The sequence below is a fragment of the Dermacentor albipictus genome, chromosome 8 (assembly GCF_038994185.2).
Source record: "Dermacentor albipictus isolate Rhodes 1998 colony chromosome 8, USDA_Dalb.pri_finalv2, whole genome shotgun sequence".
In the NCBI taxonomy this organism is placed as follows: Eukaryota; Metazoa; Arthropoda; class Arachnida; order Ixodida; family Ixodidae; genus Dermacentor; species Dermacentor albipictus.
The window spans coordinates 123,589,356-123,661,444 of NC_091828.1; the positions used below are offsets into that span (position 1 = coordinate 123,589,356).

Sequence of the window (72,089 nt, forward strand, 5' to 3'; positions counted from 1 at the left end):
TCGCGCAGCGATGCTCATGGTGTGTCCGTAAAATGCGAAAAGAACGTTACCTTTGAACGAAAAACACTCACCATTATATCAGCGAAACGGTATCGTCATACACGAGCACTTCTTTTGGATATGAAAACAAGGCAGTAGCTTTGCTAGATAAGGCTGTCCTTTTTTAAGGCGAGCGTAATCACGCCGGCCATTTTATCACTTCATTTTATGGCGCTATAAGCCCAGGACAATTCTCCTTGTTTCTGCGCTTTGAAGGCCCAAAGAATGCCTCTGTCAGAAAATACTACCGGGCATTTGGCCGATAACTCCTCCTACGAGGGCTTGGATCTCTCCACGGTGCTGCCATACACACAGTTGGAGAAGAGCCCGCCCGTTTGGCCAACATAGACCCTTTCCACAGAAAAACGAAACGCGCTGCACCACAACTGCGGCGCGCTACAATTTACGTGGAATGTTCGGTGTGAGTGTAAATTCAGCTAAACCATTTTGACACTAATTGTAACCGACAGGCATGGAGGTGAGGTCGGCTAGTTGGCAGATGTTAGCAAATAAAAACAAAAGTGCAGTAAATAGGAAAACACAACGAAAAACTCAGAAAGTAGCCCGTACCATTGTTTGCTGTGGATTTTTTTCTCTACCTCTGGATTTGTTTTTTTGGTTTTATTTATAGCTAACAAAGATTAAATTTCTGTGATTGATCGCTTGTTATACTCTGTGTTCCTTTCGTTGGAAAAGCTGTCCAAAAAAAAGGCTATGAGAAGTCATTCAATGAAAATCAAAAGCAAGAATCCAGTAAAACTACTATAGCTCCTGTAATAAAGGAAGTTTCGCGGCTTTGGTATTTAGTGCACGCAGGTAAGCACATTCATGCATAATTCCGAATGATTTCATAAATATACCAAGATCTTGTTAGTTTTTGTATACTAGATTTCAATAGTTGGTTCCCATTACTGAGAAGTTAAAGACGGTCGTCTTATGAGAAAAAACTTCACGTAAGAATTCTTTTTTCGCCTAGCCCACGCTTCAAGCAAACTCATGGTTAGGCGAGGTGATTGCTGGGAAAAGAAACTAAAGGTGTAGGAGGCGGGGGGGTCAATTACCTGACGCACACCGTAAAGGTCAGTAATACAAGGACTATTGTTTGTCGTCTCGTTAGTGCATGCCAGTCATTGCACTGTGCTCCCTCGAATAACGGGCTTCGAGATGTCTGAGGTTACAGCTGCATGGTTCTAGTATGTTCACGTGGGGGGCCCGGAGTTGGTCGCATTTCTATATTCTCTACAACCGATATCGCGTTTGCGCTTCGTTCTGATCAACGCTAATGGCTCCTGCTGCTTTTAGCTTGCCACGCTGGGCACAAGCAAACCGGCATTAACACATAAGATTAACCCGCCCAGTCAGAATAGTATGAATTGTTAGCAATCATTTAATTCGATGAAAATCAATTTAGTGGAAATGCCTACTTGCGTCTTTACTGAGCATCAGTAATCCAGGCACGTAGTCTTTAAGTGCACATTGACTTTTATACCATAAGGTAATCTCAAGCGAAGTACATCGAAATACTTTAGTCCAGAGGATAGTGCTTTTGTTATTGTGTATTTTTGCTTGCTTTTAAAGTTGGTCGTTATCGTGAATTCATTTTTCCATTTGTTTTTAAAATATAACTTTCTTTTTCTGTCCTTTCTCTTGGTTTACTTAATTGCCGTTACGGTTTTGAAGACTGTATTCTTAACTTTTCAATTCTATTCTTCGCACATCCCCTGTAATGTATTAACATGTACGTTGACTGGTTTAGAAACAAACCATTAAAATAAATAAAAGCACTTCAGGGCTACTTCACGTGTGGCGTTTGCATAAGGCCTGTGTTCATCACGTCGCCCTAGAGAGGCACGTACTTTGAGAGCAGGGAATTCTCGCCGTGGTTATGCATATACAGCGCGCTATATACAAATCTGCCACGACGAACTCTTATCGTTAGAGATACCGACATGAGAGAGGAGGCGTTTTATACTACGTAAACCTACCCATCGTCTTGCGTCCATTTCTTACTGCAGACCGTGAACCTACTACTTCGCAAACGATGACATCAAAAAGGGCCTACCCGTAGAGCTTGCTAGGTGGGGAGATAAGGAGGCGGCGCTGTTATCGTCACAGTCCCTGGAGCGTAAGTGCAAAACGCATTTGACGTGCCACAAAAGACAATCGTAACCCGTTTCTTCCCAAGCGTTGGCGCTTGTATTGTAGAATAGACCTCGACGTCTGCATCGCAAGCCATGCTGGATGCCTTTCTGCTCAGTGTCATCGTTACACTTGCTACATGGTTCGTCATGTAAGTACGAATATCCCAAAGTGCGAATGAGAAACTAAACTTGCAGGAAAGCCTGGTTTCACTAAGGTGAACGTACTTTACGTTAAAGACTACATGCATCCCCATGTGAAACGGAAGCAACTGTAATGCGGTTTTTGAACGAAGAAGAGAATAACAGTGACAAGACCATTTCGGCCTTATGTGACAAATATCACTCCGCTTTGCGGTTCGCGTCAGTTATCTTTATTTTTTTTAGTTTACCATTTAAGTTTACTTGTGGGCTCTATCCCTATAGAACTACGGCCTTAGCTTCTTTGTCTTTGCTCAATAGTATTTTTTTTTACTTAAAGAATAATTTCTAGGGAAATCTAACTAATCAGCCTAGGGTTGTCCGCCGCATACTTTATTATGTGCTTTGCAGACAACGCAAGCGACGGCTGTCCTTCTTTAAAGACCTCGGCATCCCGGGACCTCCTCCAAGCTTTCTTTCAGGAAACCTCTCTGAACTTATACAGAAGGTAAGCCTGACTCACAGAGAAGCTCTGAAAAAGCATTCCGGCTCATTTTTTTTTAGAATGCCTGAATCAAACAATATTTGAACCGTCGTGTGGCATTGTTCCTCAACAGGACAGATGCTGAAGCAACATAACTTTGAAGCATCGACGTGTTTTCCGTGCGAAAGTCGCTCAAGAACTGTTCTTCACTAGAATTATTAATAGAAGGTAACCGGCTTGATAACAGTTTCAGTACAGTTATGTCACCTAAGAATTTAGTTAAGTATTATTGGTATCATACGATATAAAAGATAAGACAAAATGACAATCAAGGCATACTTTCAAAAGTTTAAGCTGACTGGCTGGCTGGCCAGTGAGTAGTAGTCTGTGACTCCATTCAATTATCGAGAACGGTTATGAACAGCTGAGACTACCACAGTGGCTTAGAGCTGGTCGACTTCGATTTTCTTTGACCTAATTTAAAATATGAGAACGCGGGAAAAATAGCAATAGATACTCATACCATCAGGGTGTTAACTGCAGGGAATCAAACAAGCGAGCTGTGGCTGACGAAAAGAACCATAAAGCTGTTAGATTACTTGCATGAATATATAGACCTACCCTATGTTTACAAACAGCGGTAGGCGCCATCGATATAATTCTAGGAATATACTGAAGCAAGGTTTGGGTACGGGCTAGTTGGTATTCCATGGTATCAATCATCACTTACAGTGCATGTATGCACTGTAGATGATGATTGATATTTCTAGGCCCTTTAGCACCGTCCCGTAGGCACCGCCCACGTTCGCCGCTTCCGCTTTCACGCTAGAATGACGCTTTCTCTTTTCCGTCTCTTTTCTTTCTTTTCGTTTTCATTGCCCCCCTCTCTCTATCTCTCTCTCTCTTTTCTTTTTTTTTCTCTTTTCTTTTCCTTTTTCTTTTGATGGAGGGGGTGCCAGGACGACGATTTCACTGTGAGGCAAACGACACTGAGGGCCTCGGGAATAATTTTGACTACCTGGGGTTCTTTGTTGTGCGCCCAATGCAAGTTTTTGCATTTCGCCGCCATCGAAAGTGGCCCAATGAGACGGTAGGACTATAGCTCGCCGACCGCCGTACGATTGCGGCCGACGGCGCTTGCCATCTTGGCGCAGCTCGTCGTAGGGCGCTTACCTTTGACAACACGTTAGGATGGATAGTTGGGCGTGTTGGTTAAGCATGATTTCTGAAGTGAAGGCGCTAAAATGACGGAGGACAAAGAAGAACACACACGCCCTGTGTGTGTGTGTGTTTCTTCTTTGTCCTCCGTCATTTTAGCGCCTTCACTTCAGAAATTTGACAACACGATTAGCGCGAGCCTAAATAAACTGGTTTTCTCAATGTCGTGGCTGAAAATACCAAGCAAAATGTCTCGCTTGCAAGCCAGCCGAGACGCCTCGCTGGGACGGTGGGTGTTTGTTTTCCGTCTGCGAGACGAAATACCGCCTGATTGTTGCTTGCGGTCACGCCCGTGATTCAGTATACTGAATCACCGGGCTCCTCGACCAGCGTGTTGTGCAGTGTTGCTGGTGGCCTTATAAAAGAGTTAAAGAACGCCGGAAAACAAACTATGCAGACACCGCTTTCGAGATCTAGGTTTGCCGTCATTGCTTATGTACACCGTGTTTCCCACAACATTATGAAAATTGCAGCGAAGGCAGGAATAGTGAGGGTGGTGTGCAATGCCACTAATAAACTGAGCGGGTTGTGCAACATAGTGAACAGGAAGGATACCGTCGCCCGCAAAAGCTGCTATAGGAGTCATGTTCGCGGCTTAATTGACTGTACAGCGCAGGTCGTCTATAAAATCTCGCTCGATTGTGAACTTTGCTACATCGGCCAAACGGGGAGGTGCATTAATGATCACCTGCGCGGGCATGCCGCTTCACTTAAACGAAACCCGGACAGTCATCTGGCTGCCCACTGTAACACGTGTTGGTGCACCCTGATCTTTAAGAAGTGCGAAATAATTGGCAGATATTGTGAAAAGGAGCGCGCGGGAAATCTTTGAGGCATTTTGCATATTCACGAGTGACGACGCGTGCGTCAGTTTTACGTCCCTCACGCTCTCAACAAAAGAACTGGATTATCCCCGTGGCTGGCGCTTATCCCTCTTATCCCTCTTTTTCTGTTCTTTATGTCACATTCAATGATCTCTTTACATGCTGCTCCTGCAAATAGAGCATGTGGTTGCTAGTCAGCGTTCTGTCCTGTACTCTTTACTCGCTCGTCGTGTGTTGCTCTATTCCTGTTGTTAATATAAAGATAAACCAACCAGCCCCATTGAACATGCTGCTAATGATATTTCCGCTTGTATTGATGCGTATCAAGTCAGTTTTTCCGGCTTTTAACTGTGCACCAACCAAATTACCTGATTTCTAGGAATACACATACTTCGCTTGTTTCATTATGCTCGCTTGTCAATGGAAATAGCAAAGACAAACAACGTAGGAAGGCCTGCAGATGAGGCATTGAAAGAGCCAAGCCAGCTTTCTCTGTTTACTATATCTGTGCAATGTTTGTGAAAAATAAGAAAACACAAACAGCGAAGCCCCATCCATTTCAAGGCGATAGCAGGACTACGACTGACAAACTTGAAAAAATGTTTTTTCTACACCAAACCCACTTTTCCCAGCAAACGAACGCCTATGTAGAGCCGCAAGCTCAGTTTTCTGTCTAAAAACCGGCAAATATTCGCTACAGCTAGAGTGTAAGCCAGTGGTTTTCTTTTTTTTCCTTTGCAGGAAATCTATGAAAAATGTGCTACAACATATCCTAAGCTCACTTCCCGCAAGTAATCATCATGCAACGCCATTTGCAGAGTGGTTCATTTTTGTCATGCCACAAAATAACGGGGCCTTGTAAACGTGTAATGCGCCAGTTTGTTTTTCGTTGCTTTTCTTTTTTTTTCTTTTTTAGGGGACACTGGTCAAATACAAAGAATGGTTGGAGAAATATGGAGACATCGTAGGGTACGTCGATTTTTTATCCCTTCTTTCCTGAAATGCACTTGAAGAATTGTAAACTAAAGCAATGTGACCTACATAGTAACGCTAAAGAAAAGCGGTGTACCTGGACGGTGCTTTCAAGCGGTTCATTGATGGTAGACTTATTTTTCTTTTTTAGCCTTTTACCATTTGCCATAAAGCGCGACGTCCGAAAAAAACGATACATATATGGCCTGCAGTACTTAATCAATGCATTGGTCACTCAAACCAAGTTCAGGCTCTGTTAGCACATGAATTGTTCTGTTAACACGTGTGCACTATCGTGGTCACGTTGCCTAAACTTTTTGTGAGTCCCCTTCCACAGGTCCTGCCATGCAATAGTGTTCGCCGAAACGGAAAGTATTAAACTATTCACTAGCCAGTTTCCATAGCACTAGTACCTATTCATGAAAGCATAACTTAAACCGGATACATTATAGAGCAAAAGCCTTCTCCACGTAATTTTGCATTGTGGCATATTTTTTTTATTTATTGCAGCTTCTACAACGGTGCTCATCCGTTTCTCATTGTGAAAGATCCTGAGCTAATCAAGAAGATCCAAATAAAGGATTTCCACAATTTTACAAGTCGAGGAGTGAGTATAACAATAGTTCCGGCTTCTCTTAGAGGGGTGATCAAATAGGCCCCGTTTAGAATTCGGCTCACAATCACACACTGAAAGTTTTCAAGCGCCGCCCAGAAAGCGTTGCACTGCAAACATTAAAACCAGCTATGCCGATTATATGTGCTACGGGAATCACTTAAAAAAAAGCTTTATATTGTTCCACCTTTACGGCCAACTTCTTGTTTAATGTTTTACTTGCTCACGTAGGCGATTTAATTGACTCAAAGCGCCAGCTGTCCCTACCGGCATATATGGCATCTGTGAGAATTATACATCAATGACTTTTAGACACTTTCGCGTTTTCCTAAGCGCGAACGAATGTTTGAATTGTATAACAACGCTTCCTTCAGCATTAGAAAAAGAATTGCAATTGTGCGAAGCAATCACAAGCGATAAATATTCTGCGCTGCGTGGTCGATTCTTTTTTTTTCGCTACACCAAGTGCTACCATATGCAAAAATTTGCGAACGAGCAGTAAACATTCAGAAACTAAGGTAATTAGTGCACCCCTTAAAACATTTTATAAGCGTTAACGTTCACAAGTCTTGTTCACAAGATTGTGGACAAGGCTCCCGGGGGGGAGCCATAATGTAAATATATACTTTAAACCATTTTGGTGGCTGTCCGACCCCTTCCTTCTAAGTATGCATCCCTACCAGACGGGCTTCCGTCATACTATCAACTTTATCTGCGCAATACGTTGCAGGCTTACGAAAATAGTAATCTGCAAAGAAACCACTTCTCATTCTATACATTTAATGCGTGCGCTGTGCTACGTTGGTGTACACGAGCTGTTTCCATCCGCGGACTCACGGCCATAATATGCAAAACCACCTCAGCAGTTCACTGTGAGGTGGTTTGTGACGCAAGAACATTTGCAGATATCGTCAGGCTTTGCGCGGAGCCACCCGATCAACAACCAAAGCTTGATCAACGCGGATGGCGACCGCTGGAAGAAAATGCGCAGTCTTCTTACGCCAGCCTTTACGACGAGGAACATGAAAAAGGTAGGCAGCAACGTGGCCAGCACGTCTATAGCTGCAATCGGGAAAGTGGGCATACGAAACTGAATTTAAACAAGGAGACTAGTGGTAAAACTATGGTAGGTTTTGTGTGAGTGAGTACAACGTATAGCGATGGTTTGCTTCGGACCATCGTCAGTTTCAGTTCGCTCCACGAAGAGGCGGGACGTGTGTCCAGTTAGCTCATGATAAACATTTTGCCGGTGTGCCGAACGTGCTTTAAACCATCGATCTAGGACCTTTAATGAAGTGCCGCGTAATGCTAACGCATTTCTCTCCTATTTCGCGCCAAACTGCCACTTAATCTTTTTTACCATTAGTGATCACTTCGTCTTCATCTTCTCGATAAGCTTGTACCTTGTTTCCAATTATATGCTAAACAGAATAAAGAAAAGGCTAACACAAAGTTGTTCATTCTTGAATTTTCGATTTTCCTTTAGAAATGGTTTCCCGCGTTGCGTAATGCACGGAGGTTATCAGCACTAATTCGCAATTTTTGTGTCTCCGGCCGCGTTTCGCCCACTACACGTCGGAAATAAGGTAAGAGTACGCATGACAGTGGTGGTTAAAGCTGATGCTGTGGTCGCGAGCACCGCAACCTGGAAGGCAGGAGGCTAGTTCACCAGGACGCTGGTGGTGAATCCCCACAGAGAACAGCTAGCGAACAAGCCCCTGGTAATTGCGGCAGATGATGTGAGAACTTGCCTATAAAGCTTCGCCCCCTTTCGTTTGTCAGCTGCTCAAATTCTCATACATCTACGAAGGCTCTTTCTTATGCTACTTCATGAGAGAAGCGACAAGTAACAATACCGTTCTGCTCTCAGATGATGAGCCTAATGGACGACGGCAGCAACGAGCTCCTCGATGCCATCGAGGCGCTGCGGTCGACGCACAAAGCCATCGAGTTTCGCGACCTCTTCCAGAGGCTAACGGCCGACGTCATCATTCGATCAGCGTTTGGCCTAAAATCCAATCTGCAGCAGAAGGGTCGAGCCAACAGCAGTACTGAGTCACTGTTTCAGGAGAGCTTGAATACCATTCAGCAGTTTCGTCGTGCATGGATAAACTTCTTGACTGGTAAGTTCACATTGTGTATACGTACCTTTGTGATCGCTTCCTCTGGTCTTGTCATGGGGCTTTGTCGACTAATACGCATAAAGATTTACCATTCTGAGCTTTTCGGACTCTTGACGTACGTGTACGGCGCACTGGTCCATCCCGCATGGTTTTGGACGTACTTGCGCGGCGCCCATTTTGCGTTTTAAATTTCGCGCGCATTCAATACCACAGGTTGCCGAGCGGTGCTGCCAGCTCGATGGAGCCGCCCAAACAAATTTCAAATTGTGTTTCCGCTCACCGATGCGCGCAACTAGATTTGGTTACCCCCGAGCACTCGATCACGTGGTCACGTGTGCGTCGTCCGCTACCTCCGAGGTTAGCGCGGAGGAGACGCTCTCGTTTCTTACGGCCGCCGCTATAGCATTTGCGCTAGCGCGCCGCGGCCAGTGTTCACAGATTCTAATTAGCTGTCGGTTTGCTTGAACTTCGGTTACGATTTGCATATATCCATTCTCTGGCGTGCGCAGCACACAGTCGTGTTCTCACAGCGGTCCATCTTCTCGTGGCGACTGCTGCTGAATCGTTCCTTTTCAGGCTCGGTTCTTCTGATGTAAGATCATTTTGTCGGAGCAGCCATAAATTTTGCTACACATTTCAACAAGAAAGTGCTTTATGCTGGGCTCCACCAAGAAGTCTCTTGTGTAGGTACGTCACGAAAACGACGTCACTAAAACAGCACGCTAGTTTTCCAGCATCCGCGCGAGATGGCGCTACCAGCCCAGTATTGTTCTAGGCAGGCTCCACCAACTGTTTCTCGCGTGTACGCACGTCGCAGAAACGACGTCGTGAAAAACGCACGCTTGTTTTTTAACGCCGCGAGATGGCGCCTTCTTGCCCTTCTCTTATTCTGTGATCGTCCAGGGCACCATGGCGGCGACGAAAACGTTTTTTTATGCATGCTTAGAGCTTGCTTCTGTTTTTGATTTGCTGATTTTTCGTCCTTTAAATAGTAATTGGCTACTTTTCTTTTTCTTCGCCGTAGGTGCGAGTGTGTTTCGTGTATACTTGATTTTGCAGGATAGTCATAGCGTCCTTTCGCGCCGAGTGTTTCAGCACGTGCAACCATGTGGGGCGTTCAGTCTTTACAAACCTTTAAATAGTAGTTTGGATGTCACAAGCCTATTGGCTATTAGTAGTTGTAGTATGTATGTATTGGTATCGGGAGTATTGTTTTGTTAGATGAGTGATACCGGGGCCGTGTGTTTGAACACGTGTGAACACGTGTCATTTCTTAAATCTGTGTGGCATTTATTGTGTCTAAAACATTGGTGATAACTACATTGCAGAATTTTAAGGATTTAGATTATGTGCGTATCGGCTTTTGCTAGAATACACGGGCTCTGAATGCTTCGGTGCTTGTATTAGAAAAACCCAAGTGCAACACATGGCAAGAAAGACGTCAAAGCGTGCAGTGTGCGGGGAGTCCCTCAAGGTTGAGGACGGGACGGATGAGATTGAGAAGGAAATCGAGTCAGTCGACAAACGCTGTGATGTCGATGCTAGGCTGAAGGAAATGGATACTTTCCAGGTTGAGCTTGTCAGATAGGTCGAAGAGCTCAAATATGTGCTAGATATGGAGTGTGATGTACGGATAGCAATAGAAAAAAGACTTCATGCAGCCGAGGAAAAGCTGAATAGGGCCCCATCGTGAACGAGCAAGGACTTGACAATGAAACGCGGTCTCCCGACGTGGTAAAAGAGGGCGTGTCAACAAAGCACATGGAATGCAGGCAACATGGGTAGGAGCTAGCGGGAAAGAGCTGCACCTACCTCGATGCGTCCGCAAAGGAAAAGCAGGAACGCAGGGGTCAATGCCCCTTGTCAAGTCTGAATCACACAGAAAAGGTTGATATAAGGAAGCAGGGAGAGGCCTCGGCAGTAGGAGAGAGTGAAAGGGTGATCATCGCCGGCGACTCAAACCTGGCTTGGCGTACAGAGACAATTGTGGAGAGGGTGAAAGGTTACCGAGGAGTGGCGGTAGGGCCGTTTCCAGGACGAACATTGGGCGCTGTTATGGAGCAAGCAAAAGCAAAGCTCGCGGAAAATGCCGACGCACGCCACTTTGTCGAAGTAGCAGGTGACCTAAATGACGTCCTAAACAGAAAAAAGACTGCACTAGCTCAGCGCTTGGTGAAGGGGGTAGACGAGTGCGCGAGCTGTCCCCTCAGGTGCAGGTCGTGGGGCGCGTGGTGCCAGAGGTGCCTGTACGTGACAGTAACGCACAAACAGCCGTAGTGGCTGCTAATGAGGCGATATGGAACATGAGCCGAGAGAAAGGTTTTGAGGTCGTGGAAGTAAACATGGAAGTGAGAAGGTGTGGTGGTTTCCAAAGAGACGCGGTTCACTTCAATCACAGGCTTTGACGAGAAGTGGGCTAGCAACTTGCGGGTCGCGTGGTTTCTTTCTTCAGGGGCCCACGGGCGATCGGGAGGCCAGTGTAAGGAATAATGAAGAAGGACGCCTAGGGGAATCTCTGAATAGCATCACTGTCAATAAGAGAAAAAGGAGGAAAACAAGAAAGAGAGCTCGTCATGCAATTGGCGACATGAACATGCAGGGCGGCAGAAGAAAGCAAAAGTGGGCAGAAATTGAGGAGCACTTGAGTAGAGAACAAATAGGGGTGTATGTGCTTACAGAAACATATCTTAGCTACTCCGAAGAGCTGCCAGGGATTGAGAATTATATTTGGGAAGCGTGCTACGAAACTAAATTAGAAAGAAAGAGAGGGGGATTCGGAATGCTCGTTCATCAGGGAGGCAAATAAAAAAGAGGAAATTAAAAATGTCAAGAGCATCTTTGGTTATAATATACAATGAGTGGAAAGAAAACTTGGCTGGGCGTAACGTACTTGTGGACCACAAATAATTGCAGAGATAAGACTCCAGAGTTTGAGGAATGTTGTCGAAATGATCGTATTAGTTGGCATGAATGCCCGCGTACAAGATCTAGATGGTTATACCGACAACAATGAAAAGTTGGAAACATTACCTCGTTTTCGTGAATACAGGGCCTAAGTGTGCAGGGCAGATCACGTGGAAAGTGGGAAACCAGCACTCGACCGTAGATTATTGTCTGATGACAGAAGGAATTCATGATAAGTTGAGAGAAATGGTCATTGACGAGGAACCGTATAGCAGTATAGGGAGCGACTATAAACGCATCATTTTCAAAATGGGATGTATGATTGGGAAAGAGGGCAAGCAGTGCCAAACGGCCAGTCCAAATCTAAATGCCGATCAAATGAAAAATATATTCGCAAGAGGCGAGGAAGAACTTGGAAAATGACCAAGTAAAGAGTGGGAATACAGTGTTTTTCTAAGTGCAATAACGACAGAAATACGGGAAGACACGCTAACATGCTCCCTGGAAAGGAAAAAAAGGAAAAGCTGGTGGAACAGGGAGATACGAGAAATGATCGCTGAACGACAGAAAGCATCCCGAGAGCACAGGCAGGCAAAAAAATCGCAGTTGCCTCAGAATTATGTAGCCAGTAAATGGGAAATATACCGGACGGAAAAATCTATTGTTCAAATGGTGCAAGCACAGATAAAAGGTGAAAGTGAACGTTGGTTTTCATAAGCACGTGAAAAAAGATGGCCGCATCTAGAATATCTTGAAACCACCTAAACTTATTAGGCAGGATTGTGGAACAATACAACAACATATCCTAGACGAAGATGTAAACAAACAGAAAGGGGAAGCGGCATTAAATTACATCTGAAAAATGACAGCCGAATCTTTCCAAGGCAATGACGAGGTTGTATTTGAAGAATAAAAGAGCACGAAAGAGAACCAGAGGGAGAAGGAGCAGGTGCTGCCAAATTTGAACTTGAATAAAGCCAAAGAGAAAATTCCGAAGCGCACAGCTACAAGGCTAGACAAAGTTCTCGGTAGGCTGATTAATGAACTAGGTCCAAAAAGTAAGGAAGCTCCTTTGAAAGCAAAAAAGTTCGAAAGATAGATGAATACCAGATAGTTGGCGACAAAGAAGAATTAATTTAAGTTATAATGGTAAGGGAGATAAAGATAGAATTTACTCATATAGACCGTTGACCATTACACCGGTAATATATACGTTAGCAATGCAGACAATTAAACTTAAGCTGCAAGCATGGGCAAAGAATATGGACGTTTTGGGAGAACTTCAGAATGGCTTCAGAATAGGAAGGCGTCTTGTTGATAACTTATTTGTCCTTATGTATTGAAATATCCAGAGTGGAAGGAAGACCGTTATATAGAGCCTTTTTTGGACGTTGCAGGCGCGTATGATAATGTAGCCTGCAACATTTGGTGGGATACTTTAGAAGGGGAAGGCTCGCGCGTCGACTGTACAAAGTTTTTGAGAGAAATTTACCTATAAACTACCGCTTGCGTTGAATGGAGAGACATGAGGAGCGAGGAGAAAGTTCATATCAACAAGGGAATACAGGCATATCAACTCGCGGCCGGAAGAAGCATATGCCTCTTCCGGCCGCGAGGACACCACCCGACTATAAACTTGGATTTAAAATTTCAAAACGTTACCATCGAACAATCTGTATCAGTTAGATTTTTGGGGGTGACATTTCAAGAAAACCTCTCATGGACGCGTCACGTTGACAAGCTCCGAAGTGAGCTAGGGCGAGCTGTTGGAATCCTAAATAAAGTGAGATATTATATCCCATCTGCGGTGAAAAGGCAGATATACTACGCGCTATTTCATTCCCGGTTATGTTACTGTTTCTTAGTATGATCAACAACGACTAAGACCAACCTAGACAGTCTTTTTTGTTTGCAAAAGCGAGCGGTGCGTGCAATCGGAAATTTAGAACTTTCTGAAGACACTACACCCTTTTTTAAATCTTATAAAATACTGCCTATTCATAAATTGTATAAATACAACTTGGCCCTGGAAATATTGCATCAGCACCAAACAACACCTATTCAAATCAAATATCAAGTGAAACCTGGTCCGTACAGCCTACGAAAGAATTTAATACCCAGGCCACGTTCTCGTACAAAATATGGCGATCAAAAACTAAGCTTTACGATACCAGACCTTCTCAACGAATATCCGGAAATTGCTGAAGCGCTCGTTACAGCTACCTCAGTGCACATTTTCAGAAAAATGCTCAAAAATTTTTTCCTTAACACAGACTAAAAATCCTGCAGGTCTGATCCCAGTTGGTTTCCTCTTACTCTGTGTCTTGGCTTTTTATTGTTAAAGTCGGATATATTTTTCTGTGCTAGGACGATAGTTGCGACACACCTGTACAATGTAACTGATTATATGTGTATTTATGTTATTGATGTGTATGTGTATTTATGTTATTATGTTACTGATTTATGTTATTGATGAGGAACACTTATTGATGTTTAAGTTCTACCGTGTTCCAAATTGAGCGTATTGTAGTGAATACTTTTGTTGTTATTGTTCTTGTGTGACTGCTGCTGCCAAGGGTGGCGAGGCCCAGTCAGGCACGTTCAGTGCCTTTTGTCGCGTCCCCCAAGGCATTTCTGTAAGGAATGCCTTAACTAAATAAATAAAGAAAAGAAAAAAGAAAAAAGAATCAGGAAGGGGGGACCTTTATCCCCACTGCTGTTTATGATCTAAATTGGGAGGATGGAAAGAGCACTAGAAGAAAGTATTATCGGTGTAATATCTCTTGCAAACAGGCGGGCACAGTAGTAGAGCAGCAGCTTCCAGGTTTGTTTTATGCGGACGACATTGTGTGGCTAGCTAACAAGCAAAGTGATGTGCAACGTCTGGATAATTTCAGTGGACAGGACGGCGAGAATCTCAATTCAAAATTTAGCGTTAAAAATCGGTTGTTATGGTATTCAACGAAAACAGTGAACAGACAGTGTCAGGGCCAGGAAATATTTCGGGTGAAAGAATATAAATGCATTGGTATATGGATAAACGAAGGCAAAAGATATATGGAAATACCGCAAAAACGAAAACAGTATTGGGAATAGAAATGCGGCCATAATGAAAACCAGAGCGCAATGGGGATACAAAATGTACGAAATGCGCCGGGGTATGTGGGAAGGTGTAATTGTTCCTGGACTTAAATTTTGAAAATGCGGTTGTTTGCTTGAAATCAAGGGTACAGTCAGGACTCGATGTGAACCAAAGGTCAGTGGGTCGCCTCGCATTGGGCGCTCACGGGAAGATTACGAATGAAGATGCGCAGGGTGATATGGGCTGAGCTTGTTTTGAAATGAGGGAAGCTCGCAGTAAAATTGAGTCTGTAGAACGACTAAGGAATATGGAAAAATGTAAGCGCGCTGGGAGAGTGTTCAGGTATCTGTACAGAAAAAAAACATTGATTCACAGTGGAGGAAAAGAACTAGGAAGCTTACCTGCAAATATGCGACCTGTATGGTAAGCAACATGGCAACAAAAACGTCAAGCAGAAAGTCAGAGTGGCTGAGATAATCTCGTGAATGGCAACAATGGAATCGAGATCTGCTTTTAAGAATTACTTCAGAGGCAAAACAAAATCAGGAAAGGAACAGTTTATGTTAACTCAAAGGGAAGCTCATTAGTCTTAAAGCGATATCAGGATGCCTTAAAATACGTACATATAAAGTGAGATATAAGAAGGAAGAACAAGCATGTGCTTGCTGCGGTAAGGCAAGGAACCGATGGAGCATGTTCTATTAGAATGTGAAGATATCTACCCAGCGGCCGATTTAGGCATCCCTGGCCTCTTTGAAGCCCTTCGGTTCAGCGAGAGCAAGGGAAAAGTAAACATGTCCGCAGTGGAGATCAGTAAGCGGCAACTGGAAGATTGGTGGACGAAAAGTAAGGAAATGACAAACAATGGAGTTGTAAAAAAACAAAGTTCACAATAGGGGTTCAGGAAGCTTGGTTATGAGAATGCGTCATGGGATTTTTTTCTTTTCTTTTTTTTCCTGTTAACATAGGTATGGCATCAGACAATGTAATAACAAGAGCTTGGGGGGGCAACCCACCGCCGCATTCCAAAGGGGATGCTCATGGCATCCATCCATCCGTGCATCCATCCATGCTGAGCTTCGTTGTCTGACCATAGATAAAGACATTGAGCAAGAGCGAACAGTCCCATAGAGCCCAGGGGCCGAACTGACTGTAGCGCGCCAAGCGGCTGGTATTAAAACCTGAGAATCACTTCCGGTTTCGGGTTTGCGAGCGCCCGTTTTGAATGCTAGCTGGTACGCGTTACACCGACTGTGCTGATCGTCCTGGCATTTGCTTTTGCTTCTAGTACTCAACCACACGCTGTTTGGGGGGTGAGAGAGAGAGAATAAACTTTATTAATGAATGGCCGGCAGTTTCGTTGTGGCGGCCTCAGGTGGCGGCTGGAAGTCCTTGGACTCGGGCGGCATTTTTGCCTTATGTTTAGAGATCTTTGAGTGCTTAGGAAGTTGATCTACTTGTTATCACTGGACACGATCTCACGACATATCTTGCTTAGTAGCCTTTGAATCAAGGCCAATTGCCAGTTTCTAAGTGATCGTACAAAGATGGCAAAGTTATTGCATTCCTATTTTAACGTCAACCCTTCTTCCAGCGTGCTTTCCGGAGCTTACCTGGTTCTGGAGAGCAATCATATCGTACAGTTCCAGCCATACACTCTTAGCACGGTAACCTTTACTAAAGGGGTACATTCTCACAGATTTGTGCACCTTTAACTTATAAGTTACAAATCAACCTTTACAAATTTAACTTCTATTAAAGGTAAGAAAGCGTGCACCTCAACTAGAGGTTACAACACTTTAACCTCTAGTATAGGCATACAGTATTGAGTGTCTTTGTCTAAATATAAAGGTTACTTTTACAATATACCGGTTGAACGATTAAAATGTTCACACAAAGCGGCTTGCAGGAGCTCCCAGATGGACACCGTGCTGCGCATGCTCCGTATATAGAGCCGGTGTCGCCTAGCAACGGGGACGCGGCTCTTCTTTCTGCGGTATGTTTCATAAAAGCCCGTTGCTCTGCGCATGCTCCGCCAAGGCAGTTGTCGCCTAGCAACAAAGGTGCGTCTCTTCCTTCTTTCGCGCTTCTTTCTGCTTGCGCCTCTTCTTTCTGCGCGCTTCTTTCCGCGGCCGGATTAAGCAGACTACAACCGGGCGCGGAGAAATGTGAGCCTTCGCGGAGGAAGCCCCTCGGCCAGTCCTTTCCGGACGCTGCCTTTACATGCGCTTGCGCTTCGAAATAGTTCACGTGTCCACCTCGTGCGGTTTTCGGGACAAAGGGTGTCGCTGTGTCTCTCTGAACCTAAGTAAGAAAAAAGAAAAAAAAAGAAACATTGCGTTTTGCAGGCAACTTAGACCTTACGCATACCGCAACATCTCTTGTTTGGCCTAAAAAATATTAAGACAAAATGCAGCCTACTACCCCAAAAAGTACAACAAAGGTGACCGCGGGAGCCAGAGAAATTTCTTTACTTTTGAATAGTACATTGTAAGTGACAGACTCATTTTTTTGGGCTACAGTTCTGTAGCTGCTAATCAATAAATGAGGCAAATTTTCGCTTTGCCAACGACAAGTGTTCAGACTTTTGGCTCACGCTGTTGCGGTTTTTATCCTCCTGCACATGCGTTTGTGTTTACTCGGTGGATTGTTCCTAAGGTATCATCTAGCACGCGAAAATGAAAAAAAAAATGAATTTCAGCTCACTGATTCTACTTTTTAATTTTTGCATGCTGAATGATACCCTTGGTACAATCCACACAGTAAACGCAAATGCATGCGCAGGAGAAAAACACAGCACGGGTAAAGGGCCTGAACACTTGCCGTTGTTCATAAGCAAAGCAAAAATTTGCTTCATTTATTGCTAATAGCTACACAATTGCACCCAAAAACAGTATGCGTCTCTCACTTGCTATGCCATTCGTAAGTGGAGATCTGTACTCCCGCACTCCTCCTTGTTGTGCTTTGTGATAGCTAGAGAATTTTTTGACTAGATATCATTGCAGTCGAAGAGATGTTACGGCTTGCGTAAGTTGCCAGCAAAACGCAGTTTTTTCTTTTCTTTTTTTTGCTTAGGCTGAGAGAGACACAGGGACACCCTTTCCTGTGGAAACTACACGAGGTGGATAGGTGAACTATTTCGAAACGCAACCACGTGTAAAGACAGTGTCCAAAAAGGACTGGCCGAGTGGCGTCCTCCGCGAGGGCTCACGTTTCTCCGGGCATGGTTGTCGGCTGCTTAATCCGACCGCGAAAAGAAGCGCGCAAGAAAGAAGAGGCGCAAGCAGAGAGAACCGCAAAAGAAGGAAATGACGCACCTCTGTTGTTTGGCGGCAGCCGACTCGGTGCACCATGCGGAGATTTGGCCTTTCTGGAACAAAACCCAAGGTGGCGCCTCCCCGTTGCTAGGCCGCACCCGGCTCGTCGGACCATGTAAAGAGCGGGGCCCACATGAAATTCTCTGAAAAAAAAAAGGAACGCTCAACTGAATGTGGTGTCAAAAGTTTACTTTCATTTAAATCACTTAAATCGTTGTATTTCAGCCAACGAAGGGCTACCATGATACTACTATACTGTATCCCTTGGGATTTCTGACGAAATGAAACTCCCCGTGCAGCACCTTTTGAGCAAATATGTAACGGTAATGTTCTCAAAAATACAGTTCAAAACGCAATTTGAACGCCTGAGGAGGAGGCGCCGTTAGCTTGTATAAATAATCTGAGTATAAATTGACAGTTCCACAGGCAGTATAAGGTTAACTTCAGAATGCAACATCTTTATTTGAAAATACAACATAGAATACACCAGAAGTACAGCAGGCCTTGCTGGCACATGACTAGATCTGAAAATTCAACAGAATACTATCACTTGCATCATAACACAGGAATTTTTAAAATCATATCACCGTGTTTCAGCCATGCATGTCGTCAATAACTTCGTGTTAACTGTCCATGTAAAAACTTGTACTGCTGTCAGGAAGCAAGAAAACAAGGCAAATATTAGTATATGAGATTGAAGGAACAAAAACTGGACACTTGTGTTCAGATCCACATTGGACACTACATAAAGAAAGCTTTACACATCAATGTGCAGCATTAGAGCAGGTCAATAAAGACGTTGCCAATGCAATGTAGCCGATGCAAAGAATATACAAAGTATTGGCTATAGGTGAACCTAAAAAAGAAGACTGGACCACAAGGCCATGCATGCATGCAGCCCATCTATACCTGAGCAACGTTTCCTTAGTGTTAGCATTGACCACCACTGGCATCAAAAGACAACTTGTTGCTCTTACAAACATCAGACAAAGCTTAATCAGGAGATGTGCGAAGTGCTGGCTTGTGGGCCAAATGACAAAAGGCTGGAAGTGGTGATGCTTACAGCATAGTGAACTCTCAGTTTAGATCCTTTTGACAATGCAAACGTGAACATTTTTTATTATAATTACTACATCTACTACATTACTACATTTTACTGTCTAGCTAACAATGTCAAGGATGGGATTCAAACTTCTTGAATGCACTACCTATTTAAAATAAATATTGAAAAAGGTCATTTGGGCACTGCTATGCAGAGTACTGCACAATTACGCTATCATCTAGAGGCTAGCAGTTAGAATAACTCAGTGACAAAGAAAGGCCGCCATAATTCACATTGCACGAATTTAAGAATTTTGAGCAGCTAAATAAAATACTTGTGCACAATACTAAATGCCACTTGCATGAATGGATGTATTACCTCAGTAATTTTCAATAAAACAGTTATAGAAAGGCATGCAACTGTAATGCACAAAATGATGCATCTGTTCACCACCTCCTGGCAACAAGTGAACATTAATGCAAGGTGAAAATTGTTAACTAGACTTTGAATCAAATCACATTCTTTTTCTTCAGAAGAGCAAAGAAACACTTCAATCTGTTATTTATGAGCCCTCTAGGCACACCATTGCTGGGAAGCACAAGTTTCTGCATCAGCGCCAGGAATGGTGCAAATGCATATGGATAATCGAGGTTCTTGATGTAGTAGGTTAAAATACAATAAATTACAGCTAGCTCCAGGCTGCCGTTCGAGACCCAAATTATTTCTTGCCTGCTGCCAGCATAAACACACGTTTGCTCGCTGCATGTGTAGACGTGGGGAGCTGCAATCTGGATATCACCACTGGGCAGTGGAGCCTACAAGGACACTTAGAGCCTATAAACATTCGCCTATCAAACATTAAATATGCACAGCATAATGTGAACTGACGAAGTAAAATTTATCAAAAACGTGCAGTACTGCAGATGCAGAGCACAACTCAACCCGAAAGAGCCCAACCATTCTACATCAAGGAAAATTAGAACTGGCTCACCTTTAGCTCTCATTAAAGCATGCAGGAAAAAGCAATGAAATGTTATTTTACCGAAAGTAATCAGTATAATACCAATTTTCATTTGTTTGCTCAACTATATACAACTGAAATCTCACTAAAGGATACTACTGTTTAGCGCGTAATTATGCCCTGTTCCCACAAGATACGCATTAACGAGATTTCACCAGGTAAATTGGTGCAGCATCGCACACTTCATGAGCTGGCTGTGTGCACGTTCCGTCCGGCAGGATGCTTCTTACGGTTTTTGCTTACCTCACCTTTATTAACTTTGAAATGCAATAAATCACATTTAAATTAAATTGTTAAATATAAATTAACAATTTCATCTAATTTCATTAATTTGCTCCTTCTCTACATTCTGGGCCTTCATGTGTTAATTATCGTGCAGTCTAGCTAAACGGAAGTAGTGAATAAAGAATAGCACCAAAATACTACCATACCTCAATTTAAGCGCATATAAAGTATGAGCAATGCCTCCATCCTTAGTATTATTTCAGGGGAAGAAAATCTAAGGCGACAACATTAAATCGTGTAATGATGCTCCGCTCGACTCGCACCACTGACCAATACAAATGATAATGCTACAATATAAGTACTGAACAGGAACACAGATGTGAGTAAAAGTAATCACAAGGTGAATGCAGAGAGCTTTCTGGACGATATGTGAAAAGTTTACAAATGAGTGTAATATTTAGTATCGTTACATTTGAGATGTTTTCCTTATGAACTAGTAAATTATATTTCACATCACATACCTTGGCCGCATTCAGTATCGCGGATCTCTTTCTCCATGGCAACCACTGGGCTGTCAAGTGGGGGCTCTTGCACATGGGACTACGGTGCGGAGTCTGGAACAAACAAGTGAAAACAAAGCACCCAATAAAACCAATTCTTTCCTGTATGTGCTATGCATTTACCTTTAGAGCAGCCAGGTTGTGATTCTTGCACAGGCATTCAGGCCGATTCATTTTCTATGGAGGCACCAACTGGGACAGTCCTCTCTAAGGCAAAAAAAAAAAGAAAAAGAATATATATAGATCCCACGCACTGTGGGAATCGATGCAAGCAAAGCTTTCTGTGCTGTTTGCGTTCAGTGGCAATATTTGGCGGTGATGTTGACGGCCTACGACAGTCGTGATGCGATGTTAAATGTTACCTTACGTGCACCACTTGTGTTTGCCTACGTAGTACACCAAACAGCGAGGCGTGTTTGCTCGAGGCATTGTTGTGCGCCATTGTTCGTATGCTGCAAGCAATTTAGCACTGCCATTCTTCACACGGGCGCATGGCATCATGGCTGAAATGTTTATTTGCTCGACAGCCGCTTGCGTGTTGTCGTCTTGACGCTGCGGTACTGAGTGCAGCTTTGCGTCTGCACGCCTGCATCAGTTGTCATCATGTACAAACTTGCAGGGTGTTTATTTTTCTGAAATAGCAGAAACGTGCCGTTTCATTCTTAAACTAACATTTTTACAGTTTCTCCGCAACTGTTGCCATGTCTAGTAGCGACTCATCTTTTATTTAGGCGACCCCAAATGAAGCATGCTTTCTGGTGGCGTCTTTCCATTCTTCCACATCATACTATGTATGCAAGGCGCCACGAGTGAATATCAACTATTATTCATCTGTTTGGTCAGGGCGTTGGCTTTACAAATTCTCTGTATTATCTTTCCATTGACTATCTCCCCTCTGTAAATTTGCACGTGAGTACAAAAGCGCTGCAGCTTCTACAATGCTTATACCGCAGGCTAACGCGTAATTACAGCGCTCCAGAGGTAATTGTGTCGATGGCCGAGGAGTTTCAGAGGACATTGTGACGACTAAAGAACTCCAGAGGGCATTGTGGCGACGCCCGCGCAGTTCTTGCTGGAAAGGGCTCACAGACGTCACTCCCGCGTCCCTACTATGTACAAGTACAATGTAATTTCTCGTACACTGCGTACATTATGTACATTACGTACTCAACCACTCTCCGACGCCGCGTGCAGGTCAGCGACAGCAGCAGCAGTGGAAAAGCCGAAGGAAGTGGCAAAAAAAGCTTCGCTTTAAAATATTTGATACACTAGGCAATCAAAAAAGCTTTGGCCAACATTCCACATTATACTAACCATATTGCACTGAGGAGACTAGATGTGCAAGCTTCCACAGTTTCATGTGACACTGAGGCCTCGAACAACGGTGCCTGGCACATTGCATTGCACCTTTGCCTCGGCTGCATTTTTCGTTTCTGAAATTATAGACGCAACGAAACGATATCATTAGTGTTCACAAAGTAATGCAGAGCGCATTGCAGAGCTGTAGGCAAAAAAAAAAAAGACGCGTACATAAGCAAAATTCGTGCGAAAGCTATACAACATGTATTCTCTGAAACAACGCTGTATATAATTATACATCATTGTGCGAAATTGGAATGCAAGTTGTAAGAGAAGGGGTGACGCTGCGGTAAAAAAAGAATTGTGTATTCTTCGCAGTTAGTCAATGCTAACCACCGATTCTTATGTTAAATTACTGGACCGTTTGACTAAAAGAAAATAAAAAAACACGCATTTTTACCCAAAAAGCGAAGCACTAATAGCGATAGCAAAGCATTAGACCACTACTCAATCTAAGGTACGTAGTTTTACCTGCCGTAACAGTAATCATTAGCTTACTAATAACCATGGTGTCACGCGAGCACAGGCATTAATGAACATATCTCATTTGACGACCGCGAACAATCGCTATCAAGTTGACTTGAAGAACGCAGAGGGGAGCGAACGTTTGTTTTGTTGCTCCCTTAAACGCGTCTCCGAACTTTTGAGATTACGCGACCTCCAGCACTACTCGCACCGAAAAAAAGCAGAAATGCAACCACGAACCGCCTCGGCTTGCCCGACCTCTGCACACACCGCAGATTACCTCCAGGCCAGGGCGCGGGCAGTCACGCACCACCACAGCATGGCTAACGGAGGGTGCACGAGGCGAGATGTGCAATACTGAACGATTTCTGTCAAGTACATCAGCCCAAAGCACGGCGTCAGTACAAGAAACGTATTGTTGAGGTCATTTAGTTGCCCTGACACAACTCATCCCGCCGACAAGCTCAATATTTTAGAAAGGTCTAATCCAATATTTGCACAAAATGACAACATGACAACATCGAATTTAGCTCAATGTAAATCGAAGAGCATAAAGAAGCAAACATATCAACAATAACCTTTTTCAGAAACACTTACGCGAAGCGAGAGCATGCATCATGTCAAATGTTGAATTGCGAACTATAAAGAATTCACGGGTAGTTCTGAACTTAGTGTCACACATTACTTCCCCCCTCTTCTTTGGCTTCTGGATTGGATTGGCGCGGCTCGCTACCTGCTTGCGCGCGCTTTTCCGAGCGCAGATTGGTGTGCGCCTGTTTTCTGCACTAGGCTGTTATGCGATCGCTTTTTCGAGCGCAGATTGATGTGAGCCTGGTTTCTGCACTAGGCTTTTGCACGATCGCCTGCTTTTTGCACTGGGCTTTCAAAAGGCGAAGTGAGCGTCGCTTACTGCGGAAGTGCAGCGCCGCGGGCCTACCGTGTATGGAAGCGCGCAGCAATGCCGGGAAACATTCATACAAAAGCAAAGGGTCAGAAAAGTGCGCTTTATTTTCCATTACTATGTCACACTGGGTAGCGCCGTGCGATCGCTTCCAATAAACGCAGAAACGAGTCCTTGCAGCGCATGTATGGGGCTCTTGCATTGCCCAGGGGGCGCTGCGAAAAAGGTGCTAAAAAGCGCCCTCTGCGCTAAAATGGGTCGTACCAAGCTCGGTCGTCTGCTTCGGAAAGCACGTTTACACTATGGACCCGTCACTTTCGGTTGTGTTGTTTCACGGCCTGCAGCGAATATCGGGCGCCGAAGATTTTTTCAGGGGTGGCACGCTGCGTAAAGGCAAGAAATTATGCAGTGCCGAATACGTGTACGCCGTTCAAGAATTGGGCGGCGAAGTTTTAGCACCGTGTCAATCGCAAGTGAAGCGAGTCGCGTACGAAGTGGAACTTCAGGTAAGGTTAACCTTACCTGAAGTTCCACTTCGTACGCGACTTTGAGCAGCTAGCGTGCAAATTTGCACGCTAGCTGCTAGATTCAGGCGCACAAACGCGAGGAAAAGCTTGCTAGAAATGAACCCACAGCGGCGATAGGCAGACATCATGTGTACGGAACTGCTCGAGCACACGACGGTACGCGCCGCGATGTACGAACTGCTCGAGCGCACGATCGTACGCGCCGCGACGGCAGCGGTCTTTCGACATGCCGCGAAACGGCGGGCCTCCTGCAATCTTTGTTGACTGCATGCCGCTAAACAAGTAGTTATGCCTGCGTTGTGGTAGCGGCCATCTCTCCTTTTTAGTAACTGGTAATAACTGGTGCAATTACATATGAGCTCGCACGTACGTGCGAATCGCGCTGCAGTGCGAGCTCGTACGCCGCTCGCTTGATGTAGGTTTTAATGACAGCGCTCGAACATCGATGTGTTGCAATCAATACTGCCTTGCTGCGTTGCCTCAACGTGCTGGCTTGAGATCAAGGATGAGCGCATTTAACTCTCTTAACCTGTGCTGCTCGTAGTGGGGTAGTGAAGTGTCATCGAATGAGCCCGACCATTTGTGCTCATTTGCACTCACCTGGTCACTTCGCCACTTCGCATCGGTCGAATTGTTATTTGTCGCTGTGGCCGGGTCTCGAATCGTGAATTACCAGCCATGCCTGCTGCTATGTCGGTCTGCTGTCGGGACTGTAGGTGCAAAAGACCGAACATTAGAACGCAGATAATCAAGCAAGCTTCAAGACAGGCGAAGCAGTCAGCATGGCGCGAGGTTTCGCTTACTCAGCGCGACGAACTGCAGCTATGCAGCGCGCCCGACGCTCCACTTCGTGAGGCCTTGAAGGAAAACGGCAGAATATGATGTTGGGATTCAGGCCTTCTTGTTCATGGCAGCCCACGACGCAGAAGTAATGACGGTGACGCCTTCTAGAGGCTGGGCTAGGTCTCTCCGGATCGGCGCCACCGATTTCGTCTGCTCCCAGCATTGCGTCCCACGACACACGGAGAGCCCGTTTTCGTTAAGCTATAGGCTGCGGCGAGCTCGCAGCGTGGGCGGCATGGTCTGCGAGAAGTGACGAGCCTTTTCGCACTCGCAACAGGGCAGAAAAAAGTGCGAATTGACGCAAAACTCGGCCTAGAAACGTGCTTCGCCACAGCCAGGGCTCAATACGACCCAAGCTGGTACGACCCAGATGTCGTTTCCCGCGCCGCCACCAGGCGCCGCTACTATACCTCAAACTCCAGCGCAAGACGCCCTATATCGGTGCGACTCGAGAAGCTGTAGAGTCACCCTGTAGCCGGCGGAGTCGAGGTAGCGCTTCACCTTCTGCCAGTAGCTTTCGATTTTCTGGGTGTGAGCGCCCGTGATTGGGTCTACAAAGTTCATGCTGTGGTTAACAGCCTCCCATTGCAAATTCAGTCTTGCTCCGTTAGCCCCCACCAAGTTCGGGATGCAGTTGTATGGGGCCCATTCATCACTGTGGATGGTGGTTCCCGGTTCAACGTTGGCTGCAATAATAGGGCCTAGCGTCGCCGCGTCTCGTCGGTCGACCTTGAATAGTCGGAGCTCCCCGGTGGTCACGCAGATCATGCCGAATACCCATGGTCCACGATCTGCAATGCCGCTGTAATTTTGGCGGCTCGGCGGAACGTTGTCGCCCGTCATCAGGCGGCCTCGATTGTATTTTCGCTTGCCGCGAAGGAGGCATTCATCAATTTGCACAATCCTCCCGGGGCCACCGAGTGGGGGTCGCGCCAGCAGCTCGTCCCTCACGAGCGTAGTTCCTCCAGTCGGCGATGACATGGTCCGACAGATTAAGCAAGCCGCCGGTCATCTCCTTCATGAGCCACGTGCCTATGTTTTTGCTCACGCAGTACGTGAGCCAAATCACTTGCCGCCTGCAGTAAGCGACGCTCACTTCGCCTTTTGAAAGCCCAGTGCAAAAAGCAGGCGATCGTGCAAAAGCCTAGTGCAGAAACCAGGCTCACATCAATCTGCGCTCGAAAAAGCGATCGCCTAACAGCCTAGTGCAGAAACCAGGCGCACACCAATCTGCGCTCGGAAAAGCGCGCGCAAGCACGTAGCGAGCCGCGCCAATCCAATCCAGAAGCCAAAGAAGAGGGGGGGAAGTAATGTGTGACACTAAGTTCAGAACTACCGAATTCACGTACTATCCACCCAAAAATAATTTAAAGCAAAAGTTCTGCTTACCGAGATCACATATTTTTCCGTGTGCATTTGGGACGTGGTCACAATAGTCACACCTCACCAGGTTGTCACTTTCCGACAGGCGCAGAATGGTGTATCGCTTGCACTCACAACCCGGCTCGTTGCAGCGACCGCGCAACACACCGAAAAGGTCTCTGCTGCACAAAGGCATGAGGGTGCAGCGGATGGCGCAAGTTCCCAGTAGAAGCGGTAATAACTACTGCAGGCTACAAGTGGTGGCAGCACACAATGGTGATCGGATGGTATCCAAACAAGTCAAATATAATGGCCGTCTCAGAACGACAACAACGACAGGACGACAGCGCGCTAACCACTCCCGCCGGCTCCGAGCCTCCCGCTCCCGCTTAAAATCTTCCCAGCGTGCAACTTGAGCTATCTCGATTGGGCCGAGGAGGAGAGATGATAGCACCGTGGATGGCCGCGCTCCGGTGTGGCTGATGCCTGCTCGCTGCCGCCATGTTAGAAAAAGGCACTTAGAGGCACAAGCAAAAATGAAAAAAAAAATGAAAACAAGCAATGAGTTACAGAAATAAATGTCAGAGGTGCCAGTGATGTTATTGGTGTGATGGTGGAAGCATTTCGTGTTTGGACAGTGGTAAAGATTTCATTTCTCAGTTGGCGGCTTCACACATTTAACGCTCTTTTCATCTGTCTATGTCTCCTCAAAAAGACAACGGAGCTACAGTAACGGAGCGGACGGCGCTCGCTTGTATGTGAGTGTAACGGCATCTTGTTCATTTCACTGAACGTTTGGCGCGTTTCGTGTCTGCTGTAACTTAAATTTGCGGTCGTTGTAATGCCAATTTTCGGCACAGCTTATAATGCCCAAAGAAAGTTGGCAGTGGAATCAGTTGCTACAAGTTTTTAAAACATCCTAAGTGCAATGCAGAATGGTTCGCCGACATGTAGGTTGTTTATTTCAAAGCAGTTACGCCGGTCGCGTAGCGCGTACCGCATCCCCAGCTCCCTCGCCGCGCGTTTATACTTCAGTACGCACGCTGCCTAGCTGGTACCGCGTGTCGGCATGGTTTTCTTAGGCACGCGCTTCTTGCACACTAACTATTAACCTCATCTTGAGCGCTTATGGTTGAATTAAGCATGGGAAATTTTTGGTTGACAGCATCAAGGCAGTGCAGGGAATGAAACGAACCCGGTTAAAGGCAGAAAATGTATGCAGACAACTGAAAGGTTCTGAGCAGGGACATTTTAGTAGACAAGTTGAATTATATTGATATGTGATAGAACCATCCAATGTTTTCGACAACCTTTTACTGAAAGACCCAACGCGTTCGTGTGCTTTTCTTCTGCTGTTCTTCCTCGCCTCGTACATGAATTTTGTTAAAACATATTCAGTTTTTCTAAAGAAACTCGCCCGCCATTGTTTCTCGTGTTGAAATACCGATGTTCCATGACTGTCTCATGGTGGCTAGAATGCGTGCGAGAGCAGGGGGCTTCCGTCACGTTCGACCACTGGGTTTCGGCAGGCAGTGCACGCCACATCATTCGATGACACAGTCTTCGTTGCTGATATTTCAAATAAGGCTGTGTGCCAAGTATGGAGGGTCGTCAAAGAACAGCGCGCAGATGAACTTGCAAGTGCGATCATGCTTGATTTATTTTTTGGTTTTAAATCGTGAAAAATGTAACTGCTTGGCTGACAGAAATTAAGACCGAATACAGCCCGAACTGCCGAAGTCCTACGTTTGTAATAACCAGATCATAAATGCAGAGCACGAACACATTAGGATACATTTATCAGCAAACGTCCAATCCATGATGTAGGTCTCCTCACTGATACGCTGCAGTGTTCTTTAGAGGTTAAAATCTAAAGGTTACAAGGCGCTTTGCGCTGAATTAACCTTTAAATCCGTCAATTTTGACTCTTGTAACCTATAGATATATATATACGTAACAACATTTAATTAAAACATCAACATATTTCGCATGTAACCTTTATTTTATAAGTTACTCGTGATTACAGGTTACCATAAAAGGTACCGTGCTAAGAGTGTACCAAGAGTGCCCCGGACAAGTCTTTTCATGAAATTGCTCCTATCATAAAGTTCCGCCGTGAAAACCGTGAGGTAAGCCATGACTTCTATTTAGTGGCTGACCCTTTTCTGGAAATACTAATGTGTGACTGTCCACTCTCGCACCTCAATGAGCAACACGCTATGAGATATCATGTCTACTAACTATACGCAACGTTCAGCTAAGGAATTGAACTATTGTCCTGGCAGTAAAATGAAGCTGAAGACAGTCGCATTACACTTGCTTTTCAGCCTTTACGGACTTCTGTGAAGTCGTGGTATCGCTGCCAGGCGTCAGCGGCGCGCAGGCTTAGAGGGCTAGCGCTGGCGACGACGCCAATGATAGACGTATACAGTGAAGTATGGTGCGGCATTCACCAACCGGGTTTGCTTCGACATCACAGCCAACTTGGCAGCTCATATATCCAGTAACTAATAAAACCGAATTCGGCTAGTAAGCGCAAGCTGCATGGTTCAGTCCTCCTTGCATGATTTAGCGGCAAGCAGCGATGATACGAGCAATATATGAGCCATCACCAAATCACGGTGGAAGTTACGAAAGATAAACGGTGTTTCGCGCACGATGCAGATCCCACCTTCCCATCTGCGGCTGTCAGTTCTCTTAAAGGTGTCTAGATGAATAATCCTACCTTGATCATTTCAGAAAGATAGAAGCGATCTTCTGCAGCTGATGCTAAATGCGGAAGTTGAGGTTGGAGCCCCCGTCAACGTACATTCGCTCACGGCATCCGGCGATGCTGACAGCCCACACCAAGGTAAACCTGGTAGCCACCGCCTTCGGGTAACATATCACCTTTTATCTTGAGGGAAGGCAAGGCACCTCGTCTCTCCTACATCTTTCAGAGGACAAGCCTGTCAAAGCAAACGACAGCGGGAAGAAACACGTGTTGACCAATACGGAAATTATGGCGAATGGCTTCACTTTTTTCATAGCGGGGTAAGAATAAGCTAGAGCTCATGCCTCCTTGTTAAGTTCTGGCTTAACATATTCCTTTACGAACATTGAAAATGGAGCCCGAATATACTTTCCAATTTATCTTGACTGTTGTGTGCTTAGTTCAGTGCAACATTTCTGTAACACTGTTTGGATATTGTAACATGCTCAGCAGTTGTGCCAGCGTGTTTGACGTCATGCTCGAAGAGTACCGTCTGTTACCCTCTGGCACATTACACACAGCGCTGATTGTGAGCACCGCAATCAGCCGCTGCTCATTGTGTAAAATACATATGATAAATATTAACAATTTATGGACTGTGGACAATGCTCGAACCTGAGTACATGCACAATATAAGAGCTAGGCAAAAAGTGCAATTAATTTTTGAATGTTATAATTATTTTCCCATGGGTCAAAAATAAACGTTTCAGTGTCCCCATTGTTTTCTTCAGAACTATTACAACATATTATATATGTTGTAGTAGTTGAGAAACTACATTATAATATATAGTTTCTCAACAGCACAGAATTATTTTGTGTCATTACGTAGAGTACTGTTTACGTCAAGCACTTCAACTGGTTCGCACTGAAGGCTTATAAGATACCGACGCCTTTTAAAGTTTTTAACAGCGTCTCTCATTCATCGTGTTTTTTTATAAAGATTACCTGGACCATGAGCGGGGATAATAAGATACGTTAGGTTTAAAGTTCGCTCTCGATGTGTCTTTCTTGGTAACTATAATCATTGCAGCATTTAAGCACTAACTATCCCACAGGTTCGAGACGACGGGCACAGCCCTGGCTTTTGCAGCCTATCTCCTTGCAAAACACCACGATATTCAAGACCGCCTTAGAGAAGAAGTCCTTTCCGTCCTGAAGAGAGATGTATGACTTGTTGAAAATTCTAGGCAGCCCTTTTTGTTCATAATGTGTATGCAACACCACAAATCTACCTGGTGTTTCAGGGGGCGTTTGCGTACGACAACGTTTTCAGCATGAAATACCTGGACCAAGTCATATCGGAATCGCTTCGCCTTTTTGCGCCTGTCGTAGGGTGAGTCATGCTTTTGGATGGTAATCCCGTTCTATCAATAAATTTCGCGTATATTTAAGATAAATCTTTTGGCGTTCCTAATTGTTTTACATCTTCGTAAAACTGCGAAGATTTTCCGAAAACGAGAGTATCCTGCACTTGACATCTTGTTGGTTCATATGCCATGAAGTAACTAACCATCCTCCAGAAACTCATCTCACAACGCATTGTGGTACGAATTGAAGTTTAAATTGATATGTTCATATTAGATTACAGGTTATATAGAACAATAATATACAGAAGGAGGTCCCATAGTCGATGACTGTATCGAGACCTCCTGTTAATTATAAATGTACTTTTTCTAAAGCAACGAGGAGCAACACATTAGAATCATATACAGGGAAACATGGCAGAAAGTAAATAACGGAGCACACAAAACAAGATATACTTGTGCATTTGCAAGTCGCAATAAATCTAACGCAGGAAATTCTACAATCGCAACGAGAAAATGCAGTAAAGCTATATGAACTAAACGAAATTGATAGTAATGAAAAGAAAAAAATAAACAATAGAGAATATTTCTCCCAAACTTGAACAATACAAACAACAAAAAACTTCAAAGAATGCATGACCATCAAAAAAAAAACAGAAGTTCCGGAACAGCGGAATATTTGAAGTAATAAGGGTGAAAAACGAAAAGTAAGGTAATGGTAAATATTACAAGAAAATTCTTCAGATGTCTTTTTTTTTAATATGGATGTTGAACATGATGTCTTGACGCAAAGTGTTATGAAATTTCAAAATGAAAGAGCCGCAAAATGACCCGAGTGTTTGCCATACTTGGCGCGTAACTGAGGTAAAATGAGATTGTGGTGAAAAGCAAATCTAGTGACATTAGCGTTTATCAGTCATGTTTTATGAATTATACATAAAGTCACTTATTTCTTCAAACACTTGAAAATAAATATACTGAAATAAGGGACCACAGTTTCGTTGACAAAGAGAATGTTATTAGAGTGCAACAATGGAAGAGCGCTAGTGTTATAGGGGCAAGAGGTCGCTATTTTTATTGCTTGGTTTTGTAAAGTTTGAAGTGAACTGAGGTGAGTATCATATGTATTTCCCCCTTCATACTAACGAGTAGTTGATGTGTGCGTGTATAAAAGCATAATAGAGCGAGACAAGTCTAGCACAGTTAAAGAATTGGCCGGCTCTGATCAGTAACCGAGTGCCATAGGAAATTTTCTTTTTAATATTAGAGACATGATAATGAAGCTTGAGTTTACTGTCCGGTTCCACTCCAAAGAATGAGCAATGAGTGCTATAAGGAATTAAAATGGGAACCGAGATTCAGCAATGGAATTGAACAAGAAGGCTTCTGGGGGGAATTAGGCACAATAAATTTGGTTTTGGAGGGATTAATAACCAGATTATTATTGATGCACCAGTGTGTAACCTTAGCTAAGTCAGTATTGAGTTTAGTAACCAAGGATGAAATATTTTTATCGTACTTAATAATGGTTGTGTCGTCGGCGTACAGTACACAATGTGAGGATGTTAGAAAGTCAGGCAAATCGTTAATGTAAATTAAAGATAATAAAAGTCCCAGAATAGAACCCTGCGGTACTCCTAGGTTAGTAATCTTAGCTGCTGAAAAAACATTCGAAATTTTAACTATGTTATGTCTATTCTGCAGATGGGCCCTTAGCAATATTATTGCTGGCCCAGTTATAACTATAGCTTCCAATTTTAAAAACGAAATGTGATGGTTAATTGTGTCAAAAGCTTTCGTAAGAACAATAAAAACTAAACCGGCGATTTATCCTCTATCAATAGCTTCCTTTAAGCGATCCGTTAGGGAGATTAGAGCAGGGTCGATCGAATAACCAGCACGAAAACCATACTGAGAATTGGACAAAATATTAAATTTAGTCAGATAATTTGTTATTCGTGTAACAATCAACTTTTTAATCGCTTTACTAAAAAGTTGCAATGTACATATTGGCCAAAATTTGTTAGTAAAGAACAATCACCTCTCTTAAAAACAGTAATTACCTTTGCTCGCTTCAGCGCAGACGGAAAAATGCCGGTCCTGAAAATTAAAATAATAATAAAACATAAAACATCACATAAGAAATGAGCCACTAGTATAATGTTACTAGGATGAATATTATCAAGACCGGCACTGGTTACTTTCAGCGTGTGAATGACACCAAGAACCTCATGGGAAGTTGTAGGGTGAAGAAAAAAATGAATACGCCACACTATTCAGTGACAAAGAACGGCTGTTGATGACTGGTTTGTCCGGGAAAAAGGCATTACTGAACGCTCTTGCTATATCAAATGGTTGATCATATGTAATGTGATCGTTTGCGACAGTATGTGCGCGTGATTAAACTTGTTGACACTTTCGCGAAGTTGAAAGCATGACAAGAGTTTTCTCTCCCTCTCTCTGCTCGGCAGCTTCACGACAAGAAGGTGTGCTAGAGACTACGTGCACAATGGTATCACTATACCTGCTGGAACCAGCGTCATTATTCCCAACCATCACATGAGTCATGACCCAGCCTTCTGGAAGATGCCTGAAAATTTCGATCCCGAAAGGTTATTATTTTTTTTTCTTGCCATATCCATCACCCGGGTCCATATTCGCAAAGTCTTCTTGCACTAGAGCTCTTCGTAAGAGCAGACGGCAAGCAACCATGATGTTTGATATAATACTGCGATAGAATTTATAGGGACACTGCAGGCGAATATCTGCCGTCGTGGTCACCATGCTCTCTTGTACAACATCCAAGTGCGACAAGATCCTATCGCTTGCGCGGTGTCGTATGCTTAAGGTGCGAAAAGAAGCATGAGAGGGTGAGCCATGAATTGTCGTGCTGAAGCGCGCCGGTATTCGAATTGCCCATTTTTGTTCGCGGAAGGTGTACAGGATGGGGCGCTAGGCAGGTAAGAGCGCGTTTCGAATTCTAGCCCGGACGTCTCTGGGGGTTAATTGCGCGATTGAACTCAGCCGCGTGGGCCGTTTCTTTCTTTTTTTTTTTCGTACTCAGCGGCATGTATACAAAACCTGCGTGAGCTGGAACGGTTTGTGGCTTCGTGTGCGTTTCGAAGACGCGTTGAAGCTAGAGGCACGACGAAGCGTTCACTAGCTGCTGCTGCTGTTGCTGCTTTTCACCATGCCAGCGTTCTGACAGCGAGCGTCTACGGTCATCGAGTGAGCGCTGGGGAGGTAGTCTGTAAGAGTACACTTACCCCCGTATGCAGATATGCAACTTAAGTCGAAGCACATGCTTGACTTGATCCGGTGAAAACTTTATTGGACACAGGGGAGTTGCTTGATCCGAGTGACGCCTATCGGGAACGCGCCGAAGGAAACGCAGTGAGCGTCTTTGGGCACGTTAACGCCAGGCGTCATCTAAATCAAGTCAAGCATGTGCTTCGACCTAAGTTGCATTTCTGCATACGGGAGTTAGGCGTACATGTCCATTTCGTCTGCTGCTTTGCGTCTGCCGACTGCTACACCACCTCGCTGCCGCAGATGCACAGCCCTGCCCAGCCAACCAGAACTTCAACAGCAGACGAAATAAACATGTCCACTAGGTGGACTCTTACAGAATGCCTCCCCTGTTCTTGCTTGCCGGTGCATGTGTGACCCCATGCTTGTTTAGTTAGTAAGCGATTGGGCACTGCAAATTTCGCGGCTGATAAAACTACTGGCTTCACTTCGCATAGTTGTTTAATAATCTGCCCTCGCAATCAATCACTTTCGTCTGACACTGGGACTGCTTATATTTCTGAAGGCGGCTAGCAAACTTAATCGTAAAACTGAAATGCATTCAGAATGCGTCCCCTGGATGGGATCAAGTTTATGTGTTGTAGCGTTCCTACTTAAAGGACACAGTAAACGTAAAGCATTGCTGTGGAACTGGCGTCCATCTTGTCTACATTTTATTCTCTCTTCCTCCTTCTCTTCTCCTGAACCCAGACTCCTGCGCTTCTTCATCTTCTATTCCAAGGCTCATACCGCTTCACCCTTCCAGGTTTCTTTTGCTAACCCCTCCTGGGGTAATACTTGAAAACGTTTCCAATCGAAGCACATTCAACTGAGCCACGTTCGCCAATGTACCACACAGTCTTCAATATTCCTTTCTGAGTGGCCGTCTTTGTCACAGAGTAAGGACCATAAAATTTGGCATTGGATTCTCTTACTCCTTTCCTAACTAGAATGAGGTCGGTGACTTGAATGTCTGGAATATCTGAGCAATGTCTCTTGTCAAAATTTTTTTTCATTCGTTTACGGTACCTCTCCTCCTGCGATTTCTGTTTCCTTTCCTCGACGATCTGGAGATTTTCTAACAGCCCAAGTTCACGGTCCGCCTGAAGAATAGGGGTTTCTCCTGAAGAAGCGAATTGCGGGCTGCATCCCAAGCCGCTGGTGTAGGAGCGATTGTGATGTCTTACAGCTGCTTCTAAAGAGCATTTCCAACCACCAGGGAAACTATCGTACATCCTGATGTATTGTTTAACATCTCGTATAGCACGCTCTGCAAGCCCATTCGCTGCGGGATGGTATGGCGCACAGAACTGGATTGATATATTATGGTCTCGAGCCCATCTTGCTAGCTTTTCGCTCTTGAACGCTGGACCGTTGTCACATACAATTGTCTTGGTTGTCCTAAACATATCCCGTTCGAGAAGGGCGATGACACTATTCGCATCTTCTTTTCCTGCCCGTGCCGCGACCATCCTGGTGCATTCATCTATGGCGAGAAGAAAACCTTGCGTTTTTCGGACTCCTTCTCGTTTCTTATTTAGCTCGGCGAAATCCAGGTGTATAACTTCAAAAGGCACGTTTGAGTGGCAAGGTATTATCATGGCGTCCGTAGGCTGCTTATATTTCACTTTGTTGATTTGACAAATGTGGCATGAACGAACGTATCGATTGACGTGGTCTTTCATGTGAGGCCACGTAAATCTCTTGACTAGCTTGTTGTAGGTGCGCCAAAATCCGTCGTGTCCTCCAGATTCTGGGCTATCGTGGTACAAATAAAGCACCCTGGAAACCAGCGTTGGCGGGACTTGATAGCGACCTTCCCTAAAAATCAATTGTTCAGTGCCTTCCCACAATTTAATTTCATTGATTTCTGCCGATTGTTCGTTGTTGGCCTGTATCATCAGTCTAGACAATGCATCTGCATCAGTCAAAAGGGGTCCAGGTCTGTGGGAGATGGCGAAATCGAACTGCTGCAAATAGTTCACCCATCTGGCGATACGTCCCTTAGGTTGGGTCATATTCAAGAGATGAGTGAGGGCTTGGTGATCGGTGAACAAAGTAAACTTCGCACCTTCTAGGTACGTACGGAAGTACTGAATTGCTTTGAGGACTGCAAGAGCTTCCTTTTCAGTAGTGGTGTAGTTGACTTCAGGTGGCTTGAGGGTGTAGCTGTAGTAACCTACTACGTGTCGCTTTTCTCGGCCGGATGCTTCTGGACATTTCTGGTACAAGACTGCACCTGTCCCATAGTGTGAGGCGTCGGTATTCAGTTCAAAGGGTAAAGTGAAATCTGGTATGCGTAGAATAGGGTCAGCAGATATTCTGTGCACCAGATCACGGTAGACTCTCTCACATTCCTCATTCCACTCAAATGGAACTTCTTTCTGTGTTAGGCGCGTGAGGCATCTTGTTTTGATGGCAAAGTCTTTTATGAAGGGCCTGAAATGTCCTGCTAATCCCAAAAATACACGCAATGAGTGTACGTCATATGGTTTTACCAGTTGGGATATCCTCTCGACGGACTCTTGTTTCGTGCTTTTGGTAGTCCCATCAAAGACTCTTCCAAGAAACACCACTTTTCTTTGAAAGAACGCCCTTTTCTTAAAATTAACCTTGAGGTGTGCCAAGCTCAAGGCATTTAATACCTGGGACAGGTGTGTCTGATGCTCCGTCTCTGTTTTGGAGAAGACGATAATATCGTCTATGTACACGTTACAAAAGACACCTAGGAAAGGCTTCAGGACTTCGTTCATAATCTTCTGGAACCATGCTGGTGAGTTTTTCCAGCCGAAAGGAAGCCGGTTATACTCGTACAGGTCGAAGGGCGTGATAAAAGCAGTGTACATTTTTGTTTCTTCGGTTAGCGGGATCTGCCAGAAACCTTTGCACAAGTCAATACGTGAAAAACATCGGCAACCACCTGTCTCATCTATAATCGTGTCTATCTTCGGCATGGGAAATGGTATAAGTTCTGTCTGTCGGTTGAGAACCCTGTAATCTGTGCACAGTCTGAAAGTTCCATCTTCTTTCGGCGCAATAGTTATGGGAGAGGCGAAGGGTGACACCGAAGGCCGGATTATATTGGCGTCTAGCATCTCCTGCAATTCCTTCTTCAACCATATCTTGCGCTCTCTTGACATGTTGTAAGGTGATTTTCGGATGACGGTCTTGTCGGTGAGTTCGAAAGGCACCTTGTGTGACGTCATCGCCGGTGGATAGCTTCCTATGCATACTAGTTCAGGATAGGTCGTTGCAATATCCTCCGCGCAATTGACAACTCGCAGGTTATCCTTTCTATCCGGCTGTGTCTCTTGCCTTGATAGCCCTTCCACTAAAACCGCATCGTCCCAGTATACGTTGATTTTTAGTTTCTTTATATCTGGTCTGGATAGCAGAAAGTCATACGTCACCCCCTCAATCACCAGTACTTCACTCGCTATTTCATGACCTTGGAACTCGATGTTTACTGAGGCCCACTGATTATGCATTGTCACTTTTCCATCGTAGCCTTGCACCCGTAGTACTCTTCCACTATGCAGGTGACTTGCATCTACCAGCTTGGCATTTATTATAGACACAGAAGCACCGCTGTCAACCAAAGCCATCATGTGTCTGTTTCCCACTTTCACAGGGATGTGAAGTAGGCTAGAGCAAGTTAAATAAACAGTCTCAGTTGTGGTCATCGGGTCGGACTGATCACCCTTGTTTATCAGTTTTTTGTCGTCGGAGCCTCTTCAGCGTCCGAAAGTAGGGGAACAGGGTCGCTGTCGATGTTATGCACCCGACCTCTGGGAGCGCGCCAACCCAAGCTCTCTGTGCCGCCTGCAAGGCGGCGCGGTTCTCGCTGATTACGGCTTGACCAATCCGTGCCGGACCGTGTGAAGTGACCGCTTGAGCTAGCGTTGATATTTTCTTCTGAAGTAAATGATATGTCGTGAAGGCACTCCAGGAGCCCGTCCATAGTTTTAGGTGACCGTAGTTGCACTTGCTTCAGGACTTGCGCGTGCAGCCGTGCATTATTAGTGCTACTACGGCAGACGGAGGAAGCATAGGCTCGGCCAGCTTTAAAAGGCGGCATTTGTCAAAGAAATACTCTACGAGGGAGCCTTGATTGAATTTGAAATTAAGCGCGGCGTCCCACCTTTGCACTGGGTTGCTTCGGAATGTCGTCAAGAATTTTTCTTTCCACTGATTCCAAGAGTTGCCAGCCTCTTCAATAATGTGCAAATCATACCACTTCCGTGCAACACCGCTTAAGTAACTACGCATGTTAGTAATCTTGTCCTCATTAGAGTGCCAGTTGTTCTTTCCAGCGGCATATTCATAGAATTCAAGCCAACCTTCTGGACTTGATGACATGCCGTCGAATGCATCAGGTTCTACAAATTTAGTCACTGGCTTCTCAGCGTTTAAAGAGCTTATAAGCGATGTCACCAGCTGGTTTTGTTGCGAAATCTGTTCTTGTTGTAGCCGAAGTGCTTTCAAAACGAGGCTCACCTCTTCCGTCGACGACTGTGATCCAGAGTCCTTCCGACGCATCGGTTGAAGAACTAATTCGTCGAAGATCACCAGAGGCAAGTTCACGTTCACAGCACCCTTCCGACGTAGTTCATCAGGGTCCATGGAAGCCTTCTCTAAAACCAGGTTCATGAGTTCTGCCGAGTTGAGTTCGCGAGGTAGTTCCACCGCTGGTTCATCTTCAGCTTGGTATCTCGAAAAGATGATCTTGTCCGCGGAGGTCTCCTCAAGGAAAAATCTCACCCACATGTTGGAGTTCGCTGTCGGCTGCGCCAAAATAATGTAGCGTTCCTACTTAAAGGACACAGTAAACGTAAGCATCGCTGTGGAACTGGCGTCCATCTTGTCTACATTTTATTCTCACTTCCTTCTTCTCTTCTCCTGAACCCAGACTCCTGCGCTTCTTCATCTTCTATTCCAAGGCTCATACCGCTTCATGTGTTTTGGATTTCTAAGCATATAAAGAAGCTTCTCGCCAAGATTGGCTATTATCTGCGTGTAGAGGAGAAAAAAAATCAGTTTTGTTACCTGGCAGTTGCATGCATTTCGGCATGTTTTAAGATCCTTGAATGAATTATTCAAAACTATGGTTTCGAAACTACAAAGGCAAAAACTGTTTAGAAGGTTGCTTCTAGGCTGAAAATTTACGAGAGACGAGAGTATGGGCATCTAGATTTTTAAATTGCATATATCGAGATATGACTGTACGTTTCTGAATAACTGTAAAAGCCAAAAAGAAAAAGAAACTCAGCTTTCATGTGATGCGGTTTCTGTAGAAGAAGACATAACAGCGCAAGCAGCTGCCCCTATTCTCAAATATAGGGCGTCCAGATGATATTTATTAAAACAGTTATCTAACCTTACAATTTTTTAAATGCTAGGCGACGCTATAATTTGCTTAATGGGACACGCATATCTAATTCATTTTTTTCAATTTGCGGTAGGGTAATCTAATAAAGCTTTAATGGCAACAAGACAAGGTCTGCTACCAATGTCGTTAAGATTTTCATGTCGGTTCGGAAGCTGAGCTCCCCTGAGCTTAAATTCCTCCTAAGAGCTGTTTACCAATAGCAGGTCGAACTCGCTAATAATATGCCTGGTGCGAGAATCGGCTCGTATCTTACATACACTTGCAGCGCAAGAACATCTTTCCCAATACGGGTCCTGATGGTTCTCTCAAAGTTTGTGTGCTCTTGAAAAGCGTTTCACTTACTCGGGGTGGCTTACGTGACATCAGTGCAGTACTCACGGTTATTCAATGCTAAGACCTTTCATTACTTTGCGTGCTTCTCGAAGGGAATTAAGTGCACACAACTAATACTAAGCTCCATCTGTATCACGAGCTCTGCACTCCGACATTTTCAGTTCGAATAATAACCACTGAGAACTCGATTCAGTGGTACCATCAACTACCTAATAATTAGAAACTGTGTGATGGCTAATCATTTGGATTAGATTGTCCACGCCGCTTGACGCAACTCACGAAATCCAACAGCAGGAAATTCAAGAAAGCGGGATGCACTTATAGGTTTCGGAATGCAACTGAATGACTTGCCAATTCAATGACACATAATTGAACCTTAGCTGCTTCGTTCTGCTCAATTAGTCACTGCTGCTTGGAAGGATGTCGTGAGTATAGACATGTGAAGGTTAAGTCTGCAACTAACGCGCCGTATGTGGGAATGGCACCGTGATGGTGCAGTTTTCACGTTTCATTTGTGCGCCTTGTTTCCAACTCTTTGCAGGTTTAGCCCTGAAAACAAAGGTCAGATAGATCCCACCGTGTACCAGCCTTTTGGTCAAGGCCCTCGGAACTGCGTCGGGATGCGCTTCGCTCAGCTCGAGATGAAACTAACCCTGGCCAAGCTAATGGCGAAATACAAGCTCGTTCTGGACGAGCGTCACATTAAGGTGGGCGCTTCCTCAGCAACTATTCGGTGCAATTTGCCATAGAAACTACAGCTTGCTTTGCTTCGAAAGGAAAGAATTGAGATGTATTTACTCAGAACTGGGAATTGTTGGGTATGAATACTGTCTCCATAACATGGATATATAATTCATCTGTACCGTTCTATCTATATATCTATATTAACTTCAACTCCGGAGTTTAAAACCCAACATAGGAAACATAGGCCGGACGAACCCCGCCATATGAGCGTAAGTCTGAAAAATTTGTTTTTGTTACTAAAAAGCTTAAAAATTCCCATCATGAGGCAGCTTGTTCATAAATCAACTGCAATTTCCCATAGATGCAATCCTATGCAATTTCTCTATTATTTCCCATAGGAACTACACCTTCTTTTTGTTTCCTAGAACAAGGATTGAAATATATCCACTCATAAGTGACACTTGATAGGTATAAATATTGCAGACATGTCTAACCCGCCGTGGTTTCTTAGTGGATATGAGCACGAGGTCGTGGGATAGAATCACGGCCATGGCGGCCGCTTTTTCATTGGGGCGAAATGCGAAAACACCCATATACTTAGATTTAAGTGCACGTTAAGAACACCATGTGGTCCAAATTTCCCGAAGCCGTCACTGCGTTGTGCCTCGTAATCAGATTGCTGTTTTGGCGAGTAAAATCCCATAATTTAATTTTTTGCACTCATGTCTAGAATACGTGTTTTATCTAGTTACCGCATCTGTATAACGTGAACTCCTGCGTATAAAACCCACCACACAAAGCATGGGCAGTACTACTTACCCCGTCATATGGGTTTAATTTTGGGGGTGGGCTTCTTGTTAGTGAGAACTTCACCAACCTACGTTGTAAGAAGGCCAGTTCATGACTCAAAGATTATATGCAGTGCATCTGACAAGGCCAGTTCATGACTCAAAGGTTATATGCAATACATCTGACAATATTGTCGTAAAGTTGACGCTCTGCATCCTGCTATTATCATACTTTAGTGTATCACGTGATAGAGCAAGGTATGTGTCAGGAGAGAACGTTTCGGCAAAAGAACTTGTCTTCGTCAGGGCGCTGCCAGAGAAGCGTCGTCTGCAAACGCATTGCTTCATGGACCACTATCCGCCGTGTAGTCGAGCGGGTATGATACTGTGCCACTGAGCTGGAGGTCATGGGTTCCATACCCGCCGCGGCAGCCGCATTTTGATGGGGGCGAAGTAAAAGAACGCTCACATACTTACATTTGTGTGCGGGTAACAGAATCTCAGCTGCTTTAAATATTCTGGAGTCCCTCACTCTTACGTTGGTGTCTAGTTCATGCCCTGCTATTGACACCACATAACCGAAATATTTAATTTATTAAGCTTTCTTTGGCCTACCACTGATTATTTATTCATCTCCAGTTGCTTGGAAACTTTTGTATTAAGTGCAATATGCCAGAACTTGCAAAAGTTTTGACATGACTGTAGAAGCAGCAGTGTCTATGGTTAGGTACTTCGTGCATACTGCAGCTACTACTAAAATTTGCGCAGTAATACAACCGTTGTTTTTTATTGCAGGAGAAAGAGTTGAAGCTTGAATCTACTTTCATCTTTGCGTACCCCCCGGATGGCATTTGGCTCAAGGTCGAAAAAGTTTGAAGCTTAGAACTTGCATTTTTGAAGGGCTCAGCAGTGTTCGACAGAAATTATTTTAGAAGAGTCGGGCGCTTTATGAAACATTACCCAATCTATCAAAAAATAAACTGGCCGTTTAATTTTTTATTTAATTCACTGCGATAATAGCTATTTATTCATAAACTTCTCGCAAATTACTTCGGAGTTCAGGCGGTGGTCACCGGCCGGATACAAAACATCATAGAAACTAGGGGATTTTTTATTTTGTTATAGCGCAAGCTTGACATAGACAACAGAAGGCACATCTGACACACACAGTGCTACTTTCAACAACAGATTTATTTCTCGTTTTCGTCGCTATATATACATCCTCGACCCATCGTACAGCATGTGTAAAATTTTTGGAAAAATAAACAAAAAATATAAGCTGGGATCCACACGTAGGCAGTTTCTCGACTCACATATTCACAGACATGTACACGTTCAACGCGAACAAAGATAATTCAGTTCTTTTGAAGATAATGAAATGGAAGGTTTACTGACGCATGCGTCGCCGAATGTTGATATGTCTGGCTTCTATTGTCAAGTGCGTAATTTCACACCTGCTTCTGCTCATGATGACTGTTTCTTTAAATCTTAGTTTGCACTTGCATCTGTGGCAATGGATTGCAAGAAAGCCGTCAGCGGCCAAGTTTTTAACTTTGTTACTGTGTCCTCGTAGCCTGTCACTTATGCATCTGCCTGTTTGACCGATGTAGTATCGTCCACCCGGACGTGTCGCTGCATACCCGTAGTGGCTGCTCAGTGTTTATGGTGTTGGGCTCCTAAGCCCAAGGTCGTGGGATCAAACCCCATCCATGGTGGCCGCATTTCGGTGGCGACGAAATGGGAAAACACCCTTGTACTTAGATTTGGGTGTACATTAAAGAACCTCAGGTGGCCGAAGTTCTTCCGGATCCTCTCACTGCGGCGTGGCTGACAATCAGATCGTGGTTTTGGTACATAAAGCCCCATCATTTCTTTTGGTGTCGCTGCATTGGCGCAATGCTAAACGCGTTACAGTAGATAGCCACCGTGCAGTTCGTTTGCTTCGATTTTGTAAATATCGCGAACGTAGAAGGATAGACATTTGGGCGCGTTGGTACTGGCTGAACATAATGAAGGGGCAGCGCAATATGACGAAGACAGAAGGCTGGGACCCACAGGAGAATGTCCTTTGTATTCCTCCTATTTGTCTTCGTTATATTGTGCTGCCCCTTCAAGATGATCAACAAACGTGTAACAAGCATGTGACGCCCCCTCGGGCATAATCTTCGTTGGCCCGCCAAGCTCGGTGGCCTGCCATGCTCGGTAGGCAACACTGGGCACCGCACCCAATAAACACCGATGAGCGCAGCTATAGAGGCTATAACCTTCTAGCCTCTATAGCACAGCTGCTCGGCGGGGAGTCATCGTTCATCCTCTCTCGTTCACGAACCTGGGCGGATCGTAACGAAACGTACATTGCCTTCTAGGCTCGACTTCATACTAACGTCATCAGCGTACCAACCTAGGAAAAGGAAGCCGTTTATCTGCGGCCAAATCATTTTTTTTTGCTGTCTGCCATTATAAGAGAAATATTAAAGCTGCTGTTTATTTTGCAACGCCTGGCGTGGCGGTCATTCATATATCTCATGGCCTGCTGCGCATAGCATTGCTAACGTATAAATCATTCGTGACTCCAAAAGTGGAATGAGGTTGTGCTTTTGGGACCTGCTCCAAACATATCTCACTAACACATTTGAGTAAAGTCGGAACAATGCTATAAGAGGTCGATTTTGCCCTAATACGTTCATCACGTCAGCATTTTATTCGTAAAAGCGCATTCTCCATTTGACACTCCTTTTTCACAAATTGTGCGACCAGAGTCTCAACGTTTGGTGTCTTTTCTTCTAGCTAACCGCATTGATTGTCTATCCATGACACATGCCACAGTGCAACGAACGTTCCGGTATTTCAAAACAGGATGCTTGGCAACCTTCGCGCACTCTACTTCCTGTGTTCCTTATCCTGTTTATTTCAAACTGAAAATGTCTCGATCTACATTTGGCACCACGCAACATCAATCACAACTCGTCCAGATTTCGGAAAACGGTTGCCATTGACACTTTACCGTGATCATAGTCTGGGGCTGGAGAAATACATGTAAAACCCAGCTTGCCCTCCACGCTACTTCTCACTGTTCCATCTCCACTGCCTCCAGATGCTAGAGTCGAGAAGAAGGCACCGTACTGCATTCCTTGATTATATATTTTTCAAAGGCATGTGCTCACCCTCCTACATTATTTGGTGTTCCGCGACCAACGTGCTCGGAACTAAGTTGTCCTCTTTTTCAGGGTAGAAAGTCTGACCACCAAAAAGAAAACGTGTAAAAAAATGGCAAAGAAAGCTCTTCCCTTTACAGTGTTTTCCACCACTACTTTTTTTTTTACGTGCATACAGATGTTACACTGGATATGAATCCCGTAACCAACCTGTATATGAGCTCCCACAGCTGCGCTGAAAAAAAAATACTTTCCAGAGAGTGGCACCAGCTGTACTGCCATTGCACGTATCCGGCGTCACCGTCTCTCGACGTGTAGCATTGTTTCACATTATTTAGTTGCATGAGCTACACTTGCGCCGTAGCACCAAACTGTGCAAGGTATTTGCTGTGCTTTGCGAAGACGACTGCACACTCGTGTGAGTATCATAAGTTTGTTGTCACTCTTATTTAACCCGTAAATCCTTCCAAGACTGAAATTCTGCCGCTTTCGTGCTGATCTTTATGCTAACTCTTTCGCTTATATCGCGGATTATTGCCTCGGCAATATCAGCGATGGCGCTTAAAGCGTTTTCAGGTCATCTCACACCATATAACGTCATAACCAATGAAACCGTAGGCCAAGTTGAGGATGCGACTATTTCTTTGCACTGTAGTATAGACACGGAATGGTTGACTGATTCATCGATTTGTTGTAAGATTCACTCATTGGTCAGTATGTTGTCTGCTGAGAAGGTTATTGAACTATACAGCCACCTCAAATTCGGTCCTTCAAAACAACATTGTGCTTTTTTTTAACGCTAGGCTCTTGTAAAAAAATTGTTATCGACGTGTCAAAAATGAGGTTATTTACTCTTACGGGGTGACCTCCAAGAGAGGGCGTGGGCAGACCCACTCATCCGCACACTACGAACCGAAGAGCGGGCTCAACCGAAGTGTGATCGTGAAGTGGAAGGAGCGCTATTTTCGGCACCATTTTAGGAAGCATGGCTCTGTGCCTGAAGGTCGAGCTAGAAGATGACGCCCTCGCTCATCTGCCTTGTTCGTGCTCCCACTTGCTCCACTCATTTTCGTAATACCCCTGTGACAAAAAAAAGGGTTCGGATGATGAGTGGAGCCCCCTATTCGCATGGCACAAATGGTTAACGGGAAGTATTTGAGGAATTCAGGAAGAAAAGTAAGCATTTGAATTGGTTACTGGGTTTTGTTAGGAAGAAAGGGGAATTGTAATAAAACAACAGGAAATTGAAAAAGAGAGTATAGGGAGAATTTGGTTCACCTTTTCGCATTCCGCAGCCAAAAGAAAGGGTCAGGCATACGACATTTTATTTGAGTTTTATATATATATATATATATATATATATATTATCGGCACAGCCTTTGCTGTGGTGGGCGCTGTACTCTGTGCTCGCAAAATATTCTCCATACGAAAGGTATCTTTCAGGATCGTCTGGTCAGTTTGATCGTCTGTCTTTGGCGTTCACGACTCATTGTGGAGCTTCCTCCCCCACCATGTTTGCAGAAGCTTTCTTCGCAGAAATCAAAACGAGCATGTTTAATAACACATCCCGGTGACGCAGTGGGACTTATGTGGTTCACTTGGAAGTCTGGACAAAGAAACTCTTTGCTGAAGCTTTTTAAAACTGCTTATAGCACACATTTTTCTCGAAATGGCTGTAACAGCCTGTTCAAGCAGTACAGGCATGGTACAGCGTTCAGTGACTGAAACGCAATATTCGAAGCACATTTCTACTGGCCCTTCGTGTGCCACCGGTGGTCGCGGGGGATGCATAGCTGGTGCACTGTGGTGTAGCATGAAAGTGAGGCCTTTGTGGCACATTGTGGCTGTGTTTGCCAACCCCAGCGTTCACCAAGTGACGAAAAATGCGCCAGTCGCCACGTAGACTGGTCATTGTGTTTGAATTTTTGGGCAGTGCACATATCGGGCAAGGGTATTAGTGCAGTTTATATAAATGTGACACGTACCATTGTTCCGACCAAATTAAGGATTATATTGACACTAGGCCTGAAACTCCACCATTTACGATATAGACAACGCATCTCGTAAGCAGACATATGATGGGCATATATATTTATATTTTACACTAACGTAAAATATATGCTACCCATGGCCTCAAAGTATCTTTTATTTCGTCATTGAATTATTAGAAAGTTCACCAGATGTTTTATTGGCGTAGGAAGTAGTGAAAAGGATGATAGTTGTTTTCCAGAATTTGTTGCAGATTCGACCTTAGAAATGATATGAGCCACTATAGTAACAAAGCAATTCAGAGCAGCTGAACCGGAAAAAATAAAAGCTGAGAGGTTATATAAAGTTTGTAGAATGTCATGCAGGTGTTTTTTATGAACCTTAGCTGTAGTCGCTATCATGTGGGACATACAGGTCGTTACCTCAATTGGAGACAAAATGAGCACAAGTGGTCGCTGACCGCTGTCTCCAAAGTAAATCAGCGCCAATTTCTAAAGTGCCCGAACCAAGCCTGATCAATATAACTGCAGTAGCACGTGCTTTACCCAGCCTTCGATTACATGTCGTGAAGTATAACCGTCATGGCTGAACCAATGTCTGTCGAAAGTGCTCAAGCTCCATGCTTGACGAGTTGGCGCCATCGTATCCAAATCATGGGCAGACAATGTTTTTAGCTTTATTTATTTTCCACGTTCTTGCGAGTTTTCAGGTTATAAACGGCGAATGTGTACCTAGCTATTTTATTGCCATTCCTTCCTGGTTTTTAGAGCCCAACGTTTCAAACAATGACAATGGAATATGTTGCAGATGTTCTTGTGAAGCGTGCTAGAGCTAAGGACGGCAGACAATCCTGTAAATGGTTCACGACACTAGAATTACTTTTTTTATTGCCGCCACAAACTGCAGCGCACAGAATGCGAGGACCGCATCGCCTCTGGTGCTGTAATGCTGAGAGAGAAGCTCAGGTTGCTCCCTTGTCTGAAATTATGTGCATAATTTATCTTACCGCGAAGTGTGCCATCCATGTGTCAGCACTTTCGCCTTTGCGCATTTTTACACTGAGCAGGTTTCAGAATTTCTTTCCAAGCTGCGTGTCGTGTGCACTTTGAGCGGTGAATGAGGACATAGTCGTTCCCGTGGTACTACACTGCTCCCCTGTAGCGCTGCTCCCTTATAGCTCTGCTCTCCTATAGCACTGCTCCCATATAGCGCAGCAGAGGCAAAATCTGCGTTCAAAGACTCGCGTTAGTGACTGTTCCGCCTTTTCTTTTCCCCTTTGTTGTAAGTGTGTGCACGTGCTATAAGGTGTCCTTTTTATAACGTCCTACGGGAGAAGAAGCCCGTCACACAAATGCGACATCGTTTTGTTCGCAAAGGAGACCAGTGACACGTACTACGATCATTACTTAATACATAAAATGCGTGAAAGACACTTTCAGCATTGTTTTCAAGCGGACATAATTGTGCCCCTAAAACCTTCAACACATCTCGCCAATACCGTGGCCCCAATACCATCGAATTATAAATCTGCGGCAGGCATTGGTTTTTCCAGTGCCGTGGGGAAATCCTGTAACTGTGTCATGTCACACATTTAAAGGCTTCGTTAATTTTCGTGTTGCTCCTACTACCACACAAAACTTCAAACTTTTCCGCCACATCACTTATAATATTTGCCCTATTTCCTTTCAATACAAGAACAATGAATTGTCTACTTCATGTCATCATCATCATCATCATCATCGTCATCAGCCTGGTTACGCCCACTGCAGGGCAAAGGCCTCTCCCATATTTCTCCAACAACCCCGGTCATGTACTAATTGTGGCCATGCCGTCCCTGCAAATTTCTTAATCTCATCCGCCCACCTAACTTTCTGCCGTCCCCTGCTACGCTTCCCTTCCCTTGGAATCCAGTCCGTAACCCTTAATGACCATCGGTTGTCTTCCCTCCTCTTTACATGCCCTGCCCATGCCCATTTCTTTTTCTTGATTTCAACTAAGATGTCATTAACTCGCGTTTGTTCCCTCACCCAATCTGCTCTTTTCTTATCCCTTAACGTTACACCTATCATTCTTCTTTCCATAGCTCGTTGCGTCGTCCTCAATTTGAGTAGAACCCTTTTCGTAAGCCTCCAGGTTTCTGCCCCGTAGGTGAGTACTGGTAAGACACAGCTATTATACACTTTTCTCTTGAGGGATAATGGCAACCTGCTGTTCATGATCTGAGAATGCCTGCCAAACGCACCCCAACCCATTCTTATTCTTCTGATTATTTCTGTCTCATGATCCGGATCCGCAGTCACTACCTGCCCTAAGTAGATGTATTCCCTTACGACTTCCAGTGCCTCGCTGCCTACTGCAAACTGCTGTTTGCAAAGAAACAGCGCTTCAAACGCTTCGACGTCGGGATCTTTACGAAAACAGCACAGCACACAACTTTCCGGATGCCAAAGAAGCTTGCGGCACTATTCAGCTGAAGTATCTATATGTGTGCGAAGTTAACCTGAACGTCGGCATTGAAAACCATGCTGGAAGTCTTGATACTGACCTTCATCGTCACGATTACAACATGGTTCGTTATGTAAGTAAAATTTTCCTAACTTCTTGAACAGGCATATTCGACGAGGTTATGACCCCGCCGAGTAGAGCGTGCGTTAGATTTGGTAATATGAATACCATACATAAAACCGCTGAATTTACGCGGCATACAGCTGTGGTATAGTAGACTCGAGATATCCAGTTCAAAAATGCAATAACTACACCCTCTGTGGTCCAGGCGCCTTTGTGAGTCATGAAAAAGCCGATAATGCTGTCCCTTCACTATGATAAATATCTTGTGTGCATCGACGTTTGCCACTTTCTGGGAATTTAGACAAAATCGATCTGTTTGCGTGACTACACTTTAGCAGGTATCTACACTGAAATGAAAGTGATGTATTTCCTCCAGAGTTTTTGTCGTCATTACGTACTGGTCTAAACTAGTAGTTAAAACTGTCGATGTAGCATTGTTTATTAGCGTACGCAACTCCGTGCGTTCCAGACAACGAAAGAGACGCCTGTCGTTCTTCAAAGATCTCGGCATCACGGGACCTCCTCCAAGCTTTCTTACTGGAAACCTGTCTGAACTTGTAGAAAAGGTAAGGCTTTACTGACAATAGCATAACGTGAACGTTTATTTATTTATTTATTTATTTATTTGTTTATTTATTTATTTATTTAGGTGCATCACAGGTTCCTATTGGAACATCATGTACAGGGGGTTATACAAAAAATCGTCAGGTCAATAACATGGAGCGAATGTTTTCGAGTTTTCGAATACAAGTAATCCGTACATTATCAACACAGACAACAGAACTATTGAGTGCGCTGGTCATGTTGGGTAGTATTGATGAGGGCGGTAAATGCAGATAGGAAAATTTTGCTCAATGCGAGCGCTAAAGTAAGACCAGCAAAAGCGAGACCTTTAGTATCAATCAAACATCGTTAACAACGGCTATATAGTTCATAAATAAAAGAAAAGATGAAGACAACACGAGATAAGCTACGAAAACAGGAAGTGCAGTTTCTCCTTGAATGCATCAGGGTTTAGCATATCGACCACTCTATCTGGAAGACTGTTTAAATAGGACACAGTACGTGGTAAAGCAAATAAGCTAAAGGTTTTTGTTCGGCCGAACAGGCGTTGCCAGTTTCGCTGACTACGGAGACTACGATAAGTGCGATGTGCATGAGCAAGCCGCAGCATAGAAGTGTGATGACCGTAAATAATTTGATGGAGGAGGCAGATGGAGTGCAATACCTCGACGCGACAGGAGAGACCGAAGTGTCAGTTCTGACTTCATTTCGGTCACGCTTGAGTTCCGCTTGTAATCACCAACGATAAAACATCGTTAACGTGGAAGAAAATTCGTGCACGCATTTTTTTAAAGCCACGGGCTAACTAAATTTACAATATTCTCGTGAGGAACCTTTTCCAGCAGCTTCAACGCTTTGGCGATGCAACCTTGAGACATATAGTAATTTGCGTGTGGAAACTGTTCAGCGGTGACAACTGTTCTGAAAATGCGCACTGTGTCTTTACAAGTACGTCCTGTGTAACAGAGCACATCTGAGAGTGAGACATGGTGTTCTTTCATTTCTCATCCTTCTTTGCGTTGTCTAGCTGGTACTACAACAACCACGGCTGTTGTGTGAAGGCAATCGAGGCAAGAAGGCGATAGGATTCTTAACGAGTGCACTGGATGTCTCTGCTGGCTAACATTGAATTTAGCTTAGATGAGGGCAAACACATTATTTTCATACCTAGACCATTACACCCTGAAATTTTTCTTACTTCATTGTTAGAAACTGCGCGTAGATTAGCTTTTTTTTTTGACACAATTGCAACACCTGCTACTGAAGGCAAATACCGGTAATTTAAGTACGGCACTTCAAGTTAACGGGATCTATGGGGGACCAAAAGAACTATTCTTTTCTTTTTTTCTACTGAACGCATTTTCCTTATATTTGAACGCCAACATCAAACAGCGTCTCGAGTCATAGTTGGATTAATGTGCTTTCCATTGCCTGCAAACTCTGACTGCAGATTGTTTCGAACTTAAATGTCTTTTTAGCAACCGCAGCCTCAACAAACTCGTGTTAGTTACTATATATATTGTCTGCTTCATGCAAACAATAAACACCGGCAGTTCTTTTTTCATTGTTGCTGCGCCATAAGCAAATATAAGTTGCTCTGTATAACAGTTTTCTATCGTTGCTCTATTTCAGGGAGCGCTACAGGCATTCAAACACTGGTTAGACAAATACGGAGACATCGTCGGGTGCGTGGGCATTGCTTTTGTTTTTATACTCAACGAGAAAAAAAAACAATGGAAACTATAGCAACGGCAATACACCTATCACCTATACCAACACGCCCATAACTTAAAGAGCTTCTCTACATCACTTACATTCGTCCGTCACTTGAATACGCATCCTATACCGGTGGTACCACACTGACAAACGAACTTGAGATAGTGCAAAATGGTTCCATTCGCTTCATGTTATCCAATACGACCCCACAACCAATGTTGCCATGATGAAGTCAGTAGTCAAGCTTCCAAGACTACCCCTTCAGCGTAAAATAGCTTGGCTTACTCTTTTACATAAAATTTAGTGTCACAACAATCATCTTCGTGAACGGTCCATTAAATGTCCTCCTTTCATCTGATCTATAATCCACCACATCCAAAAAGTTCATCGCCGTTCCTATTCACACGCATCTATAATCCACCACATCCAAAAAGTTCATCGCCGTTCCTATTCACACGCATTTTTACCTCGAACCTACTCCGAATGGAATCAGCTGCCACATGCAGCTACCATTGTTACGGATACATGGCGCTTTAAGAATTTTTCGGATAACGTGCTGAACGTGGCCGCAATATTTGTACTCAATTTCTTCTCCTGTTTTGGATTGCTTGTTTGTTTGTTTTCACTTTTAGGTCTTGAAATTACTCTGCTTTTCCTTAGTGGCAGCTGTACATATCTTTATTAATTTGTCGATTGTTCATGCCCTTTCTTCTAAGTGTATCAACTCTTTTTTTTTTTTCAATCTTAGTCTGTAATATGCCACTCCCAACTGCAATGTTCAAGCCCTAGCCGATGGTAAAATAAATAAATAAATAAATGCCTTTTATATTGTTTAAAAACAGCGCTAAATACGCACACCGAACAACAGAATAGAGGATGGGACACACACGATGCAGAACTTACAACTGCGCTTATTATGAAAAAAAAAACACAACGGCTTAAAGCCTTACATCAAGCGGACGCGCATGCTCGATGTCAACAAAAGCATTAGTCGTTCCCAAAACATTGCCTCGTTCTCGCGGGTGAGATGAACACCGTTGTTCACCCCATTGCCTTTAAAGGTAAGGCTACCCAAAGCTAACACACCCATTGCCTTTTCTTATTATGAGAAATGCTTCCGCCACTTCCCTTGTAATGCTATCAGTGGGCACAAACAGCGTTTTTGTGTCATCAAAGAAAGGTGCACACTCGCATTCAAAACATTGCTTTGTGACGTTTGTAGATTTCTTGTCTGAAGAATTCTGATGCACCGATAGCCTCACATTAATGCATCAGCCTGTCTGCCCTATGTACGTAAGGCTGCAAGACAAAGGGATTTAGTAAACAAGAGCAACCTTACAGAGCACGGGCTTTTTTTCCTTGGTTTGTTTTACAGCCTGTGCCCTTTCCTTTCTCTCTTTCTTTGCTCAGCTGCTCCCACCTTACCAGGTTTATTAATAGCTGAAAACAAATTTTGACACCATATCTGGCAGCTATGAAGCGTTCTGAAAGAGAAATGAAGCTCGGCCTTTTCAGTTTCGCCTCTATATTTCTCATTAATATAGAAAAGCAAGCTTGAGCCACTCAAAAGCTGATGCACCGAGCACTTACGTGCTGTGGCTACCGCACGATTTTCTGATAACATTCAGCAAAACAGGGCTCAATATAAATATTTTTAACAGACATTAAAACAATCCGCATAAATAAAGCTCATAATTAAAAAGAAGCCCTAAAAACACTGATGAATGAAATGGAATGCTGAACATATCAAAGAAAATAAGAATTCGCGCTTTTTTCAACACTGCCCGTAACGTATGGAAAACCTTTAAACACAAAAAAAATTACAACTAATATGAAATTCTAGATTACACACAAAAAATTATAACTAATATAAAATTCTAGATTAATGATCAAATCTACAATGCATATGCACAATGCATAATATGTCACCTTAAATACAATCAGGCTTCATCTATAGGCGGTGGCACACTGCTAAAGTGGTGTTAAAGTAAACCTATGAATTGCATTGTTCCTCTCAATTTATCAAGCTGAAAAGTAAGTCTAAGGAGTTATGCCCCATTCTTTCTTACACCATGCTTTCTGAAAATAAACTTCCTTAATATCGTTTGGCTTCACAGTTTCTACAATGGCGCCTACCCATTCCTTATCGTCAAAGACACAGAGCTGGTCAAGAAGATCCAGTTAAAAGATTTCCAGAATTTCCACAGCCGAGGAGTGAGTATAAATATTAACCCTCCCTGATGCAATTTAGAGACAGTTTTGCTATTGCTCCTGACACGGCCCCACGGGTAAGTTTAGATTTCTTTGTTGAATAAAGTAAGTGGCCGTTGCCGAATTTTTCAGCACAAGAATTTGAAAAAGACAAAGGGATTACAGAGTACACCTACTGAAAAGGCTTTCGCGCGTGGTGACACATCACAAAGATATTTCTGCATTTTGCTAGGAGATCCTTGGGCAGAGGGATATATCCGAACTCCGTTATCGGCCTAAATGTGTAGCTTCGTGCTCATATTGCCTTCATCATCATTATCATTACTACTTATTACACCCTTAAAAGCCATTTGTGGGGTATAACGCAAGGAGCGGGGTCGATGTTCGAAAATGTGGGCGCTCATGAGTCATGTGAGATATCGCATAAAATATTGCATTAGATAAGCAATCTTTGACTCAGTAAATAACCATAAAACGTAGTAAGAAAAGCACTGCATAATGTACAAATCAGCTTATCTAAACACGGTAAGCAAAGGAAAGAAAGGCATTGGGTGTTACCACATTACGTGTGGATTAACAAGTCACGCACGCCTGACCTGGCACCCCACTTGACAGAATTAATGCTCGGATGAAACGTACTCTCAACGAAACAAACTTCATTGCTTCACAAAAACAAGCTCACAGCATACAAATACCGTCATTAAAGGGAAGGTCATTAAACATGGCAGACCATTTACAATTATTTTACGTTATTAGCTGATAGCAGAAGATTCCCTCTTTTGGCACCTCCAAATACTGTATGCAAGAGCATATAATTCTTTTTCTGAAACTAAGTCTCGTGTGTTGTTGGCAATCAAACTAAATCTGAGCCATCGGTGGTGAGTTCACAATATTCTGCCTTGTACATTCGCTGACGTGATAAGTTGACATCTGACAGCACTTTTGTGTCGTGGAAGCGGCCAGGTGGGAAGCCGAGCACTCGTCCTTGCTGTCAACCATGGTGCCTCACCAAGCCATGATCTTGGGCACGCCTCGGTCTTGGATGACAGGGGTAGAGACAGATAAATTCTGCAGTGACCCTGCCACCTGTGCACAGTTCATGTAGTAATCACATATACCTGTATATAATATGTTATGCAATGCATGCTTGAGGGTAGCTATAATAGAGCTACAAGAATACTGACAGAACACGATGGTACCGTGTCATTACTGTCGTGCTTGCCAACCTAATTTGTACGTAGCACTGGCGCATTTTTTCTGACAGCAAAATTTTACTTCAGCAATGATCTCAAACCATATCAGCAGCTCTCAGAATCGTGATCATCATTCTACGTCATTTGGCCTTTGGCTGCTTCATCTGTGGCTTTACATGTGGCTTTACAAAGGGCTGCCGCATGATTCACTTGTTTCTAGCTCTTTCAAAGTTCGGAAGCACAATATGTATTCTTAGCTTCACGTTTGCTGACAGTTCAAATCAGCGTGTCCTATAATAGCGTGAACTCAGCTGCAGCGCGGGAAACGCTATTGAACGCGCTCGCGGAACGCTCGTTCCGATACCGTAAGGCAGAACCAGCCGGGCAAAACGCGTTCCTTGTTCAGCTTCCGAGCTGATTTAACTCTAAAAGCGAAACTGAATGATCCCGACCAGCTTATGAGATACGCACTGTGAAATACGTGAACTAAACGGTAGTTTCGCACTGCCAAAGCAAGGTAACTGTAGGCCGAGTGGACCATGAGCAATCGCGCACCTTTAGACTGTGTAATGATGTGACAAAAAAAAAAACTTATTCGATCCCTTTTTTTCTGTTTCCTTTGCATACTGCAGATAGAATATTTTTGTGCATTTTGTTGGTTTCAGTAAAAAGAGTAGTGCCAATACGTTTTACTGAGTCTCCTAGTGCAAACATTAGGAGGGCACCCTTCCATATGTCAGCGGCAAAAGTGTTTTTGGTATAAGGTGTTCTTCCGCGTGTTAGAAAATGCTCTTGTGTAAAGGTTCTTAGCCATTACAGGGGCTACAAGCAAGTGAAAGGGTATCGGCTAATGGTAGAATGAAGTTGGCTGCCCTTCCCACAGCAATTCCTCTTCTCATTTGCCTCGACAAATGTTCTCCTCTGCCGTCGTTGCTGATGGCTGATATCCCAGTTACGCCAATGGCGCCCCTCCCCTCCTTTTCTTCATGTGCGGGTCCTCTTGTTTTTTATGCTGCTTGGCGTACGGAAATTGGTGGTTTTGCTTCCTCCGCGTTTCACACAGTTCGCTGTGTTATTCGCGTCGGTGCTGACTTTGTGTGCTGCAGACTGTACAGTGACGTGGTACGCAAGAGGTAGGAAGTCATCTCAGCTTGCGAGTAGGCTAGCAGCTCTGAAGAATGAGGGCACACGGACTTCTTTTCCAACGCTAAGCGGTGCTGCAGGCGTACATCGGTTAAATTGTTTTGCACCAGTTAAGGCAGAAAGCTAGCCTAGTTGGTTATAGTAGCTTGATACATTTTAAGCGGTGAAACAAAAAATGAAAATGCCAAATTAAGCAGACAAGGATGAGCATTGTTCCCGCGCCATCTCCGCCCCAGTCCTGTGGCTTCATGTTGTGTGTTTCCGTTTCTAGAGCGCTGTAAAAATGCAAAGCCTCCTGCGCGTACGGTTTATAACGTGTGACACACACTCCATGTTTTTCCATTTTCAGTGCTCTATGATGTTTGGCTGGCATATTGCAACTAGTCATTGCACTCAAATCTATTTCTTTACTAAGTTCATCACTAAATGCCGGCTGATTCAGGTGACAGGGCAGGCTAGACGCCCGACAGTATGCAAACGAAGTTCCGAAAGTCCTACAATCGTTACATTCTTCCCGGCCCTGTTGAAGGCCCTTAAACGCTTCGTATGCAAACGCTCGTGCCGTCGTTTTTGTGAGAGAGTGTACACTAAAACAATAAAGACATTCGCAAAACAGTTTCTCTGTATTTCCTTAAATAGCAATAAGGTAGGCCGAAGATCTCCGCGATAGTCGCTGAAGGCACTATAGATTAACTTCAATGATTTCTGAACTTGTTCCTTGCTTTGAACAAGTAGTATTGCTGCGGCATTGGTGCTTGAAACTGAAAGAGCGCAATCATTTGCCATAGAGCTTGTCTGTCGTCAATTTATACACAATCTGTACTGCACTTATTTTTTCTTACTGTGTGTCGAGAAAAGTTACGGTAATACAAGTTTGTAGTGTTCCGCCACATCTTTCTCTATCACTTCATTTGCGATTTTTCATTTGGTTACATGACTTTACATTAGACACTTGCATTACTTGTGGCGTAATTAGCTCCACATGCAAATAAATTGAGCGATTCGCAGTTCTGCAAGGAAAACGGTGGTGTAATATATCTACAGCTGTCGTCAAGCTTCGCACGGAGCCACCCTATCAACAAGCATAGCCTGACTAACTCGGAGGGCGACCGCTGGAAGGAAATGCGCAGCCTGATTTCGCCAGCCTTTACGACGAGAAACATGAAGAAGGTAGGCAGCCATGTCTCAGAATGAGGCTCTACCTTGAGCATTTCCTTGTTCAAGCTCTCTTGATCACTTCAGGTCTTAGTTTTTCCGTCAACCATTTGTACTCTTTGGACTCTGAGGGAGCACAACGCAAAGGAAGAGCCCACTCGCAGCTATTTGTTCTTACATTTTTTTGTTTTTGTTGTTGTTATTTTTCGCCAGGCGTGAACATTACTGTGATCAGTTTGAGGACGTGTGATTTTACCCGGGTCAGTTATTCTGCGATGAAAAAAGCAGTCCGCAGCAAACAAGCACATTTGCGATGACATGTTAGTTGTATGATGACTGCATACATTAAAAATGTTAGCAGGCCGAGTACAAAAAAGCCTCGCTGCACTCCCGAGTGAATTGGCATACTATGTGAGTGATAGCTATCGACTCATACAGACTGTTTGCGATTGTCGAGGAAGACGGGAATCCAGATAGAGAAACATTTGCTAGATATCTGTGCTTTCGCAGCGTCTCGTAATGTTTCACTGGAAACAGAGAGGCAAATGTTTTAGATACCACTAGTTGTGAGGACGGAATGAAATGTGCTGCATTCTTGCTGTAATTTTATTAGTGACTCTTTCGGGACGACTACAAAATGTGCTTTCTTCCTTGAAGAATTGTTCATATCGCCTCCTGTTATCACGTCTCGATCACCGATCACTCTATTTTTGTGGAAAGGCCGGTGGCACAATTGGTGCGATAATTTTCAACTTCATCACACATGCACTATGTTTACGCACAGATGGTGAGCTTAATGGATGACAGCACCAATGCTTTTCTCAATGCCATCGAGGACATGCGGTCGAAGCATAACGCCATCGAGTTTCGGGAGCTCTTCCAGAGGCTTACGGCCGAAGTCATGATTCGATCAGCGTTTGGCCTCAAATCGAACCTGCTGAAGAAAGATCGAACAAACAGCACTGCAGAGTCACTTTTTCAGGAGGGTTTGGAGACACTTCAACAATTTCGTCGCGCATGGATAAACTTCCTTACCCGTAGGTTAACAGAGGGTAACTTTTCCTTTTAGATGGGCTTGTTTATTGTTGTGTTGGTGATGTACCTAGAAGACAATATGCGACACAAAGTATATAGGCACTATCAGCATTTGTGATGTGTCAGTCTACTCTGTGTCTCCATTTGATTTTGCGCTGGCTAAGTGATGGTGGATGGTGGTGGATGCTTGTTCGAGGAACCACCACAAAGCATGGACGTACGTTTACTGACTCGATCGTTGCTTCATATTTTGACGTGGCGTACTGTTCAGCGCGATAATGAAAGCTTAGAGCGCTAAAAACACGAAAGACGTAGAGAAAGAAACAGACACCGCGTCTCTACATCTTTCGTGTTTTGAGCTCTCTAAGGTTTTATTAATATGCTTTACCAACTAGCCCACCTATCCATCCTTTTGCTAAACTCTTATATTTACGTAGGGCTACAAACATATTAAGACTGCCTTCTCATCAAAATTATTGTATGTGTTCCCACGGTGAGCGGACTTGCAAATATGGGCTAAAATGCCTACTTATTGATTTATCCAATGAAAGGAGACTATCTGTTTCCGAACAATTCGAGTACAATCGAGAAACGACCGCTTTAGCGAGAAAGTTTCGTGTAGTTGTGCAGTGAATATAGAAAACTGTGTAGCTTTCGACCACCGAATGCCTGTAAGGTAATGTTGCCAAATTCAATTCCTTTCAAAAGGCGAAGTTCACAATAAGTCTTTATTTTGTTTTAACGCAAAGCATTATTACTTCATTCCAAGCACTTTGTCTTGGTAGGTAGGCTTTTACCTCGCCTCGTTTCGGACCCCTTCAATAGACACATATTCTTGGCCAAGGAACGGCAAAATCCAACGCCTAATATACAACGCATCAAACCAGAGCTATAGCCATAGGCCACGACTGCGCACATATTCCCCGCGTGCGACAGATGGCTAACTCTCTAACACATTTGGGAACCTGAGTCAGGTATCAGTTTCCGACGTTCTTGCCTCGTGTCTATTCAAGCTTTACGACGCTATGTTCGACTGCAAAGCTTCTAGGATCGGCCGATATTGCCCAGTTCTTTCGTCGTAGCGGTTAGATCTACGGATAAGCTAAGGACAATGTACCACTTTCACACTGTCGTCCCAAGTCAGACAGGTTTTAACGTTTCGTCAGCGTAGAGGAAATACCATAGTCGCTTCAACATAGGCTAAATAGCATAGATATAGGTACGCAGAATTGTATAACCCCTAGTTGCAGATGACGTCACACTTCTTGGTTCTCTCGTTTGTGCTCGCCCAGTATCTATACAGCACCCAACAATGGATAATATTCGAACAGCCGGAGTAGAAATCATGCCCTCATCGTCACCGTCGCCTCGCTGCTGTCGCCAAAGACGCGCTCCCGTCAGACACATAAACGCTAGCCTTACATAAAGACATTGGTCCAGTTGGCAATACTCTGTGCAACCCGAATAAGTGCTTCGTAGCCAGTTACCGGTGAATGCTTCGAAAAACTTCGATTGCAATAATGCGTGGGACTTGCGGCATTTCTTAACTTGTAATGGCCAAACACCGTCCCTCACCGATGAAAATTTGAATGAACTAATGACATATATTTCTGGCAACGGACGGTACATTTGTGAATAATTAATGCAAGCAATTATATATATTTTTCAATTATAACCTAATTACTGTAGAACAAAAGTGATTAGTAATTGGTTTGCTAACCTATCTACCACTGAAACTCCAGCATATCAATAACGCGACTACGGCTTCGCATTAAATTTCGCGAACTTCAATAGGCACTTTTAGGCGCCAAAACTCAGCGTAGTGTGTATGAGACATTTAGCACCCCAGAATCACATCGTCAGTGATTCTGACAGTGTCCTTAGATTTCGTTGCAACCAGAGTTTACGGACTGTGTGTCTGACTCATTAGCTATTCATCTAGGCGAGAACACACTTCATGTGAGGCCATAATAATATATTACTAGAAAGCTCAACAAGGCATAATTTAGCAATGGTTGCGACATATAAAAAAATTGTTGGGATAACTCGTTCAATCTCCACAGTTTCCTAATGGTACCTCTACCTGTTATTCATCACTGATAATTCAGAAAGATTATATGGTTCAAAGCTTGGTAAAGAGCCCATAGAGAACAATTCAAAGTAAATACATGCAGTGGGCCCGGAAAACAGCAATATCAGAAGAAATATATACATGGAATTACATCAAGTGGCTTTTTGACAAGCTTACGTGGACCGAGCCAATCTTGTGGTACATCCGCGTCAAGCCCACAGAAAAATATGCAAAGTGCCCCAATTATCATGCACCAAGATTTCAAGAGAGAGAGAAAGAAGTTTAATGACACGAAATGCCGAGAGGTCGGCCTGAGGTATATTCCTCTAGCCAGCTACTCGGCATTGGGGGAAGGGGAAGTGGGAAAGAAAGAGGGAAGAAAGAGGTGCATGATGGGTGACGATGACGATAGAAGGAAGATGTAGAAAATATGGCAAGCAATTGGGCATGCTCAAAGTCTGCAGTCCAGGCCTGTAATTTTTAAAAAGTTCAGTAATGCCTTGATGGCCTTAAAACTCGACTGAGCGTCTGGCCAAGAGCCTAAAATAATATCCTCCGACAACGGTGCACTGTCGAGACGCGTAAGGTCCTTGACCAACCTATCACGCTCTTCCACGAACTTAGGGCAGTCACAAAGCACATGACCTATAGTTTCAGTCACATTGCACACCTCACAGTGTGGAGACTCGGTGCGTCGCATGAGGTGCACGTATCCGCGCGTAAACGCTACCCCCAGCCTTAGTCTGTGCAGAAGACTGGCATCGCTTCGTTGAATTTTCGGTGGTAGCCTAAAATTCATGGTGGGGTCCAATCTCTGGAGTCGTCTGTGGCGATTATCTGGATTGTCCCAGTGCATTGCTGTCAATTTGCGGATGACACTGGAGAGGAGACAGTTGGCGTCCGCTCTTTAAAAGGGAATTGAAAGCAGGGACTCTCGTTCCTCGAGTGCTTTCTTCGCTTCGGCGTCGGCCAGTTCGTTGCCCTGTATACCACAGTGACTAGGGATCCACTGAAATGTGATGTGGTGGCCGTTTTCTTGCGCTAAAGTGTAGAGCTCGGCAGTTTGAAGAGCCAACACTCTATAAGCGCTTTCTTTCAACGCCACTCTAAGTAGTTGAAGAGCCGATTTTGTGTCACTGAAAACTGTCCATATTTGAGGAGGCTGTCGCACAATATATTTAACGGCCTCTCTTATTGCCACTAATTCCGTAGATGTTGAGGTCGTCTTGTTATGCAGACGAAACCGTCGAATGACTTGATGCGCAGGCACGACGAAAGCCGCACCAGACGCATACGACGAGACCGAGCCGTCTGTATACACGCTCACCGCGGAGTCATATTCTTTCGACATATATTCAAGTGAGAAATGTCTGAGGCCGACGGTAGGTATTCGCGATTTTTTAGAGATTCCGGGAATAGATAGACGTACCGGTATTTTGGACATTACCCATGGGGGCATATGTGGAAGGTCAGCCGGGGCAAAGTATGCTGGTATGGCAGATGCTTGGCATTTAACGGCTCTTGAAAAAGTGGAGTCCGGCCGTGTATCGGGTAGTTTCGATAAGGGATGACGTCCGTGACGGCAAAGCAGTCGCAGGAATACTCGAAGAGGTTCGCATCGTAGATAGACAGGTAAAGGGGTGACGCGAGCCTCCTCAATTGTTCCATAGGTTGAGGTGCAACGTGGAACACCGAGACATGTTTTCAGCATCTGCGCCTGGGCACTTTCCAGCGTACGCAAACATGACGGGCTCATACTTGATAAAACTGGCAGGCTATACCGAATGTATCCGACGTAGAGAGCCTGGTACAGCCGGAGTAGCGAATGCTCAGATGGATCCCGTTTCATACCGGCCAGAAAGCGAAAAACTTGAGCAAGCCCAGTTAATTTTTTCTTCAACATTGCCACATGTTTCGACCATGAAACACCGCGGTCAATGACAACGCCGAGGTATTTGTGGTGGGTGACATATGGGATGGCATTTCCATTGATCATAATTGGATACGAACACATAAGCTTCCGTGTGAACGCTATCGCAGCGCACTTGTCTGGGGCCAGTTGCAGTCCTTGGCACTGCAGGTACTGAGACGTTAAAGAAACAGCTCGCTGCAATCTGGCACGAATTTGTGGTCGCGTGACTGCGGATGCCCATATGCATATGTCGTCTGCGTAGGTACTGATGCGTACTGTATCAGGAATTATTTCCGCAAGGCCAATAAGGGCAACATTGAAAAGGGTCGGGCTGAGAACTCCTCCTTGAGGCACTCCACAGACCACAGCGTGTCTTGTCGTTTCGCCAGCATTCGTGGACATGAAGACTGTACGACCATCTAGGTAATTTGCAATCCACATGTAGAGACGGCCGCCGATGCCTAGATTACTGAGGGCATCAAGAATGGCTTCGTGCAGTACATTGTCATAAGCTCCTTTTATGTCTAAGAAAACTGCTCCTACAAGTCGGTGGCGCTTTTTTTCCTGTTCGATCGTGGACACGAGATCAATGACCCCATCTATTGCAGACCGGCCACGTCTAAATCCGGTCATCATTTCAGGATAAAGCTCATTCTTTTCCATGAACCATTCTAGTCTAGTGAGTACCATCCGTTCCATCACCTTACCGACACAGCTAGCTAAAGCTACTGGCCGGTAAGATGACATTTCGTAAGGCGATTTTCCTGGCTTTAGGAGGGCCACCAAACGGCTGGTTTTCCACTGCTTCGGGACTGTACTGGTTGACCACGTGGCGTTATAGTATGACAGCAGGACTTTCCGACCTTCCATCCCAAGGTGGCACAGAGCAGTATACGAAATACCGTCAGGTCCAGGGGCAGAAGATCGTCTAGACGCAGCTAGTGCAGCTTCCAATTCCGGCATCGTGAAAGGAAGGTCAAGACGGTCATCTTTAGGAGGTAGCACGGGTCGATCCAATGTTGGACATGCTGTAACATCAGTACGGGTGACTCTCTTACAGAAGTCTTCGGCAACCTGCACTTCCGTCAGACATTGGTGAAGTGCTAGAGCACGGAAAGGATGTTTTTGCTGAGGAGGGGCACGAAGGCTTCGTACTACCTGCCAGATCCTAGAAAGCTGCTTTCGAGGATCCAGAGACGAACAGAAGGTCCTCCACCGTTGTTTTCCCATTTTTTGAAGGTGACGCCGTATTTTTCGTTGAGCTCGTCGACATAAGACAAGGTCTAATGACGATTGAGTTCGCCTAACCTTCCTTTCCGCTCTACGACGGATCGCTCGGAGTCGTTCATATTCAATATCAATCGCCGTTCTGGATGTAGGTGCACAGATGAGCTTAGTTGTCTTCTGCATTGATGATACAATAATCTCTTCTATATCAGATGGTGAAGTGATGTCTCCGCAGTACTCTTCGACAGATGTAGAGAATGTGGACCAATCAGTGCAGCGTACAGCAGGTGGAGTTGATTGCACAAACCACTTCATCTGTACATATGTTGGTATATGATCGCTCCCATGCGTTTCTATGTCCAAGCACCAGTTGACTAAGGGCAGGAGGCTCCGAGATACAATAGTGAGGTCTAAGCAACTTCCGTAGGTAGTGCCGCGGATGTAAGTTGGAGATCCATCGTTGATGACAGCCAGACCTTCACTGTCTATGAAGTCCATCAAGTTCCTACCCCGACAGTTCATTGCGGCACTTCCCCAGTAAGGATGATGAGCATTGAAGTCTCCAATAACAACATGAGGGCCTGGGGAGCTTTGTAATACAGTGGATAGATAAGATAGTTCAAGTCCTTGTCTAGGAGGTATGTAGGCGCCGATGATCGAAAACACATGTAGTTTATGTTTTAGTGTCACACACACATATTCATTGCTGTCATGTGGAGTGATCGCGTTCCGCACAAACGTCATGTCGCTGCGTATACACATTAACACTTTGCTCTTGGGTCCATCTTCACGTGACCAGAGCTTAACGTATCCGGAAAGGCGAAATTCCGACGTGAGATTTGGCTCGCATATCACGATCACTGGGAAGCGGTATTTGAATACTGGTTGCCTAAAGTCAGACATGCGGCCGCATAGACCTCGAGCATTCCATTGCATTATAACAGAATGATGCATCTTCTGTTCCAATGTCCAGTGTTTTATCGTGAGAGCCATGATTAATACCCTTATTTTAGAGCCGCTAATAGCGGCTCCATAGCATCTAACGCCTTCACGACCGACAGTGCAGTTGGCGTTGCCAATCCGGAGAGTAATATACGCATAGTGTTTACTAGCTGTTTAAGCATGTCTATCACCTTTTCATTTCCAAGCCTTTCAGTACTCTCCCGGCACTTGGGGAGCGCCGAAGGAGTATCTCCTCCGGAAGCCCTCAGTGGTAGCGAAGGCCACTCAATAGCCGAAGAGGTTGGACGCACGTTGGATGACGCCTCATTCCTTGACGGGCGCGGAGATACTGGGGGAGGCGCATCTTGTGTGTGCCGGCCTTGCTCTCTCTGTGGCACGGTTTGCATCCAAGTACTCAAAGGAAGTGCCTCTTTACCCCGAGGCTTGCTCCGGGAGCGGCGACGCCTTTGCCGCAACCGGCGCCTTTTCTTGCGGACGGAATCGGCAGCCTCCTTGTGCGTGGAGTTCTCTCTCACCATTTTTCTCAGAATGTGCCTCTCCTCTACCATTTTGGGGCAGTCCTTGGATGTCGCTTCATGGTCTCCGGAGCAATTTGCACATTTCATGGCGTCAGTCTCACAGGAGTCTACCTGATGAGCACCACCACATCTTCGGCACGACGTAGGATTCTTACACACAGCACTCACGTGGCCCAGTTTGAAACACTTGTGACACTGTAACGGTCGTGGTACATATGGACGCACTGAGTGCCTCACATAACCTACTTTGACCGATGCTGGCAAAGAGTCTGACTCGAACACCAACTTGATGCACCGGGAGCGGCCGAATCGGTGGATGTCGAGGATTCGCACTGTCGACGATAATAGAGATCGCAGGTCGTCATCCTTTATGTCAATGTCCACATCCGATATCACACCAGTGCAGGTATCTTTGCCGTACGCTAGGAATGAGCGAACTGGGATGTTGCCAACCACTTGAATGCCTTTCAAAGCCTCCAATACTGCCTGAGAATTCACGTCCACCGTCAGAATGTTCTTCCGAGCATTAATGCGGATCTCTCTCACATGTCCTGAGGCTATTCGATCGAAGTATTTGGTCAGTGATTGTCTATTCAACGAATTCATATTCGTACCTTCCGTAGTTGGGGTGTAGCCCACGGAGAAGACCCGTTCGTCACATCTGCTGTTATGAGTAGAATCACTGCCTGCTGACGTCCGGCGAAGCTTGCGCTTCAAGTGGCGCGATTGGACTAGCGTGTAATCACTGTCCGAGTCCATGTCTGCCGCTGTTGAGCTGTCAGATGAATCGGGAAGCCTACAGTCGGTGATGTCGCGGTTTCCCACGGACAGGGCTACCGCCGCGGGACTCGCCTTGCCATGAGGGCGCGGAGGTCCTCCGTCCTCCATTCTGGAGGACGACGTCTTCGGGGAAGCTCCTGATATGTAGAAGGCGCACAACTTTGAAGAACCACAGAACAAGATCGACCGTTCCGCACTTCTTCGTCTTCGGCTGTCCCCAAGATTTCAAAATTTGCATGTGCCACGTAGCTTGAAGATACTGATGGTGTGTTTTGCATTCCACCTAACTATAGAAGTCCTAATTAACTAAGAACTTCTCCAATATTATATTTGGATGAAAAGTGTCAATGAGAAAACTGCACAGCAACTTGAAAAAATCCTGATGCAGCTTTTTGTTGTTCAACATGTGCTACATAAGAATTTTTTCCCGAGCGTGAATGAAGCCCGCGAATACAGGCAAAATTGTCGTAATGAGCAACCAAAAGTTGTATCGGGTGTTTTTTCATGTTGCTCTACAATTTTCTCATTGACACTTTTCATCCAATGAAATTATTCGAGTTTATAATTATTTAGGGCTAATTATGTCATTAGGCAGAATGCAAGAAGCTGCGGGCAATTTTGCATGTATTCGCGGGCTTTGATGTTGAATGCTTAAAGCATTAGATTTTTATTCTTCAGACACGTAGGTTCTGGGTTACACCTTTTTTGGGTAGATTACAGGTCAATGTCATGGAACAGTTAATAACCTCCTAAAAGTAAAGGGGAGGGTAGAGGTCTGTATAATCTGTACCATTCGCCAAAGTATATTTGTGTTTGTGTTGTGATGGCGAACTTGTAATCAAAGTATGCATTAGCTGCAGTGATTCCTGGCATTTGTAGCGCGTTGACTGTTTTTTTTTGTTGTTCTTGTTGTTGTTTTGTCAGAAACAACTTGTGCGGGAGTTGAATCCTGAACTTTCACGACGAGACCAGTTTAATTTTTAGTAGGCATTACAGCAACGTAGCGCTTGCTTGTTTTACTAATAATTTCTATCGTGCCATTAAACTAAACTTAACAATCTGACAGGTCAACGTCACCTTCCCCGCTCGAAGTGTCACGGTCTTAAAGGAGATCAACTCACTCTTTCCCGCATTCTTATTTCACCCCGACCATCATAACCGTTCTCTTCCAGCGTGCTTTCCAGAGTTTTCCATTTTGTGGAGAGCGATCATATCATACCGTTCTCGGCATAACAAGACTGCCACAGACAAAACATTTGACGAAATCACTCCTATTATACAGTTCCGTCGTGAAAACCCTGAGGTAGGTTCGAATAGCTATCAAATTTGATATTTTATTGGCTGCATTTCGCTCAGAAGAAGGATTATATTCTTCTATTCTTTATAAATATGGAGGGAAATGCACGTCGATAGGTTGTAAGCCGACACTACCTTTGTAACTGTAAGTACTATCCGGTCACAAAAGGCGTGCTGAGGACAACAGCATTGCACTTAATAATAAACTCATGCAGCACTTTGGTTACCATGGCGCCCCGCTGAATGGTATGAAACACACTACTAAGGCTTCCAATAAAAAAAGAAACGTGTACAATCATGTATACTAGCAGTACGTACATAAGGGGCGTAGGCTTAGAGACGAACAAAGAAGCTAGAAAAGAAGCTAAGGACTGCGAAACGAGCGATGAATCAAACACTGATATGCGTAACGTTAAGAGATAGGAACCCGCGGCGACGTGCGTTAGAGTAAATGTAGGTAGCCTTTATTCCACTTTAGATAGAGAAAAATAAATGAAGTTGGGCAGACCATATGCAATGCGTAAAAAGATAACGGATGGCCTAACGGAGTTACAGAATAGATGCCGACAGATTGACAGCACAGTCGCGAAATGACCACGAACAGGGCTGTGTGATAGAATTAGGAAATTTGCGAGCGTAAGACGGAATCGGCTTGCGCAATGCAATGGTTGTTGGGGATCGCTCGGAGAGGCGTTCGTCCTGCAGTTGATCTGTCATACTGGTCGATGACGATGAAAAAAACTTAGAGCGAAGTGCACTTCATCGTAGCCGCCAACGTGACCCTAAATAGAAGCTGCCGCCGCTTGAAGAGAATGTATCTAGCTATGTGTTGGCTCTGTGATGCACAATCATTCGAATATGCTCGACCAGTTGAAACCCGATTGGGATGATAATAATTATGAAAAATCAAAAGTAGCTCAAGCGCAATGACGATAGTTTGCATGCAGCTGATCTATCGCTGTCACTTAAAAGTACACCTCCATCGATAAATTAATTTTTTTATTCATTTTAGGAGAATAGGACCGATCTCCTCCAGCTGATGCTCAATGCCGAAGCAGAGGACGAAATGCCAGTCAGCCTGCACTCACGGCATCCTACGATGTTGATAGCGCAACCGAAGGTGAGAATGAATGTACCAGGCGTCTCCTGACAGCAGCCATTAATGATAGAATGCTTTATTATCTAGGTAACGTGACAAATTTATTCTGTGGCTTTGTTTTTTCAGAGAAACAGCCTGTTGAAACGGTAAACGTTAGCGCGAAGAAGCGATGTTTGACCAATGTCGAAATTCTGGCGAACGGATTCGCCCTCTTCATGGCAGGGTGAGAATGAGCCAATGGGCAACGACTTTTTGTCAATGTTCGATTAAAATTATGCCGCCGAATACTGCGGAAGTATACCGCAAGAGTGTCCAGCACTTCCCCTTCGTCTCAAAGAAAAAGATCCTCTGAAGCAAGAAAGTATGCATGCTCGCCGTGGTGAATATTAAAGGGGCACTAATAATTTGTTTAATGCGATCAGCAGGCTCATCCAACGTCATCCACTTTGTCTGTAAGTATCTGTTTAGCGTGTTCACACCACTCTGCAAAATGAAAAGAAATGCTATACAATTTTGTTGGCCACTGGATGGATTCGAACTCGCGTCAGACTAGTTTCCCGAACACCGCAGCGTGATGCTTTAGCGCAGTGCCATATACGGCCGCAGGAAGCGAGGGATTAATTCTCAGCGAAATCTCGCAGTGATGCTCCACCGGCGAAGTCTCGGAGGCCACAAGCAAAAGGAGGGCTGCTTCGTGCATAATTGCGAGCTCCCGCCGTCTAGATAGGGGGAGTGTCCCAAATATAGGGTCCCAAAGGAAGTGTTACAGAGGAACCCGGCTACAGTGCATGGCTCATACGTGACGCGTTTCACGACTGTAAATGTGGTGTGTTGGCATTACTGCTTCAACGTCAATCGCATTAACGTCGACAGTCGTCGCCCGATGGGTTCTACCAGAATTTTTTTTTTCACTACTGTAAGTGTGGTGTGTTGGCATTACTGCTTGTACGTGAATCGCATTAACGTCGACAGTCGTCGCCCGATGGGTTCTACCAGAATTTTTTTTTTTTGAGCAAACACCTCTGTGTATTGTCTTTTTCATGCACACCTTGGAAATAAATGCAACGCGATCCTACCACAGCCGGAATATTATTTGTAATCTTGCTTGCATGTTGTGTATAGCTGTAAAACTTTAAAGTGGCGCCTACGTTGTAACATAACCGCCGCGGTTGCTCAGTGGCTGTGGTGTTGGGCTGCTGAGCACGAGGTCGCGGGATCGAATCCCGGCCACGGCGGCCGCATTTCGATGGAGGCGAAATGCGAAAACACCCGTGTACTTAGATTTAGGTGCACGTTAAAGAACCCCAGGTGGTCAAAATTTCCGGAGTCCTCCACTACGGCGTGCCTCATAATCAGAAAGTGGCTTTGGCACGTAAAACCCCATAATCTAACATTGTAACATTTTCGGCAGTTTATTGTTATCGTATGAAATTGAGAACTTTTTGTGGAGTGAAGCCGTTTTGCTCAACTAATATACTAGTTGCCAGCGTTATAGCTATATGAATTATAGAAATTATAGCCATATGTTGTATATATTCTGCAGCAGTGACTTTTGATACCTCATAACTTTTGTCGAAAAAATTTGTCTCCGAGCTGTCAACGTAAATAAAGCACAGTGCATTTGTTCTTGAATCACCTACATTGTCTGGCTAGATTTTCTGCTTGCTACCTAGAACCATCGCTGGGTTTCATTCCCGCCTAAATTGCAGGTTCGAGACGACGGGCACCACTTTGGCTTGCATGGTCTATGTTCTCGCAAAACACCAGGATGTTCAAGATCGACTTCGAGAAGAAATCCTTGACGTCCTGAACAGAGATGTATAATTTTGGCTGGATTCGCACTTACAATTTTATTGGCCAGTCATGTGTTTTTAATTTCACAGAAATTTCTTTTTCTTTCAGGGAGGGTTTACGTACGACAACGTTTTTAGCATGAAATACATGGACCAAGTAATATCTGAAACACTTCGCTGCTATTCACCAGTTACAGGGTGAGTCCTATTTTCAGGCGCTAATTCGCCTTCGTGTCTGATTTTAAAGCGAAGCTTTCTTTGCCTATTGCAGAAACTACAGCGCTTCCCTTTCCCCTAACGTGCGAGTCCAGAGGGGACGTAGATAGAGCTGTAGGGAGGAGGGAGGAGAAGAGGCAGTTCCCATTCAGGGAAGAGAGATGGAACGTTACGTGAGACGGAAAGGAGACCCTACTACTATACAACAAAGGTTTCGGGGCAACTGGATAAGCTTAAGTTCAAAATACGGTACAGTAAACAAACACCCTTTAAATATGTCAAGCGAAAATACTACGTAGGCGTTGAAGAAGCAGAGCCGCATTAATTAAAGCCCACTGCACTGTCCAGGCGACACTACGGAAGCGGTGAACTATAAAATCCACACTTCTGTGCCCGCCACGTTAGCTTTGCGGCTATGGCAGTCATTGCTAATTGCCGTGGATTTGATCCCAACCGCCTCAGCCGCATTTCGATGGGAGTGAAATAGAAAACGCACGTGCGCCTGTACTTTGGGTCACGGCAAAGAAAATCAGGGTGGCAAAATTAATCCGGAGTCCGCCACTACGGCGTGGCTCATAATCCGATTGTAGTTTTGGCACGTGCAGCCCCATAATCGAATTCCAGTTTAACACTTCTGCCACCGTAGGATGTGCTCTGAGAAGCAATGACTATGCTCAACCCTCTCAGAGGTTATGAAATATGGTACACAACAAGCAAACATCTCTCCCTGTGTGTTCTGGGTACTACGCAGACAGACAGCAGTAGTGGCCGCAAGGTAACGTTTAACATCAACTCTCCACTCTCGTGTTAAACTAAACGTTGAAGAAATTAAGCTTTAGTCGGCAACATCACCGCTAATTATCGTCAGTCAAAGCATCCAGCACGGAATGCTTCGCTTACATCGATTCCCACAGTGCGTGGGACCTGCATAATTTTTTTGAGATATCGCACCGTCTGATATTTGTGGCAGCTTCCACAGGCCCCAGACCCTTCAGCTAACAGCACCACCTCTGGGCGGCTGGGCGTGCTCGATAGATTGCATTTGTTGCTTAAGAGCGCAGCGAATGGTACGGTCGGAGCAATACCGGCCAGCGCACGCAATCTCACTGACCATGGTCTTCTTTAAATGCTTATAGTGTGAAGAACATCAACAGGGCAGCGATATTAATTTAGGCTTACGGTGCATAAATGACAGCTGTGTTACAGAGTATTTTTACTTCAAAGTGAATGCTCAAATGGTCACTAATGTAGCCATGTACAAGACACATGTAAAGCAAACTATTTTATCTTTAGTCAAAGGTCACAATACATGATCCAACAGCACCGTCGTTTCGCGTTTTTCTTTCTCTGTCTTCGTATTCTATTAGCAGTTAGCATGACATGCAGTAAACGCTAACTATGCCAAACTCAAGTTCTTCTGAAGATGATAAAAATTTGGGCAGAACCCGTTTTGGTAAGGGAGAAACATAATAAAATAAATCAAGAGCGCTTCAATAAAACAAACGACTAATAGACGCTCGCCAAAGGGTAAAATGACTACCGATCTTGAACAATCTGCCACTGCGAAGCACCCCGATTCCTGTCCCACGTAAACACCGAGCATCCACTTAACCGTGGATGCTCGCGTCCCACATGGCTTCCTCGACATTATAATGAAATGTACTACCAATAGCCTTCCCACAGTGGTCCATCATTGAAGTACATATGCCGTGTCCACGACACGGGAATATACTTCAATGTTCTGCCTCATCGACTTTGCACCGCATTCGCCGTCTGTGCTCGGGCCCTACAAAGCGGTGCAAGCACATGGGACATTTGTGTAAAACTAACTGACATGCAACGGCTGCCAACGTCAGCTGCCGAAGGAGCAAGAACGTTGTGCGTCAGCGCCTGCCCGTCAAACTGTGCAAGTTGTGCGCTGTCAATTCCTGTGGACGCGGCGTGAGCGATGCGTCAACCAGATAATCTTGTGACTTAAAGCTTTGGGGGACGCATGTTTCTTCCAACTAATTACGTGGCCAAATGGTCGTCGTGAAGGACCCACTCAATAGACGCGCTACCCAGGTGTAAAAAAAAAACAAGGGTACTAGGTATCGTGCAAAGGAGGGCGTGCACGCTACATTCAAGAATCCGGAAACTTGAAAAAAGCGCCTAAAACAGCATCAATAAAACGTTGCCATAGACATTTCCAACACACTAAGAGAATACAGATCACTCCATAAACGGGGCTTCTACGTCCGTTATTCATACGGGGAAATAAATCATTGCTGGCACAGTTACTGTTGCAATATATCCACACTCAGACGACGAGCCAAGTGAAAGGCAGTACACGTGACAATCTGCGTGAAATCTATGCTATCCCAATCATATTCATTTTAAGCCTAGAGTCACGGCCTTTGGCTGTCCATTGCGAAGAAAGGAGTTATACGGGCCGGAAAACGTCAAGCTTAGCCCATCCAAAGGGATGGGCAGTTGGGCGAGTGGGTACGGTACATATTCGTTTATCGCACGAAGTGACACAGACGCAGACTGTAAGAAGACTAGAAGAAGACTAGAAGAAGCGCTCTACGTGAGGTGCACGTACAGCGCTACGTCTACGTCTACGTGAGGTGCACCAGCAAGCAAGGCGTTGCCCAGCGGAGCGGTTTCGCATCAGCAGATCACGCGGGCCAGCGCCACCCTCCGTTCGGAGGGATGGTACAAAGCGGGAGAGTACGCTACCAGTGATATTATGGTTGTAGGGATGCACCAGAATGCTCTTGCCACGTTGAGGCCAGCTGATCTCAG

The 72,089-nt window shown here is 44.6% G+C and overlaps 1 protein-coding gene, 1 long non-coding RNA gene and 1 pseudogene across 3 annotated transcripts; 2 read left to right on the forward strand and 1 right to left on the reverse strand.

Annotated features, from left to right (window-relative positions):
- Positions 1-6,332: 6,332 nt before the first annotated feature.
- On the forward strand, positions 6,333-41,702 carry LOC139049154 (cytochrome P450 3A16-like). The gene is made up of 12 exons (XM_070524396.1): positions 6,333-6,423; positions 7,335-7,460; positions 8,300-8,552; positions 16,133-16,189; positions 28,216-28,289; positions 28,900-29,011; positions 29,100-29,193; positions 29,968-30,076; positions 30,157-30,245; positions 32,688-32,828; positions 39,768-39,933; positions 41,494-41,702. Exons 2-12 carry the CDS (start codon positions 7,413-7,415, stop codon positions 41,572-41,574), a joined length of 1,224 nt encoding a protein of 407 aa, XP_070380497.1. The 5' UTR covers positions 6,333-6,423; positions 7,335-7,412; the 3' UTR covers positions 41,575-41,702.
- On the reverse strand, positions 18,288-26,550 carry LOC135901188 (uncharacterized). 2 transcript variants are annotated; one of them, XR_011508138.1, is made up of 5 exons: positions 26,188-26,550; positions 22,018-22,136; positions 20,827-20,910; positions 20,665-20,757; positions 18,288-18,503 (listed from the first exon to the last, which is right to left on the reverse strand). It is a non-coding gene; the product is annotated as an uncharacterized lncRNA (long non-coding RNA). The 2 variants fall into 2 exon arrangements; XR_011508137.1 differs by having other exon boundaries at positions 18,288-18,506.
- A 6,706-nt stretch (positions 41,703-48,408) lies between the features above and the next one.
- LOC139049322 (lithocholate 6-beta-hydroxylase-like) overlaps positions 48,409-72,089 on the forward strand; it is a 26,906-nt pseudogene continuing 3,225 nt past the window's right edge.

Bases quoted from the DNA above. Each gene is read 5' to 3' on its own strand.
- LOC139049154 (XM_070524396.1), top strand. From the start codon at position 7,413: ATGCGCAGTCTTCTTACGCCAGCCTTTACGACGAGGAACATGAAAAAG. The intron at 30,246-32,687 runs GTGAGTCATGCT...TCTGCTCGGCAG, and splicing joins CTTTTTGCGCCTGTCGTAGG to CTTCACGACAAGAAGGTGTG. The intron at 39,934-41,493 runs GTGGGCGCTTCC...TTTTTATTGCAG, and splicing joins TGGACGAGCGTCACATTAAG to GAGAAAGAGTTGAAGCTTGA.